General features: G+C 59.4%; 1 protein-coding gene across 2 annotated transcripts; it reads left to right on the plus strand.

Moving 5' to 3' along the window:
* The first annotated feature begins 17,679 nt into the window (after positions 1–17,679).
* Positions 17,680–55,489, plus strand: SLCO4A1 (solute carrier organic anion transporter family member 4A1). 2 transcript variants are annotated; one of them, XM_012440678.2, is made up of 12 exons: positions 17,680–17,707; positions 32,856–33,750; positions 35,234–35,324; positions 37,750–37,871; positions 38,330–38,441; positions 43,306–43,460; positions 44,664–44,859; positions 45,956–46,121; positions 46,216–46,388; positions 46,642–46,706; positions 51,925–52,073; positions 54,977–55,489. In XM_012440678.2, exons 2-12 carry the CDS (start codon positions 32,937–32,939, stop codon positions 55,118–55,120), a joined length of 2,187 nt encoding a protein of 728 aa, XP_012296101.2. In that variant the 5' UTR covers positions 17,680–17,707; positions 32,856–32,936; the 3' UTR covers positions 55,121–55,489. The 2 variants fall into 2 exon arrangements, with proteins under 2 accessions (XP_012296101.2, XP_012296100.2); XM_012440677.2 differs by lacking the exon at positions 17,680–17,707 and having other exon boundaries at positions 32,741–33,750.
* The last annotated feature ends 10,713 nt before the right edge of the window (positions 55,490–66,202 follow it).

Here is a 66,202-nt window from a genome sequence, read left to right on the forward strand (position 1 = left end):
GTTCACTCACGCAGGGGCCCCGGCCTTAACTTTCCTCCCCACGCAAGAGAGCAAAAAGCACGTGAATCCCAGGCCCGGGGATGAGCTCAGGTCTCCATTCACAGTGACGCCCAGACTTGGAGGAGGAGCCGGTGTGAGGCTGAGCCACGCGGCCTGGGCCGCCGCACCTGTCAAGCCGGGCGTGCCACTCGGATGGGCCAGTGAGCCAAGCAGAGGTGGCTCGTGGCTCTCCGCGTCCTCCGTGCCACCGAGGCACCTGTTCCTTCATCACCACAGCCACGTCACACCACAAGCCCCACGACATTCCAACATGTTCTTTCCTTCGCTTACAGGTAACGATGTGCGAACCAAACCAAGCGACCCCCAGCCGAGGAAGCCAGAGGGCGGGGTGCCTTGCTGCGGGCTGAGCTGCGGTGCCCAGGCGACAGCTGGCCGGGCCCTGCCGAGGGCGTGGCCAGCCCAGGAGAGCCACGCCAAGCAGCAGAGAGGGAAGCCGCCCGCGCCCTCAGCAGGGTGTGCGCCCGCACTGCCGGGGGCATGTGATGTCGGAAGAGACGAGAAAGACGGGGCTCCATGAGGTGGGAGCAGCCTCAGGCTCCCCGGGAAGCCTCACCCCCGGGAGGCGGGCGGAGCATTGGTTTGGCACAACCGCACATCCCACAGGCCCGGCGGCCCCTCGTGGGCATCTCAGCTGGAACGGGGCTTGAGCAAGGGCACAGAGGAGCCGAGCCAGGGTCCCACGGGGCTGTCTGGTTCAGAGCGAGAAGCCGAGGGGCGATGAGGCTGGCAGAGCTGTGAACTGCGGGGCAGCCCGTTCTTTCCCCGGAGTCCCCCCGCTGCCTTCCCTCCACAGCACCTTCCCTCCAGCTCCAGGCACCTCAGTCCTCACACTGGGCATGCAGGTCCTGAGGGCTTCCAAACCGGCCACGCAGTGCCCTGGTGGGTCTGTGGGCCTGGGGAAGAGGCCGGCAGGGGTGTGTGGCTCAGTGGTTCTGCGCCTGTGTGTCTTATTCACTGGGGTTCTGGGTCAGGGTTCAGTCCCACTGCTTTCAGAGCTAGGAAGCTGAGGCTCTGAGGAGGGAAACCAGAGGAAGAGCAGGGACGGGCGCCCTCGAGGGGCGACCTGGCAGGCGTCTTCCGAAGCAGTCCAGGCCCACGGGGCCACTGGTCCCGCCTGTCGTGCCTGCTCCTAGACCCAGCCGGCCTTCCCCTCCTCAGTCCCGACACCAGGCAGGAGCACCCTGCACTCTTGCCTCACCCACTGGGCCACCCGGGCACAGCTTCCCAGGCTGCCTGTGGGGCTGGCAGGACCCGGGGCTCCCTCCTGACATTGACCATGTGTGGCCTCTGTACTGACCTCCCAGGCCAAGGGGCACCAGGGAGAGGTCAGTAGCCTCTCCTCAGGCTCCTTGGGCACCACTGGCAGCCCCAGGGCACAAGCAATGTGCGAACTCTCCCGCCCCCTCCTGCTCTCCCAGCCCACACTCACTTTCACCAGCAGCCTCACCCAGAGGGCACCAGCCTTGGTCTAGGTAAATGCCACCTCACCTCCACAGATGACCCTGCATTTCTCACCTCTCAGCCTAACTGTCCCCACACCCAGAGCTCCCTGTCCAGCAGCCGACCCAGCATCGCCTCTGGCACCCAGCAGTGCTCCCCTGCCTGACTCAGAAATCCTTGGGCTTTTCCCCAGCTGGCTCTCCCTGCCCCGCCTGTCCTCCTCATCTCGAGAATGCCCTCTCTCCCTCGTCTGCCACCTCTGACCTAAGAGTGAGTCCTGAGCCCTGTCCCCAAAACTTTTCCCAAGTCTGTGGCCTCCTCGCCACCCCTCCTGCCCGTCGCCTCTTACCTGTCTCCCGCCTCCATCAGTCCCTCTCCAGGCTGTAGGATCAGCTAGGAACACACATCACATTATGTCACATGCAGTTAAGATCCCTGTGATTCTCTGTTGCTCTTTAGATAAAGTGGAAGCTCTTTACCATGTGTTGGGAGGAGGGCTGGTGTGAGGAAGACCTCCATATGTCATCGTCATCACCATAACTCTTATCACTGTCACGACCACCATCACCACCACCAACCCCGTCATCATCATCATCCTCATCACCGCCATCACCACCATCACCAGCATCCTCATTATAATCACCACCACCATCATTGCCACCACCATCCTCATGACAGCCGTCACCATCATCACCACTGCCACCATCCTCATGACAGCCATCATCACAGTCATCACAACCATCACCACCATCACCAGCATCCTCATTATAATCACCACCACCATCATTGCCACCACCATCCTCATGACAGCCGTCACCATCATCACCACTGCCACCATCCTCATGACAGCAATCATCACAGTCATCACAACCATCACCACCACTGTGGGAAGTAGAAAAGTTCCTCTTCAAATTTTCCTTTCTTGTTTAAGAAAAACTCATAAGTGTTAGAAATGATAGTTTGTTCTAAACACCTTCTTCAAAAGCCTTCTTGCCATTTTGCTAGAAGCCCTATCCTTGTAGCTGCCAGACAAGCACACAGGCACGAAGTATGTCTGTCCCTGTACTTTAACCAGGAGATCTGTGCTGGACGCGCTCACAGGCATGCCCCAGCTCGCAGCCTGTGCCCCTTCCTCATGTGGACTTCCTTCTTTTTTGCTCTCGGTTGCTTTTACCTGTTTAGAAAAGTTTCAAGTTATTGGCCAATCGGGTTTTAGTTTAGATTGTGAGGTCTGGCTCCAGCCAGCGGAGATCAGGCATAGCAGTGAGGACGACCCCAAATGCGTAAGAAATAAACATGCCTGCTTTCCTTTGTTTGTTGGACTCTCGTGGCAGGATTGCTAGCGGGAGGACCCTTTCTGCAGGAAGCAAAAGGCATTGCTTTGCCGAGAGAGCCTTTGTCCCGGTACTAATTTTTCTTTGCGGCACCAAAAAGAAAAATTTTATACATAACGACCACCAACACCATGACCGTCATCACCAGCATCACCACTGTCATCATCATAGTTTGCCTACAAGGCAAGAGAGGGTTTTGGCTCAGTGGAAACAGGCTTTGGGACTCCAAGCTCACCCTCTCCAAGTGGCAAGCCAAGGCCAGGAGGCAGGAGCAGCCCTAGAAGGTGCCTCTGTCACCGGGAATGAGGCCTGTTCAGAGGAAACTGTCCACATTTGTTCTGTGCTGCTACAACGGAATACCACAGACCGGATGATTTATAAAGAACAGAAATGTATTAGCTCACACTTCAGGAGGCTGGCAAAGCTCGGATTGAGGACTGGCGTCTGGTGAGGGCCTTCATGCTGCATCCCCCCACTGGAGAAGCTGGAAGAGAGGGCAGGAGAGAGAAAGCAGGAGGAGGCTGAACTCCTCTGTGATAAGGAACCACTCCCAAGATCACCGCACGAATCCATTCACTGGAGGCCACACCTCCCAGTGCCGTCACAATGGGGATGACATTTCCAGCACAAGCTTTTAGGGGGACACATCCAAACCACGGCAGGAGTTAATGTCTCTCAGGTCACTTAGAGATGTAAATAAAGACGGTTACGATAACAATGTTTATTAGCACTCTTGGGGTTTTTCCATTTCCCTAATCTGATGCAGCCAGGCATGAGTAATTTGCCACTAGGAGCTGGGTCAGCCAGGTCCAGGAAGTGACCCCTGCCTCACTCAGCCAAGTGTAAAACCTGCCATCCAGCCAGGGCCAAGACCCAGGCACAGAAAACCTCTCAGCCCCTTGACCCCGCTATGAGATCCACAATAGCCCTGGAGACCAGGAACTCCCCCAGGGCCCCGTCCAGCCCCTCCTTGCTCTGTTCCGGCCACTCAGGGGCCTCTGTGCCTGCCCCCAGGGCCTGTGTTCTTGCTGCCCCCTCCTAGGGCATACTTTGGCCAGCCACCTGCTGAGACTGGGGTCTTTGCCTAAATGCCATCCCCTAAGAGAGGCCTGTGCAACCCCCCGCCCCCCACCCCCGACAGGTAGGACTGTGAGACTTCCCTGTGTGTCTGATCACTACTTAAAGTTAGCTTGTTATTTGTGTGTTCACTTTTCTGTCTGATCCATCTTCCCTGAGTGCCCTGGGAGAGCCACATTCCCGGAGCCCAGGACCCAGCCCCCTGCAGGGCTCCAGGCACTTTGTGGAGTGAATGGATCCCTGTGGTTACTTGGCCCTGAGCATGCCGGGCACGGCCCTTTCTGAGTGTTGTGGCATCGGTGCTCCCAACAGCCCTATGACCTTGACGTTCTTATTAACTTCATTTTAAAGATGAAAATCCTGAGGCTCAGAGAGATTGAGATGACTTGCCCAAGGTCACGCAGCTGGTATCTCTCAAAGCCAATAATCCAATCCATGTCAGCTAATCCCAAGCCTGTGCTCACAGCAGCTGCACGCACTGCCCCAGCCTGGGCCACACAAAGCAGAGGCCTAGTGCAGGCGGTTTGTAAACATCATTTGTAAAGTAAGGTGCATATACATATACACATATGTGTATATATTTATATATAAACAGGGTATTGTATAAAGTAAGGTATACATATATATACACACACAGGGTTTTAAAATTAAGGTGTAAGGCTGGGCGCAGTGGCTCCCGCCTGTAATCCCATCACTTTGGGAGGCTGAGGCGGGAGGATCACCTGAGGCCAGAAGTTCGAGACCAACCTGGCCAACATGGTGAAACCCCATCTCCACTAAAAATACAAAAATTAGCTGGACATGGTGGTGGGTGCCTGTAATCCCAGCTACTTGGGAGGGTGAGGCAGGAGAATCGCTTGAACCTGGGAGGCGGAGATTGCGGAGAGCCGAGATCGCACCACTGCACTCCAGTGCGGTAAGACTCCATCCCTAAAAAAGTCAATAAATAAATGTGTAAGTAAAATGTTACAGAGCAACGGGGTTTTGCTTTGCTGTGCAGGCGCCCCTGTTTCTCCTTCCAACCCCGGGGAAAGGGCCTATGGTCGCTTCCAGTTTGGGGCGCTTCTGAATAAACCCTCTGCACACATTTGTGTTCAGGCTTTGTGTGGCTGCGAGGTTTCAGTTCTAGTGGGGCAGGTTTGCCGGATCCTACAACAGTGTGTGCTCCTCTTGGGAAGAAGCTGCCAAGCTTCCGCAGACAGCGCCTCTGCGCCCCACCAGCAGTGTGGGGAGCCCTGTCTTCCGGCGTGTTTTTAAAAACACGTAACATAAAAGTTCCTACTGTAACGGGATCCCTGGGGTGTCGCTTTGCCAGCTAGAAGTCTCCGTGGCTGGTGGCACTTTTGCCCAAGTTTTGCTGGGACCTGCTGGGCTTGTTCCGCCCACTTGGCCTGGCAGGCGGCACTCAGCCCGTGCTGCCGGCCTGGATCCCACGTCTGCCAAGGGTGAGCCAGCCAAGGAGCAGCAAGAGGTGTGTGAGCAAGTGTGATCCGGCCACTGCTCACAGCCAGGCGTGCCAGCTGCAGCGGGGCGGGCAGCTCCAGGCACCAGCATGGGCACCAGCTCCCTGCGAGGCTGCAGCTGGACCAGGCGGGCCATAAGCAGCTTCCACGGCTGACACTGGGGAACGTTGTGGCGCCCGGAAGCTTGGAGCCGAGACCTGAAAGGCCCTAAAGAGGGTGGCACAGCCCTGGCTCCGGTGACTCCTAGGTCTGGGCTCCCCGAAAGGCCACAGCTCTCCGCTCCTTCACTCTCCTCTCCTTGTCACCCTCAACGTGGTAAGCAAGGGGCGTGTTTAGCCCTGTTTGTGTTACAGCTCTTTCAGCCCAACATTCTGTGAGTCACCAGTTCTGGTCCTGTGAGCAGGAAGAATGAGGTACGCGGACAAGCGGAGGCTGAGCAGGACGAAGAGGACATTTCCTGAGTGTTGGAACATCTGGGACGCTTTATGGGCCCCAGAGGGGAGGAAGTGTGTGCAACTGGCCCATGGGTGGCCATGGACGGGCTTGGAGAAGGCTCCGTAAGTTCCCACTCTGGTCCGTGGGACCAGCAGCCCAGTCCCCAGACTTCAGGCCCTCCCAGGCTTGAAGGTGGGGCTTCACCAGGGTCCCACCCCTTTCCACCAGGAGCCTGTCTGCTGCTGTCCACGGCACCCAGGCTGATTGTGCCAAGGGGCACCTGCCGGTCAGCACCGAGCTGCCCCAGCACCCTCCTCAGCCTCCCTCCTGTGCTCATTGGTGCCCGAAGTCCAGAGGGGGCCAAGGTGGCAGGGGACTGGCATGTGAGCACTGCCCCAGATGTGTGCACACCGGCCGGGTGGCAACGGTGCCCAGGCTCAGCCTCAACTTTGCTGCATAATCAGGGTGGGTTCCGACAGTGGGAGCAGCCACTTCCGAGCCTGTGGGGACAGGGGGCCTTCCCAGGCCCCTGAGAGTGCAGAGATGCCTGGGTCCACAGCCGTGACTTGGGCGGCTGTAGCTGTCCCGGGAAGGCGGGGTTCCTGCCTGCTCCCTGCCCCCAGCTCCCAGAGAGCAGAGGTGCCTGGGTGGCAGCTGCAGCTTGGGCGGCTGCAATTGCGCTGGGAGCTCCTGCTGGTTCTGTGGAGCGAGGCATCGCCCTGGGGCCCAGCTCTGCTTCAGGACCCCTCTATGCCCATCCCTCCATGCCCAACCATGCTCTTTCCTGCCAGCGAGTGACTTTGCCCGGCCCCATTGCGGTGGCTCCCGGGGGCAGTGGGCTCTGGGGGATCCCAGGAGTGGGGACTGCCTGCCTCCTCTCCGTGTCTTCCCTGCAGTGGCGATGCGTGAAATGCAGGTGGCTCGGTGGCCTCTACCAGCTTCGAACAAATGAACCTTGGGCCGGCCCCACAAGTCCCGCTGTGCCTTTGGCCAAGTGCTCACGGGCTCCTGAGACACAGCGGGGAGTGAGGCTGAGTGTGCTGGAGGCCCTGGGCCTGGGAATGTGTCCTGCCCCGCCTCGTGAGGTTGGGGTGGTGCAGTCAGCTGCCTCGGGGACGTGGGTTGCAGGAGTCCCACAGTCACTCCTGCCACCACCACCGCCACCTTCCTGCTGCAGCCGCTCCAGCCTGCTCCAGACGCTGCAGCCATCCCTGCCTTCGTGGCGGTAAAGTGCACAGTTTGGTGGCACCGAGCACACTCACATGTGGGCTCATCGCCACCACCCACTTCCAGAACACTGTCCATCCTGCACACTCGGAACTCTACTCAGTAAACATGGCTGCCCCAGCCCTGGTAACCCCCGTCCTATTGTCGGGCTCGGGGAACGCGACTAGGGGCCTCCTCTAAGTAGACTCATGCCACCATACTTGTCCCTGTGTGACTGGCTGAGCTCACCGAGCGTTATGTCCCCAGGTCTACCCATGTTGTGGCAGGCGTCAGAACTTCCATCGGTTTTAAGATTGAGTGACAGCCCCCTGCGTGGACAGCCCAGGTTTTAGGGGTCCGTGCCTCCGTCTGGAGACACCATGGTGTGTCCACCTTTGGTGACTGTGAATATTGCTGCCACAGGCACGGGTGGGTGAACAGCTCCTCGTGTCCTCGCTTTCCATTTTGGGAGGTATATACCCAGAAGTGGAACTGGATTTTTAATTTTTTGAGAAACGGCCCTACCGCTTTCCACAGTGGCTACAGCGCCGTGCGTTCCCACAGACAGTGTGCAGGTGCACGTTTAAGAAATCCCTGGAAATGTGAGCCTGAAACAAAGGCAGCACAAACAGACCCCGAGAGTCACCAGATCGAACAGCTTCAGCGCGGCACGGAAGCAAGCGGAGGGAAGAGGGGGCCTCCGGCCGGGCGGGAGGAAATGTTTCCAGTCGACCATCCCACAAGGAACAGATGTCCTGGTAGATGTGGGATCACACAGCGAGAAAACAAGGAGCTCAATTGTAAGAGGGGCCAGTGGCCTCCACAGGCATTTCTCCAAAGAAGACAGGCGAATGCCCAACAGGCACGTGACAAATGCTCCCAACGGCTCCTCAGGGAAATGCAAATCAAAACCAAATGGGCTACTGCCTCCCACCTGTGCGGAGGGAAATTACAGACGAAAGGCAGCTCGCTGGGGAGGACGTGGAGAAAAGGGACCCTTGTGCACTGTGGGTGGAAATGTAAATTAGGGCAGCCGTTATGGAAAACACGATGGGAGTTCGTCAAAAAATTAAAACTACAACTATCCTGGGATCACCAGCACCCTGGGTTCGTTGCTGCACTGCTCACAACGGCCGAGATGTGGAAGCAGCCTGAGTGTCCAGCAGCAGGTGGCTGCGTGTCACACGTGTGGTGCAGACGCACAGCGGAGGACTACTCAGTCATAAAAACGAATGAGATGAGGCCAGGCGCAGGGCTCACGCCTGGAATCCCAGCACTTCGGGAGGCCGAGTGGGGGGGATCACCTGAGGTCAGGAGTTTGAGACCACCCTGGCCAACATGGTGAAATCTCGTCTCTCCTGAAAATACAAAAATCAGCTGGGCGTGGTGGTGCGCTCTTGTAATCCCAGCTACTCAGGAGGCCGAGGCAGGAGAATCGCTTGAACCCGGGAGACGGAGGTTGCAGTGAGCTGTGATGGTGTCTGGAAGACAGAGCGAGACTCCGTCTCAAAAACAGAAAACCGAATGAGAGAATGAGATTCAGTCGTTTGCAGCAACATGGAGGACATTATGCTGAGTGAAATAAGCCTTGCACGGACAGACAAACCCCGCATCAGCTCACTTCCACGTGGACTCTGAAATTCAACTTGAACTCAGGGAACAGAGCGCAGGAGGGTGGTTACGGGGCTGGAGGGGCAGGAGAGAGGTGTTGGCCAGAGAGCACAGAGTTTCAGTCACAAGATGAGTCAGTTCTGGAGCTCTGGTGTGCAGAGTGGTGATTAGAGTTAGTAATGTATACTTAAAAACTGGAGAGTGGATTTTAAATGTTCGTGAGTGAGGGATGACTGTGCTAATCCCTTCATCTAGCCATTTCAGAGCATACGTGTGTCGAAAAACACGTTGAAAGTTTTATGTAGCATTTTTATTTGTTGATTTTTAAAAAATGAATTAATTCAAATTTGAAACCTGAAGTTCCCCGAAGGCAGGGAGTCGGGGGCCGTGGGCGGGGGGTGAGCGGCGGCTGCCCTCACTGGCCCCATCTTCCCAAATTCAGGCTTGAGAGAGGCTGACACGGGGCCTGGGAACGTGCAGCGCCCCCAGCACCGATCCCCCCACCCTGGCAGCTCTGGCACACACAGCGGTCACTCATGTCATTTCCTAACACCAGGAGAATGTGCGGTCGGAACAGGAGCGGAATAAACCGAGACCCTCACAGCTCTGCAGACACGTGGGAGGGGCTTCCGGGCTCAGGGCAGGGTTCCTCAGGGGAGGTGCAGAGGCAGGGCTGGCGATCCGCCAAATGCCAAGTGCCCCAGCCTGACACCTGGGAGCAGCCCAGGAGAAGGGGAAGTTGGCTGAGAACGGCCAGGCCCAGCCAAGGCCCCCAGCCCCCACCCCAGGTCGGTCTTCCTGAAGCTCCCAGCATACTCCCTTCTCCTCTCCCGGAAATTGTCCCATGTTGCCTGGCCTGGCCTGGCCTGCCCGGCCGGCCCAGTGCCTCCCTCTCCTGGGACCCCACCCCATCCAGATGCCCTGCCTAGAGCCACAGTGGGGGAGGGGGGCCCTTCTCTGGGGGCTCCAGGCCTGGGGTTCGGAGGCCGTCCTCCTGCTGGTGGGAAGCAGGGCTGCTGCAGGCATGAGTCTCCAGGACTGAGCTGGGGAACACAGCGGCAAGCCAGCCAAGGAAGGCCTGGACGGGTGTCGGGGTCTGGAAGAGAGGGAGGGCCGGCGCCCTGTGTTGGATGGTGACATGGCTGGTGGTGCGGGGGGAGAGGCGGGAGACAGAGAGTGACAAGGTGGAGAGTGAGGGTGGGAGGAGCTGGCAGGAACCCCTGCCGGACCATCCTGGGAGACGCCTGGCGTGGTGGCACCTGGCTCAGGGCAGAGGTGCCCTGGGTGGTGACTGAGGTGATATCTGCTGGGTGTCAGGGGCCACCCAGGAGGAATGTACCCAGCCTTGGGACAGGCCTGCCCAAAGAAACACCGAGTCTCCCAGTGGCCTTTTGGAGACAAAGAAATAGGTCTCTCCTCTGGGTGCTGCATGGGGAGTGGGTTTTGACGTTGGCACAGGCAGAGGCCAGGAGGCTGGCGGGGGACACGAGGGGACGGGGTGGGTGTGGGTAACAGAGAACGCAGAAGTGGGGAGTGCAAGGCTGCAGGTGTGTTCTGGAAGCAAACTCGACTCTGCAGCCGCAAAACAGATGGGGCGTTGGCGGAGAACGGGGACCCCAGTGTTCTGGGCTTACACTCAGGTCATGCGGTGAGATGGGACAGCAGCAGAGGGCCACACGGGTCGGAGGAGGAGGCCCGGGGCCATGTCGTGGTCTGGGGGTGCAGTTCAAGAGACGCATGGCAGCCCCCGGGCACATGGAAACCGTCTGGCACAGGCCTCCGAGGGTGGAACTTGGAGGATGCCTCACTGCAGACATGGCCTGGGGCTGGGCAGGACACAGATGGCCACAGAGGCCAGGGTGTGGCCAGGCTGCGCCTGCCTGAAGCTGGTCTCCTGCGGTCCCTCTGAGGAGGCAGAGCAAACGGGGCAGGACGGACTGAGGTCTCCATGTTTTAAGATGGGGACCGGGGTTGGGGGCTTGGATGGAAACGCAGGGAGCGGGATTAGCCCTGGGGAGGAAAGGGGGGTGTGGTTGCCCCTTCAGGGGCTGAGGTGGGAGTCTGCCCAGGAGGGTGGCAGAGGAGGGGAGGGTGGTGCGGGCACGAGAGGAGGTGGCTGGGCACGGGAATGACCAGGTTTTGTGGCAACCTCAGCAGCGTGGCTAGAACGCCTGGAAGGATTTGTGGGAGCATGTCTGGGGGAATCAAGCCTCTGTGACAGCACAGAGGGGCCCAGCAGGCCTGGCTCCAGCCCCCGCTCCAGCCCCCACCAGAGGAGGGGCCGGGGGATGGGAAGGGCCAGGAGGGCACGCAGGGGAGTGCAGCGCAGAGGCCACTCAGCCCGGCCGACGAGTGGGGCCACCCCCTTCCTGCAGATGGAACAAACCATCTGGGGTCAGGAAATTGAGCTGGCTCTTCTAATCTCCTCTGGAGCTCCACGTTCCTGGGGTTTAAGTAGAACATCCAGGCCTCTCAGTGAGCCAGAAAATCCCATTTCTACCCTGTGATGGGGAAAATGAAAATTCTCCTATGTAGGAAAGGGTCCGGCTTGCCTGCAGGATGCTGATTGCATGGCACCTAACCACAGAAAGTTCTGGAAGATTTCCTTGCTCCTATGTAGGCTTAAATATTGTTCACTAGCTCTGACAGTTCACACAGCCCCTGGCAGCACGTTCCAGGGCAGAACAGGTCACACAAGATGGACGTGGTCATAGTGGCTTCCAGGGTCACGGGCCTGGTGGACAGCAGACACGGTGCAGGAAGGAGCCTCAGGGACCTGCAGGCATCCCCACTTTTGTGCCTCTGCGTTCTCTCACCTGACCTCCCCCATTAATGAGCTCTGCACGCTGTCAGGGAGCTTTCAAAGGGCAGGTCAGGTCACCTTTGTTTCATCCCCAAGTGAGTGAGGCTGCTCGGGGGTGTCCATGTCCTCAGAGAAAGCTCCAAAGCTCCTAGTTCCTCTGAGGTGACAGCTTGGTGGGGAAGGTGCCAGGGCCCTGGATGGGGGACAGGTATAAGGTTTGTTCTTGCTGAGTTTAAAGTGAAGAAACTGAGGCCAGCACAAGAAGATCAGATGCAAAGGAATTTATTCAGGCTCCCGGACGAGGTTCTGCGGTCCGACAGGAGGGGCCGGAGAAGTCGCGCGGACTTCTCTCAGATGGGGGGTTTCATAGGGAGTGGAGGCGTCCAGCTGGTTGTGCCCAAGGTGAGTGGGGCCCGGATGGGACAAAATGGTATCGGGCAGGTCCTGGTGGGGCTTTTTTTCCGGGCTCCCAGTGAAGGCGGGGTGTGTCCGAGCTCCCAGCGAGGGAGTGGGGAGCGTCCGAGCTCCCGGCAAGGCGGGGGTGTGTCCATGCTCCCAGTGAGGCAACCAGCCTTACAACAGGGACTGCCCACTTCCATTTGCCAAAGTCCCAGCAAATGGGACTCGAGGGAGCGAATGCCCAAAGACGGCTGCAGACAATCGCCAACGATGCCCATGTTTGTGTTTAATGCTTTTAATATGAACACCCTCAATGCAGTGTAGTCTTGCCAGTCACACTGGGCGGGCCGGGATGAGAGCCAGTGGGAGACCTGATGGGGTGTGTGGCCCAGCATGTCCGGACCGCACGCACAGTCATATTGGAAGCTAAGGTCATCACTTACCTAACTCAAGGCCCTTCCGGACTGTGAGATCCCAGCCAAGTGAACCCTGTGAACACCTCCACCCCCAGACCAGGAGGCAGGCTCGGGAGCCATCAGACCTGGGCAGCTCCAGACACCCTCAGGCTGGCAGACATTTGCCTCTTCATAAGAGTGTGTGCAGAAGACCACACAAGCAGAGCCCCAGTGAAATCCAGATGACCCTTCTAGAGAGGCCGTGGGCAGCCACGGCCCTGGTGTGGACAGGGCTGGTGCTCTGCAGATGCCAGGAGCCAGCACGTCTCTTCCTGCAGGTCCACATGCCTGCACCACGGAGCCACCGGCATGCAGTGGCCTTTCCCCCAGTTGGCTGATCTGTGGCCCCTGGAACCTAGGGCATGCCAGGTGTCCTCAAATCACGTCTCAGAGCTCAGACCATCTGGCCGGGGAGGGAAGTCCAGACTCCAGTTTTTTTTACCCCAAACCTAATCTCTAACAGCAGGCTCTGAACACACAGAAATTAGAAGGTGGCTTCTAAAGAGAACATGACAGCGTAACGAGGCTGCCTGCCCAGAAGCTGAAGGCTGAGGTCGACGGGCCCTGCTGCTTGTGAATGAGGGTCTTTGTTCTCCTGGATCAAAACTTCCGTCCCCACCACCAAGAAGGCCACCCTGTGTCAGCAGGTGAAATGCAGGTTATTCACATGTGATTTATCTGGCTGTCTATGATCCCAGGGAGAGTTCCCACCATCCACCAGCATTTTGGAAGAACGCCTGAGACCTGAGGCCGGGTGCAAAGGAATCACACTCCCTAGTAGCCACTTTTAATGGTGACAGATTCCGAAACAGACAAAGATTGAATTGAGTCTGTTTCCCTGGAGTCATCGTGCTCTGGGAGACGCAGAGGGAGGACGTCGGGAGGGAGGAGGGTGGGAGGGAGGACAGCGGGAGGGAGGACGGGAGAAAGGAGGGTGGGAGGGAGGAAGGCAGGAGGGAGGAGGACGGGAGGGAGGAGGACGGGAGGGAGGAGGACGGGAGGGAGGAGGACGGGAGGGAGGACGGGAGAGAGGAGGGTGGGAGAGAGGAAGGCAGGAGGGAGGAGGACGGGAGGGAGGAGGACGGGAGGGAGGAGGACGGGAGGGAGGAGGACGGGAGGGAGGAGGGCGAGAGGGAGGAGGACGGGAGGGAGGAGGACGGGAGGGAGGAGGATGGGAGAGAGGAGGGCAGGAGGGAGGACAGCGGGAGGGAGGATGGGAGAGACGAGGGTGGGAGGGAGGAAGGCAGGAGGGAGGAGGACGGGAGGGAGGACGACGGGAGGGAGGAGGACGGGAGGGAGGACGGCGGGAGGGAGGAGGACGGGAGGGAGGAGGACAGGAGAGAGGAGGGCGAGAGGGAGGAGGGCTGGAGGGAGGACTTCGGGAGGGAGGACGGCGGGAGGGAGGACAGCAGGAGGCCACTGTTGCTCTGGATTGCTAGGCTACTGTCCCTAGATGGAGGACAGCGTTTGTTCGGCGCTGGCCCAGCTCAGTGGGGCCAGTGCCTCGGGTCACGTCTCATGCCAGCAAAGGGGCGTGGATGGAAGATGGAAATCTTGGTCCCACGGAGGGCTTGCCGTGTGCCCCGCAGGACTCAGATCACTGGGAAGAGCAGGAAGGGAAGCCGGGGAAAGTCGGTGCGTCGCCTGCGGCATGGCCGGCAAGCTGGGCTCTCCAGCCACACCCTGCTCCAAAGGGGCTCCCGACAGGATGGACTGTCGATTTCCAAGAGAGAAAATGCTTTTTATCATCCATGGAATTTTGCTACCAAAGAGCCTCCCAGCCACCTGTGGCCTTCCCTAACCTGACAATCTTAATTCTCCCACAAAGTTTCTCCATCCCAGACATCTGTGCAGCTCTGGGCTGGGTTTCTTCCTGAGGCCACTCTGACCTTGTGCTTCTCTTCTTTCCAAGCTGTGTGCCAGCCGCCAGCCCACATGTGGGTGGCACCATGATCCGAACTCCTTACCTGAACACAGAATTTAATAGACGGAACCGTGTCTCTCTGTAGCTGGGGAGGTCAAGCCACGCCTCGCCTGCCTGCAGCCCGACCGCCGTCAGGCTTCAGCAAAATCCTCTTCCTCATGCAAAACAGTGCAGCCATAACTTTAACTATTTTTTAGAAAGTTCCTCTAGAGCCTCCACCGCGTGGCCGCAGCCTTAGACTTTGAAATCATCATTTCTGAGACTTGTCCATTATCTGAAATGGCCATTTGTTTTGGTAAGTCAAGGAAGGACAGGCAGTCTCAAATGAGTCGGCTAATACATATGCAAAATTCTTAGAAAATAGAAATGAAATATGATCACAAAACAAAAGCAAGCACAGAAACATGAGCAGGATTTCAGGTGTTCTCCAATCAGGTGTTAATAGCTGAGCGAGGTCATTTTTCGGATGCCGTTCCTGGTCAAAGCCGGGAATGATGAGTTTCAGGCTGGACCCCCGGGCGGAGGCCGGGCCCCACCTCTGTTTCTCGGCTGTCCGCTGACCGGCCCCCGACCTGACCACGTTTCTCTCTCTATACTTCTCTTCTGATCTTGAGATCGATTTTCCTCCAAGTGACAATGTCCATAAAGAGAGAGGGCTGGCACTTCTCAGCTATTTGGGGAGCCCTATGGATGATGTCAGGGAACAGTCATTGGCCATAAACACAGGCAGCATGTGTTCCGAGTCTCCTGAAACCGCCCGGACAGGCAGCAGTGTGGCCACACAAGGCCACAGAGGAGCCAGAGGGCTCGCTCTTTCTTTCTTTCCTTTCTCTCTCTCTCTCCTTCTTTCTTTCTTTCTTTCCTTCTTTCTTTCTTTCATTTCCTTCTTTCCTTCTTTGCTTCCTTCCTTCCTTCTTTCTTTCTTAGATGGAGTCTCACACTATTGCTGGGCTGGAGTGCAGTTGCACGATCTCGGCTCACTGCAACCTCCGCCTCCTGGGTTCAAGCAATTCTCCTGCTTCAGCCTCCCAAGCAGCTGGGATTACAGGCACCTGCCACCACGCCTGGCTAATTTTTTTGTATTTTTAGTAGAGATGGGGTTTCACTATTTTGGCCAGGCTGGTCTCGAACTCCTGACCTCGTGATCCACCTACCTCAGCCTCCCAAAGTGCTGGGATTATAGACGTGAGCCACCTCGCCCGGCCCCTTTCTTTTTCTTTTGTTTTCTCTTCGAATAAAAGAAAAAGAAAAAGAAAAGAAAAAAAGCCCTCCTGGGATAAACTTACTGAGTTCAGAACATTTCAGGGCACATACTCAGGCTGGCCTTGTTCCAATACGCTGCTGTGCTCTGTAGCTGACCCCGAGTCCTCTAGGGCAAGACCGAGGACAGAGTCGGCTCCCGAAAGCTGGTGCCGATTAACCCCACCATGGGCCAGACCTGCAGACCCCTTGATGACCTGTGCCAGGACCCTTCAGGCAGTTCACACAGGTGTGGCCTGGGTCGAGGCCTCCTGGTGCTCCTGGGGGCCTCTTGGGGAGCCTGGGCACCAGGGTCTGCCTGTGAGGACAGGACTGGGGGCCTGCATTTTACATTCATATACCTGAAATGTTTGCTCTGGATTTACCTTTCCAATGGTGCCTACGCAAGAATCCCACAGAATGCCTGGCGGGGTTTGAGGCGGGTCGGAGGCCGGGAGCACTCCATGGGCAGCAGTATTTGGCCAGAATTTAATATCACTTTGTTTCTTTTTATCTGTTTTTATGGTAACCTCTCTATAGTAATCAACACTAACCTACTACCTTCTTGAAACTAAACGTACCCTTTTAATAAAATACAAGAATTGTTTAAAGGAAAAGCATTGTGTAAATAATGGTTTCGGGGGATAGAAAGCAGAAGTAAGTTTTGAAGAGTCTAATCCTGCTTCTGACGTTTGGAGTGCTTCGCCAGCATCATCACAAGAAGATGGACGACCTCCGCTTGCATGCCTCCTGTAACAGGGAGCTCACTATCTCTCAAAGGCACCTGCTGCCAGGTCTGCTTGGAAATGCTGCTCCCTGCAGACTCCGCACTGAGGCCAGGTCTGCAGCGAAGCCGGGCTCCTCTCTCGCAGGGGAAGCCCTTCCGGTGTGCGTCTTCCTCTCCTGGCAGGCCTTGAGCCCCTGCAGCAGCGCCTCACCCTCCCTCTCCATCCTGGAACAATGGCAGCTCATTTCTTTCTCTTAAAGGACAGTGTCAGGAATGGAAGCAGATACCCAAGAGCAGCGGGTGAGAAGTGGAGGGTGGCCTGGGGACACACCAGGGGGGTCCCAGGACCAGACGCGAGTGGGCACCAAGTCCAAGCCTGGAGGACGGAAAACCATTTCATAAATAACCGCGTGGGGTCGTGGGCCTTTTCCATAAGCTCCAGCGCCTCCGTCTCCTGTCCACACTCAATGCCCCCCATGCTACAGGGCCAGGCCGCGTCCTGCTGGCACCGCCTCCGTGGCCCCATGGGGACCTCCTCACCAGCCTGGGGCCGTGGGGGGTCCTTGCTCCTTTACCTGACTTATCTCAGGATTCACACACACACACACACGACTTTCGGAAACTTTTAAAAAATAAATTAATTTCACTGATACTAAAAGGGAAGCTTCGTGGAGCGTGATTGTGGTGACCTGTGAATACTCGGACAGTTATGAGCTCTGACATGAGCTAACATCTTCCGTCTCATCCGTCATTGACCCCATTTTACAGACAAGGAAACTGAGGCTCGGAGGCCTGGGGCAAAGTGTCCGGGTCACACGGCAGGGAGCCGGGCAGGAATTCAAACACGGCCCCACCCGCCGCAGAAGGGAACGTGGCTAACGTGGCGGGCACCTCCCTCCCCTCCAGCCTCACGGCTAATGCGAATAAGAGGATGGTGTTATGGAAACGGCCACAGGCCGGAGATTCCCTGGGTTCCCAGGCAACCACGCCGGCCTAGCCGAGCGCGCACAGGTGGGTCAGGCCGGGGCCGGCGGGGACCGTCACCAGAGCGGCCCGTAGCGCCCCAGTCCCTCCGCCTCCGGCCCCACGTGGCCCCGACACCGCGGCGACCTTTCCGAAGGGCGGGGCCGAAACTCGGCGTCTCCGCTCCACCGGGTCCCACCGCGCCCGGGAGCGAATCCCGAGTCCGCCCGGAACCGCCTCGCCGCGTGGCCCGGGCCGGCGTCTCCCCCGCGCGTTCTCGGCTTCCCGGAGGCGGCGGCGATGCCGGCCCCGGGGCTGAAGCGGGGATTCGGGAAGCGGCGGCGCTCGGGAGAGAGAAGCCGGGTCCCCACTGCGCCTCCGCCGCGCGTTCCCGCCGCTGCGCCCTCGTGGGCGGCCCGGACGGCTCAGCCATTGGCTGCGGGGTGAGGCTGCGAGCCCCGCCCTTCCCTCTGCGGCGGGGGCGGCCCGGGCGGATGAATGAAGCGGCGCGGGTGGCCCGGCGGCCAGAGCGTGGAGCGCAGCGCGGCGGCCGGGCCTCGGGACGGGGACGGTGAGTGCGCCGGGAGCGGGGAGCGCAGGGCCGGACTGGCTGGCGTAGGAGCGCGGCAGGTGCCCCCATCGTAGCCGGGGCTGGCGCGCCGCGAGGATGCGCGCGGGAGCGGGAGGCCTGGGCACCGGCCGAGCGCCTGGAGCCTCTCCGCGGGGGAGGGCAGGACCGGGCGGGATCGGAGGCGAAATTCGCCGCCCGCCGCTGCCAGCTATGCAGGTGGGGCGCTCCCCAGCGGCCTGCGGGCGGAGCGAGGCGAAGGGGCCCCCGCTGCGAGGGTGCGGAGCGGAGGCGGTGAGCACTGGGGGTCCTGCGGGGCCTGTCGGGGTGGCCGGGGCGGGAGACCTGGGCAGGTGGCCGGGAGCACACTCAGGCGCAGGTCCCACGGGTCCGGCCGGGGACGAACGCGTCTCCGCGGCGTCACCCACCTGCGGCCGCGGCGGCTGCCGAGTTGGGGAGGAAATCTTCAAGCGCGGAAGTTTCTCGGGGACGGCCGGGCTTTGTTTGCTCCAGAGGCGCTCAGACACCTCCGGGGTGAGGGGGGAGGAGCGCGGGCCGAGAGGCCCCTGTGGCCAGACTCACCGGGCTGGTCTCCGGCAGCGGCGGCGCCCCTTTCTCTGCCCCTCCACGCGACGTCCTGGCCGTGGCTGGGGGGACCCGGGCGCCCCCCAGGTGCAGGCAGAGGGTCGGGTGCCGATGGGCGCCCCAGCCCAGGGAGGATGGAAAGGAAGGCGCGGGCAGCTTAGCTCCCTAGACCGGCCCTAGACCGGGAATCCCGGAGCACACCGGCTCCACTTGCCGGGGAAAAGCTGCCTCCCGCACCGGCGCCCCGAGGGGAGAGAGAAGCGCAGCGAGGTTTCCGCGTGGTTGGTGAACCCTCGGGCTGCGGGTCCCCCGCCTGGCGTGCAAGGGCACTCTTTGGAGCCGCCGTGGGAACTGGCTGTGCAGCCCGATTCAGTCTGGAGACGCTGGAGCTCAGTAGTTTTCCACAGCGAGGCAACCAGCTTGTCGGCCGCTGCTTCTCAGCTGTGATGTCTGGAACTCGGGTTACCTCGTCTCATCAGAAACTGGCTCTGTGGAGCCCGGTGTCTGCCAGGTTTTCATTCGCAGCAGCGTGGGGCGCACGGATCTCCAAGGACTGCCCCTTGGCCTTAGCGGGCTCCGCTTGTGACTCTGGTAACAACAGCAAGGGCAGTGACAGCAGGGGCTGGGGCTGAGCTGGAATGTGCCCCCCAGCAACCCATGAGGTGACTGCTGTCACTCCCACTTCATAGATGAGTAAACTGAGGCACCAAGAGGTGAAGTGACTCGCTCTAGGCCACACAGCTCGTGAGTGCTGACAAGGTCTGACTCCAGGCTTGGGCTCATCACTGTTTTACGACTCTGTTCTTAAAGAGGCAAAAGGCAACTGCGAGGGGCGGCCGGGGGGTCCGCGGTTACGGTTACGGTTATGGTCACGGTTACGGGGCTAGAGTGTCTGTTCTGGGTTGTCAGTAATCTCAGGGCACCAGTAGGATGTCCCTAGGGAGGAGACCACCCAGCCCGACTTTCCCCTTGCTGCGGGAGGGAGTGGGAGAGAGACCTGGACGCTGACGGCACCAGGCTGCCCTGACTGCCTGGGCTTTCCTGCTGGGCAAGGTCAGCAGGTGGTGCCTGGAAAATTCTTCATGAGGGAGCTTCCCTCCCGAGTGGCCGTGACCTAATCTGTGGCTCACTGGGTGTGGCCCCTGAAGCAGGAGCTGGGCAAGTGCCTTCCACAGTGGAGAGCTGGCTGGGCACGAGGCAGGCACGGCAGGCTGGGCCGGGTGAAGAGCGGCCGAGTGGATGGACGTGCTCTCCTTGCTGGACCAGCTGACTGCAGTGACGGAGAGCAGTGAGGGGCTCCTCCCGGCTCTGACGCGCCCCTTGGCTGGTTCCAGGTCGGTCTGACGTCCAAATAGCAAAGCTTTTCTCAGTCCGTTGTAGAATGAAAAGTTAACTGATCGAGCTTAGTAGTGTGCCTACACATCCTTGATCTAGCTGTCTCCATGAATGTGAATCCATTTCCGGGTGGGTGCTGCTGATGGCTTCGTGGACTCGTAGACTGAACGTGTTGGGTCCTGGTGCTCTTAGGTGGTCAGAGATGAGCCACAGAAAGGCCAACGTGCAGCCTGGTACTGGGGGCAGGAAGGAAGGGGCCCTCAGAGCACCTGGCTGGGAGGGAGCCACGCCAGGCCAGCCCTTCTGCTTCCTCCAGTGGGACGTGGACAGAACACAAGACGTTCCCTCACGAGCCACTTGACCACGTCATTCACAAGACTGGCAAGGTGCACACTGTTGGCTTTCAGACAAGGACATGGGACGGGCCTCAGACCCTGCCACAGGTCTTATTCTGGGACACAGGCTGCTGTCTGGCCCCCCCAAGCTTGCTGAGCGTCTGCCAACTTTGGGCAAGATCTGGGTCTCACCCACTTGTTGAAACCACGGGCACGTGGGGAGTGCACTCCTTGAGCAGGGAGGGAGGCGCCAGCAGCTCACATGCCAGGTTAACAGGTTCTGGGTGACTCAGAGCCTTGGCCCTGCCAGGGGTGTGTGGAGGAAACTAGCCCTGCTTCCGGGACACCAGACTCCCACCGTGTCCTCCCGTGGGTCTCCGCAGAGGCAGCAGACTGGGGCTGCAGAGAACGGCCTGGTCCTGGGGGCTCTCCTTCCTTCTCTGGCCCCTGCGACCCCTTCAGCCTGTTGGCTGTCCTCAAACACGTGTGTCTCTGGCTGCCCCTCACCCTTTGGTTCTTTTCAGTAGCCTTCTTCCCACCAGCATCACACAGAATCAGACCCTGGGACCACATTTCTGGGGGAAGGGGATGCTTTTTCAAACCACATGCCTTTTGCAAAAGCCTCTCAGCCCAAGCGCAGGGTGAGACTTGCCACCACTGGCTGGGTTGCTGAAGGTGCCGAGAGCCCGGATTCCTCTCCCTCCTGTGCATGCCCAGGCCCCTCCTGCCCACAGACCCTGCCTTTTCTTGGTGGTTTTTAAAATCTGGCAACCTTGGGGGCACCTGAGGCATTGCCCCTCTGGCCTAAGCCACAGGGGGAGCTTGGGACCCTCTGGGTGGCGCGTGGCGTCCATTCTGCCCCAGGCTTACTTGGGGACCTTCATTTGCCACTGGGCTCTGACCTTTGGGAGACATTGTGGACCTAGGACCTAGGACCATGGGCCTAGGAGGCCACCTGGAAGGAGAGGGGCCGTAGGTAGGTCATTTGGACAGAGCCTGCCCCCCGCAGCCTCTCAAGCACCCCGAGGACCCTTCTGGGTCATGTCTCTCCCACAGGTTGGGGGTCAGGTTAGAGCCCTTTTGCTGGTGGCCCCTCTGAGCCGCCCACTCTTCCCTCCCACCGCCTGCCCTGCCTCCTGGGGTGCACAGGGCTCTCCTGGAGTAGGGAGGTCATGGGCTGCCAGCCTCCTCACCTTTACCCTCAGGAGTCCCAAGGCCCTGGCCGCTCTGCACAGCAGGCTGGGAAGCAGACCCTGTGCCCACGGACTAGCCTGAGAACTGGGAAGGTCCTTTCTCCTTCCCCAGAGGACAGGGAGAGCCGTGAATACCACGGGTCTGTAAAGGGACCCCCACATGCAGGAAGGCGTGAGTGTGGCATCACACCTTTGCTCACCAGCAACCGAGGCACCGTGGGGGTCCTGAGCATGGGCAGGACAAGCCGCTTTCACCCCAACTGTGGGAGGAGGTTGGGGAGGCCCGGCCAGCAGGGGGGCATGCAGCGGGCAGGACCTGCAGGCCCCGGGGCCGGGCAGGGCGGATTTCCATTCTGAGTCTGCCTCCCATGAGCTCCTGGTGCTGGCTGGTCCCACTTTGAGTAGGACGCTCAGTGGCTCATTCCATTCCTGTGATCTCTCTGTTATGGGGGAAACTGAGGCAGAAAGAGGCCTGTGACCTGCCTGGCTTGGAGCCAGCCTCTTCTTCTCAAGCACGCCCTCGGATGGCAGGAGAGCTTTCGGCTCCACGGATGGGATGATGCGTCCGTCCTCCCCATGCTCCCGGGTTCAGCGGGCGAAGACCGTGTGCAAGCAGGGTGTCCAGGTGGAGGGATGGGTCCTTCTGGGCTGGCCTGGTGCCGCGCCTCGGCTCCGTTTTGCTCAGTCGGCCCCATGCAAAGCGGTAGCTTCCTGCCTGCTCGCCTGTGCAAAGTCACCAGGTATGCAAATTGGGTGCACCAGGCTCGGCTGAGGCCCCCAGATGCTGCTCCCGGGGTCTGTGCCTCAAGCTGAAGAAGCGAAAGCTCCCTTCACTCATTCACCCTGCTTGAGGAAGAGACCCCGGGGTGAATTTGGAGACAGAGGAGAGAGTCTCAGGTGTCTTGGGGGGCAGGTGTGGCTGGGTAGGTGGCTGAGGATGGTGTGGATGGCAGGCGGGCGCTCAGGGGGGCTGGATGCCGGGCAGGCACGTGGTTGTGGCTGGCAGCCTCAGAGCCGTCTGGTGCCAGGAGGAGGGACTCGGCTTTCCCCAGGCAGTGCTGGGCTGGAACCTGAAGAGAAAGGAGAACCGAGACCCTGGGGTCCCACCTGGCCTCCAAATTCTGAGTAGGGCCTGGAAGCCGGGCCTGGGGCATCCCCTAATGTGGAGGGGGTTCCACCCACCCAGCCCAGCTCCAGGCCTCCCTGCGGACGCTTGCTGGGCCACAGTAGGTCAGGCAGGCCAGGGCTGGCAGGCTCCAAATAGGTCTCTCAGAGATCCTGCGTCTTTTCTACGCACTGCACTGAGAACCAGTGCTTTGCAGAGAGCCCTGCTGAGAAGTGGGTAAGTGGATAGGGTCTAGGGAAGTCGGTGGGCAGAAGTGGCACACGGGATGCAGGCTGGCACCCAGTTCCCACAGGCTGGGCTGTGTCAGCCACCCACACACACCCACTGGCTCCTCCCAGGCCCCTGTCCTGGCTTGAGAGCAGGGGAGGTCAAGGGTCAGCTGGATTTGCCGCTGAAGGACCTCCTGTCCCAGAGACGCAGCCGACTGACCCGGCCAGCATGAGGAGCTTAGAAGAGAGCTCTGGCCCTGCAGCCTCCTCCTAACAGTGGCACAGGCCCAGACGCAGGTGCATGCGCACGCGCACACCCTCTCCGGCCTGCCCTCAGCCGGAGGCTCCGGGGACACATTATCCCCCAGCTGATCACCTTGGCCTCATTCACGCCCTGGCTGCCAAGGCCTCTGGCGGCGACTTCACCCCTGCCTCCCCTGCAGAGTTGTTGTGGGTCAGAGCAGGGACAGGGCCGGAGGGGGCTGAACTCCCAGAAAGGGCAGCTCGCTCTCTCTCTGCACAGGAGGAGCGTAGGGGTTCGTGCTTTTCTCGGCTGAGAGCCACCTATGGCTCCACTTGGCTTCTGGACTCAGAAGTTCTCCCAGGGATGGAGGCGAGGGGTGGGGGGAGGATGGGCCCACAGGTGAGTGGGTGCCCGGTGCGGGGCGGCCACAGGGGCCTGGAGTGGCTCACAGGCAGGGCCACCAGCCGGGCTCCAGGCTCTGCTGACGGGAGCTCCTTCCCACCTGCCGGCTACATGGAGCCGTGTGGCCGGAGCTCCAGGGGAGACTTGTCTCTTGTTCTGGAGCAGCCATCAGGAGTACCAGGCCGTGGGGGAGGGCCCTGCTCCGTGGAGGTGATGGACCCGCCTCCCTCAATGGGGTGGATTTCAGTGGCTTTGTGTGCACAGGAGAGCTCAGCTGGTTGAGGCCTCCAGAAGGTTCCTGGACAGCAATGACAGTGGTGTGCCGTCAGAGCCTCCTCCCCGAAGCCCAGCTCCTGGGGCCTTGGATGGTGACTGGAGCTGACTCTGAGCTCCAGGCCTCTTGTCCCCACGGGCTCTCTGCAGCCCACGCCATTCTGATTCGCAGCCACGGGCAGCCTGCACCCAGCTCTTAAGTGAATGCCCTGGGCGTAGGGGGCCGTGGGCTCCTCATGGGTGAGACAGTGCCCTGGGAGTCCCTGAAGCCCAGGACCCTGCAGAGGCTCCCACACAGCAGGTGTCAGGAAGTGGGTGCCTGAGGAACGGAAGGACTGGCCTGTGTTAGTCTGAGTTATCCAGAGAAGCACAAGCAACAGGACAGGTGGGAAGAGATGGATCGTAAACGCCTGGCTCAAGCGCCTGGGAAGCGGCAGGTCCCGAGGGCTGTCACCTGCAGGCTGCGGGCCTGGGAAGCGGCAGGTCCCGAGGGCTGTCGCCTGCAGGCTGCGGGCCTGGGAGAGCTGCGGGTTTGGGTCCAGCCTGAGTCTGAAGGCTCAAGAACTGGAGAAAGGCCACTGCAGGTTCCCGCCGAAGACCCAGGAAGACCTGGCGTTTCAGGCCACGCCCAAAGGCGGGAAGAGACCAGGCCCCAGCTGAGGCAGTCACAGGAGGAGGCCTTGCACTCGCCTTTGGCCCTAACCAGGCCCCCAGCTGATTGGATGAGGCCGAGCACACCGGGCAGGGCCACCCCTTCGCGTGCTGATCTCACCTGGAAACAGCCGTGGCTCACCCGGAACTTCACCCGGAAACTCACCCAGAACCTCACCCAGAACCATGTCTGGGCGCCCAGGGCCCCCTGAGGTCGGCACACGAAATTCACCAGCACCATGCTCTTGACCTGACCCCGAGACCGTCGCGCATGGCGGGAGAGGCTGTGGAGAGGGCTCCGCAGAGGCCGGGAAGCAGATGCTGTGGTGTTAGATGCAGTCAGGTGTTTAGATGGGGATGACCTGGGATGCTGACAGGAGCCAGGGCGCCCTGGGGGCTGGCCACTGTCCTGTCTCTCCCACAGAGTGCAGTCTCCTGCACCCGACAGCTGCCCCATCCCTGCCCCGGGTCTCCCACACCCTCCTCTGCCACGTGGCTGCCACGGCCCTGCCTTCTGTAGCTGCCTCTCAGCATCGCCCCCACCTGCAAATTCAATGCCTCACCTGTAGCACCAGGGCCACCTGCGTCTGGCCTCATCGGCAGGTGCAGTCTTATCTGTGTATAAACCAGCCCACCCCATGCAGCCAGCTTGGGATGAGAGGGCAGTCATGAGGTCGCCGTGGCCCTTGGAGGGAGGCCTTTGGAAGAGGCAGGTCCTTTGAATTTGGCCTGGGGCTAAGGCCGCCTGCAGCTCCCCCTCAGCCCTGTGTGTGGACTGCACCCATGCCTTGGAAGAAGCCACCGCCTTTGCTAGGCAACTGAGGGTGTGGTTCTGGCATGGAGAGTCACACATCCGTCACCATTGCAGGGACCAGCTTGGGAAGCTAACACACCTTTTTGTCAAAACCAATCCAAGTGGGAAGACGCTATACACACATGTGCATATATACACAAATACACACAGCAGACGTGCACACACAAATACACACAGCAGACCTGCACACACATACACACAGCAGACGTGCACACCACAGCAGACATGCACACACAAATACACACAGCAGACGTGCACACACAAATACAGCAGACACACACACACAGATACAGCAGACATGCACACGGATGCCCAGATACACACAGCAGACGTGCACACACAAATACACACAGCAGACATGCACAAATACACACAGCAGACGTGCACACACACAGCAGACGTGCACACACAAATACAGCAGACACGCACACACAAATACAGCAGACATGCACATGGACGCCCAGATACACACAGCAGACGTGCACACACAAATACACACAGCAGACGTGCACACGGACGCCCAGATACACACAGCAGATGTGCACACAAATACACACAGCAGACACACACACAGAAATACAGCAGACGTGCACACACAAATACACACAGCAGACGTGCACACACAAATACACAAGCAGACATGTACACAAATACACACAGCAGACGTGCACACACAGGCACACAGCAGACACACAATATACACAGCAGACGTGCACACGGATGCCCAGATACACACAGCAGGTGTGCGCACACACAGGCACACAGCAGACATGCACACACACACAACAGACATGCACACACACAACAGACATGCACACGGATGCCCAGATACACACAGCAGACGTGCACACACACAGCAGACATGCACACACACAGCAGACATGCACACACACACACACAATAAACACAGCAGACATGCACACGGACGCCCAAATACACACAGCAGATGTGTACACTCAGGCACACAGCAGACATGCACACACACACAGCAGACATGCATACACAAATACAGCAGACATGCACACACACACAAGACATGCACACAGACACACAATAAACACAGCAGACGTGCACACACAGGCACACAGCAGACATGCGCACACTCAGGCACACAGCAGACATGCACACAGACACAATAAACACAGCAGACATGCAAACAGGTACACAGCAGACATGTACACACACACAGCAGACATTCGCACCCTCAGGCACAGCAGACATGTACACACACACAGCAGACATATGCACACAGGCACACAGCAGACATGCGCACACACAGGCACACAGCAGACATGTACACAGCAAACATGCACACACATACAGCAGACATGCACACACTCAGACACAGCAGACATGCACACACACCCAGCAAACATGCACACACACAGCAGACATGTGCACACTCAGGCACAGCAGACATGTACACACACACACAGCAGACATGCGCACACACAGGCACACAGCAGACATGTACACACACACAGCAGACATGCACACACACAGCAGACATGAGCACACTCAGGCACAGCAGACATGCACACACATACAGCAGACATGCACACACTCAGGCACACAGCAAACATGCACACACACACAGCAGACATGCGCACACTCAGGCACAGCAGACATGTACACACACACACAGCAGACATGCGCACACACAGGCACACAGCAGACATGTACACACACACAGCAGACGTACACACACAGCAGACATGAGCACACTCAGGCACACAGCAGACATGCACACACACACAGCAGACATGCACACACTCAGGCACACAGCAAACGTACACACACACAGCAGACATGCACACACACAGCAGACATGAGCACACTCAGGCACACAGCAGACATGCACACACACACAGCAGACATGAGCACACTCAGGCACACAGCAAACATGCACACACATACAGCAGACATGCACACACTCAGGCACACAGCAGACATGCACACACACACAGCAGACATGAGCACACAGGCACACAGCAAACATGCACACACACACAGCAGACATGCACACACTCAGGCACAGCAAACATGCACACACATACAGCAGACATGAGCACACTCAGGCACACAGCAGACATGCACACACACACAGAAGACATGCACACACACAGCAGACATGAGCACACAGGCACACAGCAAACATGCACACACACACAGCAGACATGCACACACTCAGGCACACAGCAAACGTACACACACACAGCAGACATGTGCACTCAGGCACACAGCAAACGCACACACACACACAGCAGACATGTGCACACTCAGGGTGCCAGAAAGAAGAATCAAAAGCACAGGCCTCCTTCTCTGAGCCAGCTGCAATGTCCTGTTCCCCTTGGCGGGGCCAGTCCAGGAGCCAGGCGGCCCCTACGTGGGGCTTGTGAGCTTTTCCAGCCCCTGAAACTTCCCCGCCCCACGAGCTTACCTGTATGGACCTGAGCCCAAGAAACCAAAGGAGTGGGCCCCCGAGCCGCCGGCCTTATCATGGACCAGACGCCACTACTCCAGGCACCATTCGCAGCGAGCACAGAGGCAGCAGCGTTCACCTTCTCACTGAGCCACGCGGGCGTCTGCCTGGGCCATCTCGGAAGCCAGTGGATCCCAGAAGGAAAGCCACGTGTGAGTGGCCCGGGTGGTACTTGTGGGCCTGGGCAGAACTGTCCTCGAGGGAACTGGTGACTGAGGCCAGGACAGGGGCTGGCTGCATCCCCCGGCGTGCGTCTGGCCGTCCACATTGCTGGACTCAGCTGCTGTGCTCAGATGTTTTCACATCCCACGTTGGGCTGGTTTTCGCGGCAGACGTTAGCCCTGAAACGTAAGTCCTGCCCGGCACATTCGGCAAGGCCTCCTTCAGGTCCAGGCCAAGCACGGACGTACATGTTGGGCGCCCGCTTCTCCAGGCAGAGTTCCCATCTCCCTGGCTCACCAGCTCAGCATGGCACGCTAAGTAAACGTCATCGCTTGGGACGCATCGGTCTTGGTACCATCTGGGAAACTTCCTTTGGAAGTTTGCGTGAATGTGGGACCGTCCTCGTCGCCCTGAGAGTCCAGGGTGTCACCTGCCCAGCCTCACTCAACAACCTGTCCATCCCCTGGCGACGGCAGGACCCCGGCCAGATGCCCCCTGGAGCCAGCTTTCATACTGCTCCTATGCGTCAGCCCCTGAGTCGTGGAAGCCCAGCCTCCCCTTTCCAATCTAGGCCCCGCTGCTTAAGGGGGAAAAGGCCTCCCAGAGAAGATTTCCAGCTTCGGAAGAGAACCCGGAGCGGAAACTCTTGGGCACAGTTGAGATGGAACGGGCTCTGTGACATGCGGGCAGCTCACACGAGGGCAAGGACAGATTGAGATCGGGGAGGCTGGCTGGATCTCGGGCCCCGCAAGGACAGATTGAGATCCGGGGAGGCTGTCTGGCTGGATCTCGGGCCCCGCAAGGACAGATTGAGATCCGGGGAGGCTGGCTGGATCTCGGGCCCCAAAGGACAGATTCAGATCTGGGGAGGCTGGCTGGATCTCGGGCCCCACAAGGACAGATTGAGATCCGGGGAGGCTGGCTGGATCTCGGGCCCTGACTGAAGCCCCTGGAGGCTGCGCAGCTGGTGAGCTGAGTGGTGCCCGCGACCTCATCATGTACGGCCTGTCTGACGGGCATCCGTCAGAAGGCTACGTGGCTAGTGTTTAAAATAGGATTTTAAATTAGCTGATTTAAATGTGCATAATAGGTAACTTTAGGTGGAGCTTTACGTATTTATGTCAGACTTGTAAATTCAGGTAAAACGGCCATCAGCTTGGAGCTGTCTGGACGCCTGTGACTACCCGTTCTTTCTCAGCTGCGGCTTTCAAGTAGGAAGTCCCTCTGTGTCTCCGCAGCCATTGCTGATCACGAAGCTTAGCAATCTGGCTTCCTTTTGGAGCTGTGCGGACGGGATCCTCCCCCTACCTGCTTTGGTCCAGCGTCTGGTCCTGAGGCCAGGGCTGAACAGACAGCATGCGTGAGGCAAGCCCAGCGCCCGGGAGTTGAGTGGGTGTTTCATGGCAGCCAGGGTCGTGGTCTGCGATGTTTTATGTGGCTTGCCCAGCACTGGGCATCCCGGAGACCCAGCACAGACAGCCTTTGCAGAAGCGCTGGTGAGTCTGAGCCTCCCGTGTGTAGAGGTGGGACCTCGGAGCACTCCCCTGCCCCCCTCAGGCTGTTCTTGGCCCCGTTGAGGCTCATCCCTTGATGTTCTGGCTCAGCCCTGAAATGAGGTCACGTTTCTGCTCCTTAAGTGTGTGCATGTGCACGTGTTTGTGTGTCTGCGTTTGCACGTGTGCACGTGTGTGCTTGTGTATGTTTGCATGTGTGTGCAAACCTTGACCTCCAGGCAGTCCTCAGGGCACTTCTTGGGTCCGTGTTCGTGCCCTTAGAAAACCCACATGAGGGAAACACACCCAAATGTGGCCTCGGGGAGTCTGGGTAGCTCTGAGCCTGGCCTGTCCTTCTCCAGGTCTCTGAAGTTGCTTTGTTTCAGCAGCGGCGGAGACCCTCCAGGCAGCTGAGCGCAGAGCCCATGCCCTCCTCTCCTGCCCCGCCCTGGGGCTCTTGCTCCTCCCTCTTTTCTGCTTGCTTCAGTGGCCAGCCTGTGGCTTGTGAGTGGCAGTGGGCTGCCCTGTGCCCCGCGGGGAGGCGTGGAGGAGCACCGCTCTTAAATATAAAAGTCTCTCCTTCCCCATGCACTCCCTTTCTGATACAGCAGGTCCCAAACCAGCCTGGCCTGCCAGCTCGCAGAGAGGTGTTGGCACTGTAAATAAAACCCCGAGTGTGCTGTGCGAGGCCTCCAGATATGGCCTTAATCAGCCTCGCAGCACCAGCCTCCAAGGTCACAGCAGCCGCACCTGCGTGCCACGTGAGTGTGCACGGTTCCTTCCGTAGGTGTCAGAAGGCAGCTCTGAAGCAGACACTTGGCTCTGGGCAGACTGCGGGGACCGCATGCTAATTGCCACTGGTGGGCTGTGTGGCCTCGAGCAAATGACTGACCCCTCTGGCCTTCTTCCCCTTCTGTGAGGCCTGGGACGGTGCCTGGGACACAGCTGGCGCTCAGTGTGCACCGTGGGTGTTAGCACCCTGCCACCCAGTGGGATTCTTCACACACGCTGCCTGCATTCACACTAAGGAGTCTGGGGCCAGGGTCCCCATCCGTGACAGGGCGAGACCCCCAATTCCACAGAGGAGCCTTGTGGGGACTGAGCTTCGGTGGAGGACGTGGTGGGAAGACCCGGAGCTGGCTTTGGGGGCTCAGTCCTAGATCTGTGTGGCCCTGGGGAAGGGATGCTCATGCTGCCAAATCTCCTCAGATGTAAAACAAACGGTGCCCGGACCTGGGGGAGATCCCACAGCCTGGTCCGGCCTGGCCATGCCAGGCCTGGTTTATCTGCCCTCACAGATGAAGGCATCCCCTTTATTTAAAAGAAAGAAAAAGCCAGCAGTTTGTCATCCCCAAATGCCATGGTGTCTGTCAGCATAGGCCTGCCCCAGGGACTGGTTCTGCTGAGGCCCCTGTGTCCCCTCAAAGCCCCAATGGGGGGGATCAGCAGCTGCGCCTCAGCCCCGCCCACCAGGCGCCCCTCACAGTGTGTGTGTCCCGCTCTTATCAGCGGCTGCGCCTTGGCCCTGTCCACCACGCACCTTCACAGCATGTGTGTCCAGCTCCTCTGCTTCCACCCCAAGGCCATCTCTCTGGCCCTTCCCCAGCCTGTGTCATCTCTCAGATTCGGGGGTGCATGTGACACCTCTTTGCCTCCATGGGGATGCTGTAAGAAATGAGCACACACCAAGGGGCTTAACAAATAGAAATTGATTCCCCCAGCTCTGGACCCAGAAACCCCAAATCCACACGGGCCATGCAACCCCCAGGGCCCTGAGAAGGGTCCTTTCTGCCCTAGTGGCTCCCGGGGCTCCAGGTGGCCCTGGCAGCACCATGCCCGCCTCTGTCTGTCTGCAGGTGGCTTCTCTGTGTCTTCTCTAAATGCACCTGTTCTGGGTTCAGGGCCACCTCATTCAGGACGAGCTCTTCTCAGCTCGCTCAGTACTTCTGCAAAGACGCCCTTTCCAAATAAGGTCACGTGCACAGGTTCCAGGGGAACGTGACTGTCTGGGGAACGTGGGTGGCTCTGGTCCACCCACCCCAGCCCCAGCGCAGGCCCAGCGAGCAAACTCTGTAGGGAGCTGCCAGGAGGATCCTGGGTGTCACCCAGCCCAGGTCCCCATGGAACCGTCCGCCGTTCCCGTGTCTCCATGCGTCTCTGCGTGTTGCCGGCTGTGGCTGGAAGGACACCGTGCGGCCGGACACTTGGGGCTTTGGACTCGGCAGAGCCCTGAGCACTGCTGTGTGGCCCCTGCCCCAGGTTGACGCCAGCGGGAGCAATTCTCACGCTTTGCGTTTCTGGAGCCTCCCAGGGTGTGAGATTTCATGGACTGAATGAGCTTCCCAAGGCGCCGGGGTCCCTGTTGAATGTGATACGAAGTGGCCCAATAGGGACCCACCACCTCCCACCCCACCCTAGCTCCACAGTGAAGACAAAGGACCCCAGACTTCAGACTTAGACAGCAGAGATGGGCTCTCTCTTATCCCTGAGGACCGGAAATCAGGAATAATGGTGTCCAAGGCCGGCCCCTTCGGAGGCTGTGAGGGAGGAACTGTTTCCGGCCTCCTTCCTGGGCTGGGGAGCATGTCTCATGCACACGGCCTTCCCCCTCCTGGAGTGGATGTTCGCATTCCCTTTTTATGATACGGACCCCGGTCTCATTGGATGGGGGCCCACCCATTTCCGTGTGTAACCTTAGTCACCTCTTTAATGGCTGAGTTTCAAAACCTGCCACATTTGGAGGTATTGGGGGCTACGGCTCCAAGACAGCTTCTTTTGGGGTCACAATTCAGCCATAACAGGAGGGCCCCCGATGGGAAGCACCTCGAGGCCTGTGGGAAAGACCCCCCAGGGCCGGGGCAGCACAGGTGTTTGTATCACAGCAGCCTGTTTACTCACCAGTTTATTTCTGGTGGGAAACCCCTCAAGATGCAGAGAGGCTGCAGCCACCGGGGTCCCCAGAAGGCCTTGGGCAGTGGGGGGGGCCTGTTTTTCTGGGAACTGGGGTGGGTAGTGAGGAGGCGCCCTGCGGAGCCTCGGGCTGGTGGGGAACGACGGCTGGGGAGGGCAGCGTGGGGTTCAGGAGGAAGGTGACACGTTTGCCTGGTAGCTGGTCCACGCGGTGGCCGACCGTAGCTCCTGAATTAGCCACAGGCAGCAATGGCAGCAGACCGAGGCCAACCCAGCACTGGCCAGAGCTCAGCGGCTGGGGCGTCTCCCCTGCTGGGGGCTCATGCAGCCCAGGAGGCTGTCTCTATCTCATTCCCGCACCTCCCAAGGTCGGCACCAAGAGGAGCTCCTTTCTCATGCCAGAGGGTCCAGAAAGCTTTCAGGGCGTGAATTTAAGGAAGAATAAGGTCAGGCTCCAGAACCAACGTGCACTCCCCCCTGCGGAGCCCGTCAGTGCCGCTCAGCTGCAAATGGCAGAGGACAAGGCTGACACGGCGAGCGGGGCAGGGTGGGTGTGGGGCAGGGTGACCCGGGTTCCCGGCCTCTGACTTGGCCTCTGTGTCTCGGCCCCACTCTCCCCTGTGTGGGTCTGTCCCGGTGGGCCCTGAAGCCACACCGTTGAAGCGCCAGCTTCTTCCAACAGTCGTAAAAGTGCAGGAGTCGGGTCCCTGTGACCAGGCCATGCACAGCCCCCACCTTCCCGCAGCAGAGCTGTGCCTGGGAGGCACGGTGCCTGAGTATGGGTCTGGCCAGATGCCGCCTGGATTTGGGAGACTCTTGAGACAAGGCAGACGGAGCTTTCGGCCACCCCCATGGGGGGTGTGCTGGAATGTTCCTGCCTGGACGTGCTGTACCCACAGAGAGACATGCTCTTGCTAACCAGACATTCTTCTCTCAGGACTCATCAGCCCCTCTGATACCAATTGGCCACGCCCGCCGTGTGGCTGAAGCCTGGAGGTCCCCACACGGAGGCACGGAGATGCCCCTGCATGCGCTGGGGGACAAGCCCTTTGTCCGGGGGCCGCCACTCGCCTTCCCCAGCCCCACTCCAGCCATGGAAAACGGGTTTGACCACACCCCGCCCGGCAGGAGGGCGCCCCTGGCCACGACCCTGAGCCCCGGCTCCCTGCACTCCGCTGCCCATAGCCCACTGGACACCAGCAGCCAGTCCCTCTGCCAGCCCCGGGCCGAGAAGCGCGGCGCCCGGGGGGCCCACGAGGCACGGTACGTCTCGGCCAGGCAGAGCGCGGTGTGCGGCTGGTGGGCCTTCGCGCCGCGGTGCCTGCAGGTCCTCAACACGTCCAAGGGCGTCCTGTTCTTCCTTTGCGCGGCCGCCTTCCTGCAGGGCATGACCGTGAACGGCATCATCAACACGGTCATCACCTCCCTGGAGCGCCGCTACGACCTGCACAGCTACCAGAGCGGGCTCATTGCCAGCTCCTACGACATCGCAGCCTGCCTCTGCCTCACCTTCGTCAGCTACTTCGGGGGCTCCGGGCACAAGCCGCGCTGGCTGGGCTGTGGCGTGCTGGTCATGGGCGTGGGCTCGCTGGTCTTTGCGCTGCCGCACTTCACGGCCGGCCACTACGAGGTGGCGGCGGACGCGGGAGTCAGGACGTGCCCCGCCGACCCCGGCGCGGCGTGTGCCGACAGCGCCTCGGGTCTGTCCCGCTACCAGCTGGTCTTCATGCTGGGCCAGTTCCTGCATGGCGTGGGCGCCACGCCCCTCTACACGCTGGGCGTCACCTACCTGGATGAGAATGTCAAGTCCAGCTACTCGCCTGTCTACATTGGTGAGTGGGGTGCGGGGGACCCAGCGTGGGGCAGCCGAGGGCAGTGTTGCAGGAGTGAGGATGAGCAACTGGAGCCAGCACTGCCCCTGCCTTCCTGCGGCCCTTGTCTGCATGGCCGGGGTCTGTCACGAGAGGTGGTGCGGGACGGGGTCCATCCAGCCTGAGGCCCCAAGCTGATGCAGGGGACCCCAGCGATCTTATGTGGACCCTGCTCAGGGCTCCAGGCCACTGTGCCCGAGAGCCTCAGTGGGACCCCTGCTCGGCATCCAGCCCCCCTTGCTAGGACCAAGGGGCACAGGGTCACCAGGTGCCGGGTAGTGCCCGGTCCACTGCGGCTGACCTCATGCTCAGGATGGGAGCCTGGCACCTGACTGGGAAGGAGGGGCTTTCCTGTGGGATAAGAGCCCGAGACCACACCCACGTCTCCCTGAAAGCGCAACGTGGGCTCCAGCAGCCACACAGGGGTGCAGAAAAGACGGAGCAAACCCGAAGAGTCAGAACTTAAGCAGCTCAGGCTGCTTCACAGCTGCCCAAGAGTTAATGTCTGTGCCACACCCCAAGAGGCAGCTGCCCTGGGCCCCTCACTGGCTTCTGGCTTCTGTTTGTTGAGCCACAGGGAAGCCCCGTGGCCTGTCCCACGCGGCCAAGTTGACGCTGTGCATGGCCCGCCTGAGCCCACTTCTCCGCGTTCCCCGCCTGGCTTGGCTCTCCTGGGAAGGCCCCCGTAGGGACGGTCACAGGGAGCAGCTGGCCGCAGCTGGACTCTGCAGAGACCTCAGCCTCCTCCTGTCCTCCTTGAGCTCCGTGCATCCCAGTCACTGGCAGTGGCCATCCCGAGAGCCAGGGCAGGCGCTGGGGTCTCCAGCGAGGGGACGTCCACCACGCCGGACCTTCCACGCGGCTGGGCCAAGGGGCTGAGGCCTCTCTGGCCCTTTCCCCACCATGAGCCCCTCATTCCTGCCTGGGTCACCCTGTGCGGCTCCTTAGTCGCCAGATGGGGCTTCCAGAGCCTTTGCCCTTTCGTGAGGGCAAGACCACAGTGCACTTGACTTCGAGGGCATTTTTAAAAGCTGACACTGACCCATGTCAGGCCGAATAGCGGCTGCATGGACCGACCTAAGTTAAAAGAGGCCCCGGGGGGGCGGCGGGGAGACGCGGGGCGGCGTGGTGGGGCGGGGAGACGCGGGACGGCGGGGCGGGGCGGGGAGACGCGGGACAGCGTGGGGGGGCGGGGAGACGCGGGAAGGCGTGGGGGGGCGGGGAGACGCGGATGGCGTGGGGGGGCGGGGAGACGCGGGACGGCGTGGCGGGGCGGGGAGACGCGGGACGGCGTGGGGGGGCGGGGAGACGTGGGACGGTGGGGCGGGGCGGGGAGACACCAGTGGGACGCTGGGAGACAGGAGCAGTGGGCTCAGGGCTCCTCTCGGGCGCGGGGCCCCACGTGACCCTCCCGGGCGGCCCTGACGCCCCGCCTGTCGCACAGCCGTCTTCTACACGGCGGCCATCCTGGGCCCGGCAGCTGGCTACCTGATCGGAGGCGCCCTGCTGAACATCTACACGGACGTGGGCCGACGGTGAGTGGCCACCACCCTCCTGCCTGCCGCGGGGCCGCAGCCACGGGAGCCCACCGAGTTGTCTGCACAGAGAGACCTGCGTGTCTCTGGAAGGGGGTTCTGAGCCGGCGCGCTGAGTCCGGCCTGGCGAGGAGCGGGTGCTGGGTTCCCCGGGCTGGAGGGAGTGGGGCCGGCCTTGGCTCTGGAGGACTGGGGGATCTGTGGGGGGCCTTGGGATTCTGCCCCAGGGCAGGGGGCGGGGAAGACAGAGGGTACCCGAGGCCCAGGCACTTCTAAAGCTCCGCTACCCCTGGCCACTATTCCCTGGTGGAACTGAGATTCCTGCTTCCTTTCCTTCCTTCGTATCTTGTGTGTGGCCCTAGTTTCTGTAAATGCAAGCAGGAGAAAGCAAGGGGGAGGCAGGGAAGGGGCAGAGAGAGACAGAGGGAGAGACAGAGACAGGGAAGGACAGAGAAACAGAGGGAGAGACAGAGACAGGGAAGGACAGAGAGAGACAGAGAGAGACAGGGAAGGATAGAGAGACAGAGACAGACAGAGGGAAAGACAGAGACAGGGAAGGACAGAGAGAGACAGAGGGAGAGACAGAGACAGGGAAGGACAGAGAGATAGGGGCAGACAGAGAAAGACAGGCAGACAGAGACAGAGAGAGACAGAGGGAGAGACAGAGACAAGGAAGGACGGAGAGACAGGGGCAGACAGAAAGACAGGCAGACAGAGACAGGGGCAGACAGAGAGACAGGGAAGGACAGAGAGAGGCAGACAGAGACAGGGAAGGACAGAGAGACAGGGGCAGACAGAGAAAGACAGGCAGACAGAGACAGAGAGACAGAGGGAGAGACAGAGACAGGGAAGGACAGAGGGAGAGACAGAGACAGGGAAGGACAGAGAGACAGAGGGAGAGATAGAAACAGGGAAGGACAGAGAGACAGGGGCAGACAGAAAGACAGGCAGACAGACAGAGAGAGACAGGGAGAGACAGAGACAGGGAAGGACAGAGAGACGGGCAGACAGAGAAAGACAGGCAGACAGAGACAGAGAGAGACAGAGGGAGAGACAGAGACAGGGAAGGACAGAGACAGGGGCAGACAGAGAGACAGGGAAGGACAGAGAGACAGAGGCAGACAGAGAGACAGGGAAGGACAGAGAGACAGAGGCAGACTGAGAGAGACAGAGGGAAAGACAGAGACAGGAAAGGACAGAGAGACAGAGACAAAGAGAGACAGAGGGAGAGACAGAGACGGAAGGACAGAGAGACAGAGACAGAAAAGGACAGAGAGACAGAGACAGGAAAGGACAGAGAGACAGAGCCAGAGGGAAAGACAGAGACAGAGACAGACAGAGACAGAGGGAAAGACAGAGACAGAGATGGAAGGACAGAGAGACAGAGACAGAGACAGAGGGAAATATAGAGACAGGGAAGGACAGAGAGATAGAGACAGGGAAGGACAGAGACAGAGACAGAGGGAAAGACAGAGACAGAGACAGGGAAGGACAGACAGAGACAGAGAGAGAGAGACAGAGGGAAAGACAGAGACAGAGAGAGAAAGAGACAGACAGAGACAGAATGAGAGACATAGATACAGAGAGAGAGAGAGCTGGGGCTTGTGTACTGCATCTGGATGCTTCTCTGGGTCTCTGTGCCCCGTCTGGCTTCCGGTTCTGGGCCTACTTTGCACAGAGGAGGGACGCAGGCGGCGTCTGGCTCTGGAGGCGCCACAGCATTTCCACACCAGAGCAAGCCGGTGCCGCCTGGCTGCAGCTTTGCGGGATGTTGGTGCTCCCCGCGCCGTCCGTCTCTCTGCGGCTTTGCTCCTGGCCTTTGCTGGCCTTTTGTCCTCCCGCCTCCTTCTCGCTGCAAAGATGCATCCCTGGAGGCCCAGAGCTGGGGTGGGCTTCTGCCACTCGCTGTGGCCAGCTCAGCCCACGCTTCTTCTCCACCCACCTTCTCATTTGAAAGTGCACTTACGTGCACATCGCCGCATGCCTGACAGTGCCTTTGAGGGAAGCTGTCGGTGAGCTCCAGCTGAGCCCTCCGGTGTCCCCAGGAACGCCACCTGTCACCCCCTGCACCGTGGGAGGGATGCCTCGGCCTGCTGTTGCCTGGAGATCCTGCCTCTCCTAACCTCCAGCGCCACTGCGGTCTCAGTCAGGACCAGGCCACGGGTAGTGTCTCCAGACCTGGAGCGTGGGCCAAGGCAGGGACCTGTCTGTCCTAGGGGACAGCCCAGCCAAGGTGGTGCTTGCTTTGGTTTGCAAGGAAGGGACAAGACCTGTGGCCAGCAGCCCCGGGGTCCGGTGTTGACCAGCGTGTAGGCAGACCCTGGAGGTCTGCCTGGAGGAGGGGTCAGGGGCCCCCAGTATGTGTGCCACAGAGGGCACGGGTGGGCCGAGTGCTGACCCAGGTTTGCCGCTGCCTCTTCCACAGGACAGAGCTGACCACCGACAGTCCACTGTGGGTGGGCGCCTGGTGGGTTGGCTTCCTGGGCTCCGGGGCCGCCGCCTTCCTGATCGCCGTGCCCATCCTCGGCTACCCGAGGCAGCTGCCAGGTGGGTCTCCCTCCCCAGCCCAGCCGTCGTGTCGGGAAGACCATCCCTTAGTCCTGGTGAGGGGGGTGCCCGTTTCCTGCGCTGTCTTTTCCCGCCATGATCAAATCTGCGGCACGCACACCTCGTTCTCAGCTTTTGATCTCCATCTTCCCATCTGGGCAGAAAGACGCCTCCTGGCTATTCCTGTCCCCCTCAGGAACAGGCTTGTCCCAGTCAGGGCAGGGCCTCCGTCCCTCCTTCCCGCCGGCGCCGCTTGGGGCCTCAGCCCTCCCACGCCTCCAACCCGGCTTGTGACGCGTTCTCACGCGGTTTCTGCTCCAGCGCCCCCACACCGGGGCTGCGAGGGCTGCAGGGATGTCAGACGATGACATTCTCAGAGTAGGGAGGGCGGGGGAGTGGGCAGAGCCTCCCCAGAGAGGCCCCGGGAGCCCCCAGCCCCAGCTGGCTCTGCCTTCCAGGCTCCCAGCGCTATGTGGTCATGAGAGCGGCAGAGGTGCAGCAGCTGAAGGACGGTGGCCGCGGGGCAGCCAGCAGCCCGGGCTTCGGGACGACCCTCAGAGACCTGCCTCTGTAAGCACCCGGGCGGGGCGTCCCTCGTGTCCTAAACCCTTGGAGGGCCCCAAAGGGGGGAGTCAGTGAGACCCTTCCGGATCGCGTGATGCAGATGCAGCCCCTAACCTCTGTCGTGACCCACCAACCCCTGAGACCTGGGCCAAGAGATTAAGGAGCAGGAAATAGAACCTCCCAGGCCAGGGGACGCAGACCCCCCATGAGTCCCACAGAGCCGTGGCTGAGTCCCACGGGGCCGTGGGTGAGTCCCGCAGTGCCATGGCTGAGTCCCGCAGGGCCGTGGGTGAGTCCCACAGTGCTGTGGGTGAGTTCCATGGGGGCCGTGGGTGAGTCCCGTGGGGCCGTGGGTGAGTTCCATGGGGACCGTGGGTGAGTCCCACAGTGCCATGGGTGAGTCCCGTGGGGCCGTGGGTGAGTTCCATGGGGGTCGTGGGTGAGTCCCGCAGGGCCGTGGCTGAGTCCCACAGAGCCGTGGGTGAGTCCCGTGGGGCCGTGGGTGAGTTCCATGGGGGTCGTAGGTGAGTCCCACAGGGCCGTGGCTGAGTCCCACAGTGCTGTGGGTGAGTTCCATGGGGGCCGTGGGTGAGTCCCGTGGGGCCGTGGGTGAGTTCCATGGGGACCGTGGGTGAGTCCCGTGGGGCCGTGGGTGAGTCCCGTGGGGCCGTGGGTGAGTTCCATGGGGGTCGTGGGTGAGTCCCGCAGGGCCGTGGCTGAGTCCTGCAGGGCCGTGGCTGAGTCCCACAGAGCCATGGGTGAGTCCCGTGGGGCCGTGGGTGAGTTCCATGGGGGTCGTAGGTGAGTCCCGCAGGGCCGTGGCTGAGTCCCGCAGAGCCGTGGGTAAGTCCCACAGTGCCGTGGGTGAGTTCCATGGGGGTCGTGGGTGAGTCCCGCAGGGCCGTGGGTGAGTCTTGTGGGGCCGTGGCTGAGTCCCGCAGTGCTGTTGGTGAGTCCCGTGGGGCCGTTGGTGAGTCCTGTGGGGCCGTGGGTGAGTCCCGTGGGGCTGTGGCTGAGTCCCGCAGAGCTGTGGGTGAGTCCGGTGGGGCTGTGGGTAAGTCCTGAAGTGGGGCCAGGGCCTCGGCCCGCACCCAGAGACCCATCACTCACACAGTGTGGAGGCTCCTGCGGACTGAGCCTGGCTCCTGATGGCCGCAGAGCAAATCCCTTCCACACCAGCGAGTCTCCCCAAGGCTGCGTGTCCCGGGTCCCCCAGGGAAGCTGCATTGAACTTGACAGCCTTCCCCAAGCGCAGCCTCCACTCTGACTCCCTTTCATCAGGCGTCACCTCTGCTGTGCCCTGGGGTCTGGGATGCTGACCTCTGTCTCCCTCCGTCCCTCGGGGTCTCTGAGGACCGCAGAAGGAGCAGGTTCCCCTTCTACCTCCCCTCCACCCTGCGTGTCTGCTCAGCCCTCCAGGGAGGTTGTCTGCTTTGCCGCCCGCCTTTTCTGCTGAGTGTGGTCCGGCTCCCTTTGCTGACTTGCTGCGCTGCTAGGGGGGACCCGGAGGCCTGAGCTGGTGGCATCCTAGAGGGACAACATGGGGGCCCAGGGCCTACCAGTCTCTTCTGGGGATCATGCCTTCCCTTGGGGGGCTCTCCCCAGGGCTGGGCAAGGTGGCCCTCAGGGCGGTCAGCGCCCAAGTCCTCGGCCTCTGAGGCCCTAGCACGGGGGGGTCCGTGCCCTTTGGCAGCGGTTCCATGCGCTCAGCAATGGCTGCATCTCACTGGCCATAGTGGGTGGAGGGTGTGGGCAGTGGGCAAGTCCCCACTGCCTGTCCTCAACTGGGACAGGAGGAAGGCATCAGGGCCAAAGGCAGCCCCTCAGAAAGCCCCTGGCAGAGAGGAGTGGGCTGGACGAAGGTGGGAGGAGATGCTTTAGGGCCTTGGTAGATCCCAGAGGAGCTAGGAGCTGCCTGCTAAGGAGGGTGACCCATGGGCCAAGGTGACCCGGGGCCACGTCCACCAGGAGTTGGGGGAGCACGGTGCAGGCAGCGGCTCGCCCTCTGTCCCCCACCTGGCAGCAGAACGGCTCGGGGCTGAGGACTGGGCGCCCTGTTCCCTGTGTGGTTGGCTGCGAGCCCAAGGTGTGGGCCTGGCCCTGAGCCTTTCATTCATCATGATAAAGAGGTTTGTGTCCAGAGCTGGTTCCCTGAACCCGTTTCTGGTAAGAAATGGATTGTAGGACGTGTGTGCTGTATTAAAGTCATGACTAACTCTCTGGGCAAATTCAATACGAGAATTTCAGACGAGCAATCCGTGATAAAGAAATGAGGAAGTTTGTGTAGCGCCTTGGAGAGTCATGGCCCTCCTAATGCAGCCCCACACCCCTACCCTAGCCTGGGCAGGTCTGGGAAAAGCCCCAGGAAGGGATTCCCCCAGGACCCCACACACCAGGACCCCCCCAAGGTGCCACCCCAGCCCTGTCACCCCACACACCAGGACCCCCAGGGTGTCCCCCCAGCCCTGTCTCCCCACACAGCAGGACCCCCCGGGTGTCCCCCCAGCCCTGTCTCCCCACACAGCAGGACCCCCTGAGGGTGCCCCCAGTCCTGTTCTCCCACACACCAGGCCTGGCTGGGGAGGAGACAGTGGGGGGCCGTGGGCCAGGGTGTCCTCTGCCCTCCATCTTCTTGCTTTTCTCAAGACAGGAGCCCCATGTGGTTAACCAGAAAGAAAGGCGTTTCACTCCTCACGTCAGGAAATAAATGTTGAAAGAATTCTGCTCTCCCATTTTAATCAGGGAGGGAACAAAAAGCACCCGTGTTCATGCCTGCTCCGAGGCCAGTCTGCCAACACCCCCAAGCGGGCAGTGTCTGTGCGGCTGGAGTGGGGTTTCGGTTGCTAACATCAGCTCTGCGAGGCACCTGTGGGCCTGTTGGGGCTCAGAGGCTAACTAGGGCCGCGTCACCCGGCCCTAATTCTTCAGAATCTATTTACATTTGGCCACGTCCTCAAACACGAGCATTTGAATGTTCCAGGCATTCAGAGTTGTGTTCATCGGAGCCAGGTTCTAGGTGTGGCCGCAAGGAAGGGCCGCCCTCCTGCCAGTGGGGTGACGGGAGGCCGACCTCTGCTCTGGCGACGCAGGGTCAAGTCAGCGACACTGTGGTGTGAGCAGAGGTGACCGCGCAGGCCCCTCCCAAGTGGTAGACATGTCATGGATTGTGAAAATTTGCACGACTATGGGTTGATGTGAGAGCGAGGCTAATGCGCCAAGATCTAAGGCTTCAGGGAAAGTCTCTGCCCCTGACCCATGTTACTCATGAGTTCCGGGGACAGGCCAATAGCTGCGTCTGCAAACACCCCCGTCTGAGGCCAAGAGTCCCAGTGTGGCTGTGAACAGGGTGCAGCCGTGAGCTGGGATGACGTGGGCTTTGCCCAGTCTGGGAGATCCATGCACTTGCAGAGGCGGAGTCTGGGAGGTCCGCGTATTTGCAGAGGCGGAGTCTGGGAGGTCTGCGCATTTGCAGAGGCGGAGTCTGGGAGATCCGCGCATTTGCAGAGGCGGAGTCTGGGAGGTCCGCGCATTTGCAGAGGCGGAGTCTGGGAGGTCCGCGCATTTGCAGAGGCGGAGTCTGGGTGGTCCGCGCATTTGCAGAGGCGGAGTCTGGGTGGTCCGCGCATTTGCAGAGGCGGAGTCTGGGAGGTCCGCGCATTTGCAGAGGCGGAGTCTGGGAGGTCCGCGCATTTGCAGAGGCGGAGTCTGGGAGGTCCGCGCATTTGCAGAGGCGGAGTCTGGGTGGTCCGCGCATTTGCAGAGGCGGAGTCTGGGTGGTCCGTGCATTTGCAGAGGTGGAGTCTGGATGAATCGTGTACTTGCAGAGGTGGTTTCCCCCGTGCCTGCCTCACTCGCTGCACGGGCCGGGAGGGCTTCACGTAGCTGACGTGACGCAGCACGTTTTCCATCTCAGCATCTGTGTGCGTGAGCAGCACTCAGGAGTTAGCCCTACTCAGCCTCCAGCGCTAACAGAAACAGGGAGAGCCCCCAGCCACGCCCAGGACCCCGTGTGCTGGGACTGGCAACCCCGGCCTGCGCCCCACCGCACTGCTGTCTGCTACCTCCTGGGTTAGAGCCCGCAAGGTGTGATGTGGGGCCTTCCCAGCTTCCACGGGGCACAGCCTCATCCTGAGACCCCACAGCCAGGACCATAACAGGCAGATGTAGAGGCTGAGGCTGAACCCGCAGGGCCGGACAGGGCTGGGGGGTCCCCACACTTCCCTCGGGGCTCCAGGTTCATGCCCCAAGGAATCACCCTGGATGAGGCCTCACCACTCCCAGGGCCACTGGCCCTGAGTGCAAACCAAGCCAGCCAGGTCCACCGGGGCCCCTTGGATGGAGGATTCCAATTGCAGAGGCTTCCTGCCCCACTGCTCCCAGGGGCTGTTGGTGGAGGTCGGGCCTCATCTCTCAGTGACTCCATTCTGCTATCCCAAGGCCCATGCAGTCCTGGACTTGGTGGCCTCTGCCTCCCCCAGTCAGCTCCCGTTTTCAGGCCCTGCTGCTGGCTGGTGATGGAACAGGGTCCTGGGTCCTTTGGGGACTCTCCCCACCTGAGCTGAAGCTCTGGCCGAGGCACTGATAAGGTTTCTCCTTAACCAGGGACTGCAGCTTTCAGGACAAGTGGGCCAGTGGCTCAGGCTGGAGGCATGGGTCTCCACCTGCCAAATGCAGCCTGGCACCCACCCTGGGTTTTTCTGGAATAATGTGGGTGTCCCATACCTGCCTGCACCCCACTTCACTCCCTGTCAGAATGAGGCCCTTTGTGCTCAGGGCGAGGTGACAGGCTCAGGAACAGCAAGCTTCTCACACCCTGGGTCTGGCCCACTCTGACCCTCAGTCTCTTCTCCACCCCCCCACCTCTGCCCAGTTCCATCTGGCTCCTCCTGAAGAACCCCACATTCATCCTGCTCTGCCTGGCTGGGGCCACTGAGGCCACACTCATCACCGGCATGTCCACGTTCAGCCCCAAGTTCCTGGAGTCCCAGTTCAGCCTGAGTGCCTCAGAAGCTGCCACCTTGTTTGGTAAGAAAACTCTGAATCTTGGGGGTCCTCTGCTTTTATGTCAGTTCTCAGAGAAGTGGAGATTCTTTGAGGGTGTCTTCTAGAAAGAGCCAAACAGGGCACGTGGCGGCGAGTGCGCCCCCCCCCCCCCCGCCCAACCAGAGCAGGCTTGAAGAGCACAGGTGTGGAAACTGCCCTGGGGCTCAGCCGCTCAGTCCACAGGCCTGGGGGGCAGTAGTCCCGCCCCCTTCATGGGCCAAGAGTCGGAGTGGGCTCTACCCGCTCACCACCCAGCCTCGGCCTCTGTGACTTGGTGCAGGAAGGGTTTGGACCTGGCTGCCCTGTGAGCCGGGTGCTGGTGCCTCAGGACCTCCTGGGACAGGGCGGCTGGAGCCCTGAGGCCTGCCTGGGGGTTTCTTGGTGCCAGAGAGAGGCTGGCCTTCCCAGGCTAGGCAGGTCTGCAGAAGGTGGGGACCCCTCTTCAGAGCACTTCCTCCTGCCGACCTGTCTCCTCCCACCTGTCCCCCCGTGTGTCCCCTCCATGTGTTCCCCCATCCCCCTCCACACCTATACCTCCCACCTGTCCACCCATCTATTCTTTCCCTACCTGTCCCCTCCCCACCTGCAGCCACCCACCTCTCCCCTTCCCATCTGTCCCCTCCCCACCTGTCCCCCTACCCGTCCCCTCCACGTGTTCCCCCGTTCCCCTCCCCACCTGTATTCCCCACCTGTCCCCTCCCAACTTGGCCCAGAAGCCAGATGCTGGCTAATCCCACTTTTGTACTGGATGGTGGCCATTTGGGTTTGACAAATATCCTCGTCACTGTTACCCTGTAGGTACTCGGCAGAGACCTCTGGGGGAGGAGGGGTGTGGCTGTCCTGGGGGGCACTGGAGGAGTCATTGGCTTCCCCTGGAGAAGGGGCCTCTGACCTTGCAGCACTGTGGGCTCTCCTTCACCCCCAGCCCTGCCCCTGCTCCTGCCCTGCGTCTTTCGGCCTCTGAGGCGTCGCCCCAAGGGCCCTGGACAGAGGTCCCTCCCTCCTGGGGCTTCACCAGCGCAGCAGCTGAGTGCTGAAGCGTGGGGCCGAGTGCTGCCAGGCAGGCAGGAACGGATCCCTCTGTGCCTGTTTCCACACCTGTAAAGTGGACCTGGCTGATGCACCACCCTCCCCCACCCCGGCCTCCTGCCTGAGTCCCTTTCTGAGTCCCTCCCTCCTCCTCAGGGTACCTGGTGGTGCCGGCGGGCGGCGGTGGCACCTTCCTGGGCGGCTTCTTTGTGAACAAGCTGCGGCTCCGGGGCTCCGCGGTGGTCAAGTTTTGCCTGCTCTGCACTCTCGTCAGCCTGCTGGGCATCCTCGTCTTCTCCCTGCACTGCCCCGGCGTGCCCATGGCGGGTGTCACGGCCAGCTACAGCGGGAGGTGAGGGCCAGGCGGCGCCTGGGTACGGGTCTGGTCCCTGAGCAGCCGAGGTCCCTGGGGATGGCTGAGGAGGCGCACGGCACTTGGGGAGGTGGTGTTCTGGGAAGGGCTGTGGTGCAGGACAGCACCCGCTCAGCGTCCACATGAAAGGGCGTTGCGGCAGCCTCAGACGCGCCTATGCTCAGGTCCCGGCTGGGCCCCTGGCAGTCACGTGCCTCCCTGGGGCTCAGCCCTCTGCTCTGTAGCTCTGTCAAATGGAGCCACAGCTCCAACGTACAGGGCCCTCGAGGCTGTTCTCTCTCGGTGACATAAAAAGTGTCCCAGGATGGGCTCCCAGCGTTGCCGTGTGCTGGGAATTGGAGGAGACCTGCTGGTCAGGTGGCAATTAGGGAATATCCAAAATGCACATGGGCAGCCTGCGCCTCGGCCCCACCGTGTGGGTCCCGGGCGTGCACCTGCATGTGCTGTGCGGGGCGAGATGCACAAAGCGGCCGCCGTGTCATTGTCGGAAACACGAATGCTGAAAACAACCTCAGAGTCGTGAGGGTGGATGGGGTCACCACGCTGTCCTCACAACAGAGGCCCCGAAGGAATGGAGGAAGCTCGTCCTGGGCCACCTCCAGGACACGTGGTGAAGCGGGAAAAAGGAAGGAGTCGGACAGTGGGCACAGCGTCCTCTGATTTGAGGGAGAAATGCACACGTTGGTGACGGCCGAGGGGCGTGTGTGTGTAGCGATGCCTGCAGTCACGCGGCCGGCCTGTGCTGGAGAACCGGGGACCAGGGCGGGGCTGGGGCCGAGGCTGCCTTTGTCCACCTGGCGCTGGTTCTGTCATAGTGCATGCATCTGATCCATATGAACCCGGGGGGCCTGTGCGCCAGGCGGACCGCAGTGGAGGGCATGGGGGTACCCTGCGTGAGAAGGAAAAATTCTGTCACCAGAAGGCAGCGCCCAGCGTGCTGGGGGTGGCACAGGCTTGGCAAGTTTAGAGACCCAAAATGCCGGCTGAGGGCTACGAGACCCAAGGCTGACCCTGTGCCTGCCAGGCGCCCGCCTGGTCCTGGCCCGGGTCCCACCACCCTGTGTCCCCTCTGCAGCCTCCTTCCCGAAGGCCACCTGAACCTAACGGCTCCCTGCAACGCCGCCTGCAGCTGCCGGCCAGAGCACTACAGCCCCGTGTGTGGCTCCGACGGCCGCGGGTACTTCTCACCGTGCCATGCGGGGTGCCCTGCGGCCGCCCAGACCAGCGCGGATGGCCAGAAGGTGAGCGCGGCTGCTGCCTGCGGCCCCGCCCTCACGTGGACCCTGGGAAAGGGCCCGGCCTTCCCCTTGTAATCGGCGCGCTTGTGCTTCCCAGGTGTACCAAGACTGTAGCTGTGTCCCTCAGAACCTTTCCTCTGGTTTTGGCCATGCCGCTGCAGGGAAATGCACCTCAACTTGTCAGAGAAAGCCCCTCCTTCTGGTTTTCATATTCATTGTGATTATCTTCACATTCCTCAGCAGCATCCCTGCGCTAACAGCGACTCTACGGTAAGCCGGGGCCGGGTGCGCGCTTGTCCACAGCAGCCCCAGGCGGAGCTCCGTGGATCCTGCTAAGCGGGCCTGTCTGTCACTGGTGGCAGGAGAGACCTCACTGTCTCTGACCTCTGACGAGGGACTTCCCACTTGGGGAGGTGACGATGTGGCTGGGGGCTGGGCCATGAGGCCGCTGGCCTGGAGGGCTGACTTGGCATGCCACCCCACTTCTGTGGGCGCTGAAGTCGCGTTTGGTTTTCTATTGCAGGTGTGTCTGTGACCCTCAGAGATCCTTTGCCCTGGGAATCCAGTGGATTGTGGTTAGAATACTAGGTACTGTGCAGTGAGGAAGCCGTGGTCAGTTGTGCAGTGTGTTCACTGCACAAGGGCACGGGCAAGTGTGTAACCACCCAGCGGATGTGCCTCCCAGCAGGAGGCTCTGCCTGCCTGGGAAGGGTTCCATTCCCTAACTGTCCACTAGAGGGGCCCATCATCATTTATTTGCCCAAAGACTTTCCCAGGCGATCGGGGGAAACTCCCAGCCCCAATACCCCGAATACCAAAAGAAAGGAATATTTGAGCCCCCTGAGAACTCTTGACGGCCAGTATCACCTTCCCAGAGCCCATGATTCCAGGCCTCTTAGCTGCCCGCACCTGCGTGGTCCCCTGACCACCAGGAGTGTGGGTGCTGAGTGAGGGTGCCAAGAGAGGGTGCCAAGTCTGGGTGCCATGTCGGTGCTCAGTGTGGGTGCTGAGTGAGGGTGCCAAGTGAGGGTGCTGACTGACCGTGCTAAGTGGGTGCTGAGTGTGGGTGGTGAGTGAGAGTGCTGAGAGTAGGTGCTGAGGGTGCTGAGTGGGTGCTGAGTGTGGGTGCTAAGTGAGGATGATGAGAGGGTGAGTGAGGATTCTGAGTGTGACTTCTAAGTGTGGGTTCTGAGTGAGGGTGCTGAGTGTGAGTGCTGAGTGTGGGTGCTGTGAGGATTCAGAGTGTGTGCTGAAGATGCTGAGTGTGAGTGCTGAGTGTGAGTGTTGAGTGAGGATGCTGAGTGAGTGCTGAGTGTGGGTGCTGAGTATGCTGAGTGTGAGTACTAAGTGTGGGTTCTGATTGAGGGTGCTGAGTGTGAGTGCTGAATGAGGGTGCTGAGTGAGGGTGCCGAGCGTGAGTGCTGAGTGAGGGTGACGAGTGTGGGTGCCGAGTGAGGGTGCTGATTGGGTGCTGACGGTGCTAAGTGGGAAGTGGGTGCTGAGTGTGGGTGGTGAGGGTGCTGAGTGTGGATGCTGAGTGAGGGTGCTGAGTGTGGGTGCTGAGTGAGAGTGCTCAGTGTGGGTGCTCAGTGTGGGTGCTGAGGGTGATGAGTGAGGATGCTGAGTGTGAGTGCTGAGTGTGGGTTCTGAGGGTGCTGAGTGAGTGCTGAGTGTGGGTGCCGAGTGTGAGTACTGAGTGTAGGTGCTGAGTGTGAGTGCTGAGTGAGGATGCTGAGTGAGGGTGCTGAGTGTGGGTGCTGAGTCTGGATGCTGAGTGAGGGTGATGAGTGAGGATGCTGAGTGTGAGTGCTGAGTGTGGGTGTTGAGTGTGAGTGCTGAGTGTGGGTGCCGAGTGAGGGTGCTGAGTGAGGCTGTGTTGAGTGCTGAGTGAAGGTGCTGAGTGTGAGTGCTGAGTGAGGGTGCTGAGTGTGGGTGCTGAGTGAAAGTGCTAGGATGCTGAGTGTGAGTGCTGAGTGAGGATTCTGAGTATGGGTTCTGAGGGTGCTGAGGATGCTGAGTGTGAGTGCTGAGTGTGGGTGCTGAGTGAGGATGCTGAGTGAGGGTGCTGAGAGTGCTGAGTGAGGGTGCTGAGTGTGGATGCTGAGTGAGGGTGCTGAGTGAGGATGCTGAGTGTGGGTGCTGAGTGTGAGTGCTGAGTGAGGGTGCTGAGTGTGGGTGCTGTCTGGGTGCTGAGTGAGGATGCTGAGTGAGGGTGATGAGTGAGGATGCTGAGTGTGAGTGCTGAGTGTGGGTGCTGTGAGGATGCAGAATGTTAGTGCTGAGTCAGGGTGCTGAGAGGCTGTGTGGGTGCTGAGTGTGAATGCTGTGTGGGTGCTGAGGATGCTGCATGAGGATGCTGAGGTGAGTGCTGAGGGTGCTGAGTGTGAGTCCTGAGTGAGGGTACTGAGTGAGGATGCTGGGTGTGGGTGCCGAGTGAGGGTGCTGGGTGTGGGTGCTGAGTGAGGGTGGTAAGGATTCTGAGTGTGGGTGCTGAGGGTGCTGAGTGTGAGTCCTGAGTGAGGGTGCTGAGTGAGGATGCTGGGTGTGGGTGCCGAGTGAGGGTGCTGGGTGAGGGTGCTGAGTGAGGGTGGTAAGGATTCTGAGTGTTGGTGCTGAGTGAGGGTGGTAAGGATTCTGAGTGTTGGTGCTGAGTGAGGGTGCTGAGTGTGAGTCCTGAGTGAGGGTGCTCAGTGAGGATTCTGGGTGTGGGTGCTGAGGGTGCTGAGTGTGAGTGCTGAGTGTGGGTGCTCAGTGAGGATGCTGAATGTGAGTGGTGAGGGTGCTGAGAGAGTGCTGTTAGGATGCTGAGTTTGGGTGCTGAGTGAAGGTGCTGAGTGAAGGTGCTGAGTGTGGGTGCTCAGTGAGGATGCTGAGTTGTGAGTGCTGAGGGTGCTGAATGAGGGTGCTGTTAGGATGCTGTGAGTGCTGAGTGTGGGTGCTGTGTGAGTGCTGAGTGAGGATGCTGAGTGTGGGTGCTGAGTGAGGATGCTGAGTGTGAGTCCTGAGTGAGGGTGCTGAAGATGCTGAATGTGGGTGCTGAGTGTCAGTGCCGAGTGAGGTTGAGTGAGGGTGCCGAGTGAGGATGCTGAGTGTGGGTGCTGAGTGAAGGTGCTGAGTGAGGATGCTGAGTGTGAGTCCTGAGTGAGGGTGCTGAAGATGCTGAATGTGGGTGCTGAGTGTCAGTGCCGAGTGAGGGTGCCGAGAGAGAATGCTGAGTGTCATTGCTGAGTGAGGATGCTGAGTTAGGGTGCTGACTGTGAGTGCTGAGTGTGGCTGCTGAGTGTGGGTGCTGAGTGAGGGTGCCCAGTGTGAGTGCTGAGTGTGGGTGCTGAGGATGCTGAGTGAGGGTGCTGACTGTGAGTGCTGAGTGAGGGTGCTGAGTGTGGGTGCTGAGTGTGAGTGCTGAGTGTGGGTGCTGAGGATGCTGAGTGAGGGTGCTGTGAGTGCTGAGTGAGGGTGCTGAGTGTGGGTGTTGAGTGTGAGTGCTGAGTGTGAGTGCTGAGTGTGGGTGCTGAGTGAAGGTGCTGAGTGAGAGTGCTGAGTGTGAGTCCTAAGGATGCTGAGTGAGAGTGCTGAGTGAGGGTGCTGAATGTGAGTCCTGAGGATGCTGAGTGTGGGTGCTGAGTGAAGATGCTGAGTGTGAGTGCTGAGTGGGTTCTGAGGGTGCTGAGTGAAGATGCTGAGTGTGAGTGCTGAGTGCTGACTGTGAGTGCTGAGTGTGGCTGCTGAGTGTGGGTGCTGAGTGAGGGTGCCGAGTGTGGGTGCTGAGTGAGGGTGCCGAGTGTGAGTGCTGAGTGTGGGTGCTGAGGATGCTGAGTGAGGGTGCTGAGTGTGAGTGCTGAGTGTGGGTGCTGAGGATGCTGAGTGAGGGTGCTGACTGTGAGTACTGAGTGAGGGTGCTGAGTGTGGGTGCCGAGTTTGAGTGCTCAGTGTGGGTGAGTGTGAGTGCTGAGTGTGGGGGCTGAGTGAGGGTGCTGAGTGAGGCTGAGTGCTGAGTGAGGGTGCTGAGTGAGGGTGCTGAGAGTGAGTCCTGAGGATGCTGAGTCAGGGTGCTGTGTGAGTCCTGAGAATGCTGAGGGTGCTCTTAGGATGCTGAGTGTGAGTGCTGATTGTGGGTGCTGAGGATGCTGAGTGTGAGTGCTGAGTGGGTTCTGAGGGTGCAGAGTCTAGGTGCTGAGTGAGGGTGCTGAGGGTGCTCATAGGATGCTGAGTGTGGCTGCTGAGTGTGGGTGCTGAGTGAGGGTGCTGAGTGTGAGTGCTGAGTGTGGGGCTGAGGATGCTGAGTGAGGGTGCTGACTGTGAGTGCTGAGTGAGGGTGCTGAGTGAGGGTGCTGTTAGGATGCTGAGTGTGGGTGCTGAGTGAGGGTGCTGAGTGTGAGTGCTGAGTGAGGAGTCTGAGTGAGGGTGCTGAGTGAGGATGAGTGAGGGTGCCGAGTGTGAGTGCTGAGTGAGGATGCTGAGTGTGGGTGCTGAGTGTGCATGCTGAGTCAGGATGCTGAGTGAGGATGGTGAGTGAGAGTGCCGAGTGAGGATATTGAGTGTCATTGCTGAGTGAGGATGCTGAGTTAGGGTGCTGACTGTGAGTGCTGAGTGAGGGTGCTGAGTGTGGGTGCAAGTGCTGAGTCAGGATGCTGAGTGAGGATGGTGAGTGTGAGTGCCGAGTGAGGATGCTCAGTGAGGGTGCCGAGTGAGGATGTTGAGTGTCAGTGCTGAGTTAAGATGCTGTGAGTGCTGAGTGTGGGTGCTTAGTGTGAGTGCTGAGTGAGGATGCTCAGTGAAGGTGCTGTGAGGATGTTGAGTGTCAGTGCTGAGTTAAGATGCTGATTGTGAGTGCTGAGTGAAGGTGCTGAGTGAAGGTGCTGAGTGTGAGTGCGGAGTGTGGGTGCTGAGTGAGGATGCTGAGTGCTGAGTGAGGGTGCTGAGTGGGTGCTGAGTGTGGGTGCTGAGTGAGGGTGCTGAGTGAGGATACTGAGTGTAAGTCCTGAGTGAGGGTGCTGAGTGAAGATGCTGAGTGTTGGTGCTGAGTGTGAGTGCTGAGTGGGTGCTGAGTGTGAGTGCTGAGTGAGGATGCCGAGTGTGAGTGCTGAGTGTGGGTGCTGAGTGAGGATGCTGAGTGAAGGTGCTGTTAGGATGCTGAGTGTGGGTGCTGAGGGTGCTGAGTGAGTGCTGAGTGCGGGTGCTGAGTCTGAGTGCTGAGTGAGGAGTCTGAGTGAGGGTGCCGAGTGTGAGTGCTGAGTGAGGATGCTGAGTGAGGATGGTGAGTGAGGGTGCCGAGTGAGGATATTGAGTGTCATTGCTGAGTGAGGATGCTGAGTTAGGGTGCTGAGTGTGAGTGCTGAGTCAGGATGCTGAGTGAGGATGGTGAGTGTGAGTGCCGAGTGAGGATGCTCAGTGAGGGTGCTGAGTGAGGATGTTGAGTGTCAGTGCTGAGTTAAGATGCTGTGACTGCTGAGTGTGGGTGCTTAGTGTGGGTGCTGAGTGAGGGTCCTGAGTGTGAGTGCTGAGTGAGGATGCTCAGTGAGGGTGCTGTGAGGATGTTGAGTGTCAGTGCTGAGTTAAGATGCTGATTGTGAGTGCTGAGTGAAGGTGCTGAGTGTGAGTGCTGAGTGTGAGTGCGGAGTGTGGGTGCTGAGTGAGGATGCTGAGTGAGGGTGCTGAGTCAGAGGGCTGAGTGTGAGTGCTGAGTGAGGGTGCTGAGTGAGGGTGCTCAGTGTGGGTGCTGAGTGAGAGTGCTTAGTATGGGTGCTGAGTTAAGGTTCTGATGGTGGGTGTCGAGTGTCGGTGCTGAGTGGGTTTCTCTCCATAGGAGGCATCCCGGGGCCCATCGTCTTCGGCTGGGTGATCGACAAGGCCTGTCTTCTGTGGCAGGACCAGTGTGGCCAGCAGGGCTCCTGCCTCGTGTACCAGAACTCCGCCATGAGCCACTACATACTCACCATAGGGCTCCTGTACAAGGTGAGCAGGACCAGGGAAGGGACCGAGGGTCTGCCCCGAGGGTGGCTGGGGCTCCGGACACCCTACAATCTTCCAGCAGCTTGGACCACAGCCCCAAACATCACAGGCGTCCTGTGATCAGTTTCTAGAAGGGGCCCTTCCCGCATTCCTCATGAGCTGGTTGTGGGGAGAGGTGGGCCAGCCCCAGGGGCTCTGGGGTTCATTCTCCAGGCCCCCAGCAGCTCCAGCAAAGCCCAGGCTCAGGTGCTGCTCTCTCCCCCACCTCCAGGGCTGCCCCTCCACAGCGTGGCCTTGCACTTGCCTGGAGTGCCCGTTAACTAAAAGCTTTGCAGAAATAAAAAGCGGCCCCTCCCGTCAGAGCGGCTCCACTGGCTGTCCACGCTGGGGCCGGGCTGGGGGCCGCCGGGCAGGTGGCAGCCTCTCCGTGCTCGGTGCGCCTTCAATTCCACTGGATTTCTTAGCCTGGCCCTCATTTTTCAAGCGCACAAGAACTTTCTGTTGTGACTCTTGGCGCCTGCAGCCTGGGAGGAAGCTCCGGACTGTTTGGAATTTGCCCCCATTAGAGGATGAAGCACAAAAGCTTCTAAAAAAGATGCGGTCCCAGGGCCAGCTCTTCAGAGGATCTGACGCTCTTCCTTGGGTAACAGACCCAGGAACGTGCAGCCGTCAGGAGCCCCTGGCCACAGGCTGCCAGGAGGGAGGGTAGAAAAAGGGAAGGAACCCAGCTGGTTCACTTCCTCTGGGATTAGCAGAGAATAGGCCAATCTGCACAGGGTTAATTTAAAGACAAATGCCTCAGTTTCCCCTCATCTGAGGTTTCACTTTCCACAGTTTCAGTTACCCGAGGTCAACCACAGTCAGAACATATTAACTAGGAAATTCCAGAAGCAAACAGTTCCTAAGTTTTAAAGCAGGCGCCGTTCTGCACACTCTGGTGAAACCTTGATCTGTCCTGCCCAGGACTCGAATCCTCTCTTTGTCCAACTTTGGAAGAAGGTCAGAAATTACTCTGCAGGGAACTTTGGGGATATTGGACATGAAGGCACAAGCTCTCTGTGATATGATTTTTGCTTTGGCATAAAATGACTGATGACAGGCTCATGCCTGTGATCCCAAGACTTTGGGAGGCCGAGACGGGCGGATCATCTGAGGTCAGGAGTTTGAGACCAGCCTGACCAACATGGAAAAACCCCATCTCTACTAAAAATACAAAAAATTAGCTGGGCGTGGTGGCGCGTGCCTGTAATCCCAGCTACTCGGGAGGCTGAGGCAGGAGAATCACTTGAACCCAGGAGGTGGAGATTGCGGTGAGCCGAGATCACGCCATTACACTCCAGCCTGGGCAACAAGAGCCAAACTCCGTCTCGAAAACTAAACTAAAATAAAAAAATAATGGAGTCCCTTCTGTTAGGCATGTCTCTGCCCAGGCTTGGGCATGGTGACGTCTGGCGAGACCCAAAGGCATGTACACATCAGGAAATTGACTAAATGACTGCATAAAACAACCTTGCCCGGCGTGTGCAGGCCGTCCACACCTTGGCCTGTTAGTCACCTCGCAGCCAGCCTGGTCACCACACCCCCGTCACCGTATTGCAGTGCCGTGTTCCAGCCGCGCCCATTTTGCCTAATCATGGCCATAAAACACCAGAGCGCTGACGCCACCATTCAGCTCCACCAATGGGAAGCCGGAGGCCCTTCCTTCAGTGAGAAGCTGAGGTTCCTTTGCTGGGCTCATCCTTTGCTTGACTCACGCGTCTACAGGGGTCTCAGTGTCTGCGGATGAGGGGGCTGCGGTACGTTCCCAGGGAGCCGCCCGGGAGTCTCTCTTTGCTGTGTTGGGTGCATCCCTCAGCCGGGAGCAGCAGGCAAGGGCCCTGCACACACAGCCACCCCCGGGCCCAGCACAGCCAGTGGGAGCTGTGTCCAGAGGGTCAGAGCTGGCCTTAGCCACACGTGCGTCCATGTTCATTTTAGCAGGGAGCACAGTGTCTCATAAACCCCCGCACGTTCCACTTCGTCCAGCATTGAGTCAAAACAGCCTCTCTCCACGAATGTCAGCCAGGCGGACACTGCAGGAGGCACCGTGGGTGTTTCTGGGCCACACCCAGCATGGGGACCGTAGTGGTGCACGTGCACTCCGCGTGTGCGTGGTGGCAGCATCCGTGCTCGGACCGCGCCATCTTCAGGGCCCACGTGGGATTCCTGCCACGTCATCCTCATGCAAGGTCGGTGCGGCCCTGGTTGCTGACAAACCAAGACCCTGAAGGTTAAGAACTGCCCATCGTGACGGCGCCAGGGCTTGGCTGTGGCAGCTGCGAGCAGCTGGCTCTGTGTGAGGTTCCTGTGGCCGTCAACAAAGGACCGAGAATGGGTGGTAACCTGGCAGAACCAGATTCACTGGCAGGGCCGGCGCCAGAAGTCAGAATCAAGGTGGGGGCAGGGCTGGCTCCTCCCGGGCTCGGCTCTGCCTGCAGCTGCACGTGGCCTTTCACTCCTTGTCCCTGCCTCAAGTCTCCTCTCCTTTCTCTCCTGAAGACACCAGTCATTGGATCTTGGGCCCTTAGATCCAGGATGATCTCATCTCAAATCCTTAATTACAGCTGCAAACACCCTATTTCCAAAAAAGGTCCCATTCACAGGTGTCGGGCGCTGTTCAACGCATGACAAGCCCCCAGTCCTGGGCTTCTGTTTTGAGTCAAAGGGCATGTTTCATTGTCTCCTTAATAACACTAGTGTCTGCTCTAGGAACCGGTTATATGGGAAAGGTGCCCTCAGAGCAGGTTGGGTTCTGTGGGCCTGGTGAGGGCCCTGCAGGCCGGGGAACAGGGACAGGACTGAGACAGGCGTCCAGAGGCTCCGGCCAGGCTACCCATGAGGTCAGCGGGCTCCTCCTCTCTCCGCAGGTGCTCGGTTTCCTCTTCTTTGCCACCGCCTACTTCCTATATAAGCCTCTGTCGGGGTCTTCAGATGGCCTGGAAGCTTCTCTGCCCAGCCAGTCCTCAGCCTCTGACAATGCCACAGATACCCAGCTCCAGAGCAGCGTCTGACCACCACCCACGGCCACGGCGGCCACTCAGCATTTCCTAAGGATGGAACAGTGCCCTTGGGTGACGCAGTCACGTGGAAACTTCAGTTTGACCTGCGGCTGAAACTCTGCTGTGATCTTATGTCCTGGAGCTTTGCAGCCCTGCCATGGGTGGGAGCACATTGCATAAATTTATATTTATGGACACATTTTGCATCAGAACGTATTTATGGAATGTGTTTTATACCTGATTGTGTGTGGTGTGCGTGAGGGCAAGCTCCGCAGGGGCTGTGAATCCCACAGGGAGGAGGTGGGCCTGCAGCCTGAGGAGGGCTCGTATGTCCTCAGTTAAAACTGCGCATCTGTAAATATATTTTGTTACTTAAGCCTGCGTCCCTGGACTGTGTGCTTTATTTCTATGAGTTTGCAGAGTTTGCTGGTCTCACCATCCTTGGCCTGGTCTTAGGGACTCTGTGCTCCAGCAGAGGGAGGCTCCCGCCTCCAGTCCAGCCGCAGGCCCCAAGCCTGGCTGCTTGCCTCAGGCATGTCTGTGAATGACCTGGGCTCTCTTTGCACATTGGAACTGAGGACGCAGGTGGCCGACCACTGCTGTTAACACAAAATGTGTGTGTGTGTGCACATGGGTGCATGTGGTGTGCACACATGCATGCATGTAGGTGCCTGTGCGTGTGTGTGCGCACACGGGTGCATGTGGTGTGCGTGCATGCATGCACATAGGTGTCTGTGTGTGCATGTGTGTGTGTGTGTGCACATGGGTGTGTGGGAGTCAACACAGGCTCTCTTGTTTGCAAGGCCCTTGGACAGCCGTGCCTCATCCCAGGAGGGTAGTGAGTTTCGGGTGGCAGCCCGTGTGGTCGCAAGGCCTGTGGTGCAGCTCTGAGGGCCGCTGGCGACATGGACCCCACTGGGAGAGCCCCATGGGAACAAGGGGAGACACAGGCCCTGACCCTGGCTATAGTGTCCCCAGGGTGACAGTCTGAGGTCAGAAGGAGGCTGAGAGGTTTGGGAACCAAGGAAAAGGCCGTTGGAGCTGCCCGGTGGGATGGAGGGCCCGGGATGGGAGCGGTGAAAACGGTAGGCAGGAGACCCAGGCGACGGGAAGACCTTGACCCCGCGTGTCCCCTAAGATGAGGGGAGTCTGTTACCGTTCCCTGAACATCCACACCTGACCGAGTGGTGACCAGGCTGGGTGGGACTGACGTCAGAAGTGTGGGGTTCTGCTTTTGAGAGAAGCTCCTCGCCACCCCCTCCTGACCTAGGTGTTGGCCCCTGGGCAAGGGCTGAGCCTTGAGTGACCCAGGTCAAGTCTCCAGAGGCACTGGGAACAACAGGAGGGGTGAGGGACAGGTGACTGGGGCTGCATGTCCAGGGTGTGCACAAGACAGGTGGCCCCAGGAGGCCTGTGGGGGGTTCCAGCGGCACCCAGGCCACACGCACCTCCCCAGTGGCTGCATCTTGTACGATCACAGGGAGGGCTGCACCGTGAGCTGCGTGGGCAGGTGTGTGGTGCTCTGTCATTTGCCACGTGTGCAGGGGACTGGGCTGCAGAGCTGCTCTGTGGTTGCGGAGAGCTCCCCGGACCCGCCCCTTGTGCCACCTCCACCGCCCTTCCGGCCATCCCTGCCCCTGTGCCCACTGAGCCAGTCCCCGTCTCTGCAATGTGGCTGTCTCAAGAATGCTGCTGCATGGAGTCATCCTGTGTGGGACCTTTTGGGATTGGAGTGTTCACTCAGCACCGTGCCAAGACCCACCCCAGCGGCTGTGGCGTGGATGGAGATTACCACGCGCCTGCCCTTGGATTCTTTCTGTGGTGAGGACCCCACCCCACTCCAGGGCCTCCCCTGTAGGGCTTCTGGCCCCACGGGGTCGTGGGTGTCCCTTATGCTGTGCTGAGACACAGGATCCGAGAAGTAAAGAGACAGGACACTGAAGAACTGGAGAAGAGCAGCTGGACTCGGGGGCCACGCCACCTGTGAGCAGAGACAGACGAGGCCCCAAACGCTGAGAAGCATCTGTATTTATTGGGTACAAGCAGGGGGAAGGGTCGTGAGTGAGGTCATCTATAGGCTTAGTGATAGGGCATACATAATCATGTGAGTAGCAGGTGAGGGGGCCACCCATTAGGTCACCTGGGCAGAGAGGTGGGCCGTGCGCAGTAGTAGAGGGCCATGTACAGAAAAGGCATCCACCCCCCATTAGGTCACCGAGACAAGGAGGTGGGCTGTGTGCAGCAGGTGTCGTGCGTGACACTTCTTATCTGGGGGCTGGAGACTTCAAAGGATTTCTAATAGAAGGATACTGTAAGCCAGTGCAGTGGGAGCTGACAGACTTGTGCTCTTCTCTTAAGATATTTATGGGAGGATGATTTGAGCTAGCACAGAAGGGAGAAAGACTGACAGGGTGTACAGCCGCTGTGACTGGTCACACCAGAGGGTTCTTCTCCCTCGGTTACTTCCAGGATCTCAGGCCCGAGGCCGACTTTCCACAGGAACTGGATGCAAGGCGCTACAACTCCTTTATCAGGAGGAGCGGCTCCTGCTCCAAGCCTGCCATACAGCATATGCGCTTTCAGGCAGGGACGCCACCGCCGGGGTCTTTGGTTCTCGTCCTGGTCTGGCTGTTTTCCCTTGTACTGCTTCTGTTCTGTGACTGCTTTGGCATTCCTCCTATTACAGACTACTATATGGTTATATAGAAGGATTCTATAAATCAGCAGTAAATGTGTCGGTACAGCTCCGACTACAATACCTGTATGATTATATAGAAAGATTATATAGAACTAAGTGTGCTAGATACAAGTACCAAGTATGATTATATAAGCTTGATATATGTAAGCAAAGTTATTCTTCAGGCACTAATTGTGCCTGGGGTCTGCACAGCTCTCCTTCCTTGGTGCCCATGTGTGAAGTTACCCACAACTCCCCTGCTCTCGGTCACCTGGTTGACCTCATCTTACAGAAAGGAAGTGGAGGCCCAGAGGCATGAGGGGGCCTCCCTCATCCCCCGGCCCCGCCTCCCTCATGTCCCCCTCCTCCCTCATCCTCGGGCCCCGCCTCCCTCATCCCCGGCCCCGCCTCCCTCATTCCCCGGCCCCGCCTCCCTCATTCCCCGGCCCCGCCTCCCTCATTCCCCAGGCCCCGCCTCCCTCATCCCCGGGCCTCGCCTCCCTCATCCCCGGCCCCGCCTCCCTCATCCCCGGCCCCGCCTCCCTCATTCCCCGGGCCCCGCCTCCCTCATTCCCCAGCCCCGCCTCCCTCATCCCCGGGCCTCGCCTCCTTCATGTCCCCTGCCTGTCTCATCCCCGGGCCACCAGCTGCACTTGGACTCTGCAGCTGGCCCTGGGCATCCTCCAAGGATTGATTGGCTCCAGGAGCCCTCCCCAACCCAAGTCCTGTAGTCAGCCCTGTGGAATCCGTGGATGTGAAAAGCCAGCCCTTCTTATCCTCAGGCTCCCCACTCGAGGATGAAAAATTCAACCCACCTTGGATGGAAAATGCAGTTTTTGCGGGAGATGAAACCGGAGGATACGGAGGGCAGGTATACATACGTGAGTGAAAATATACCTACATGAGTGCACCTACGTTCTTATGAAATAGAACCCTGTTGCATGAAATCGCTCATCCTCCTGCATCACATTCCCCTCGTTATTCATGAACAGCTGGCATCAACTGCCTGGCATCCCCCAGAGCCATGTGTTGAAGCCCCGGCCCCGATGGCTGTGTTTGGGGGGAGGGCCTTTAGGAGATGGTTATACACAAGGTCGTAAGGGTAGGGGCAGACCCCCCAGGACTGGTGTCCTTAAAAGGAGAGACCCCTGCCATCCCTCGCTATGGCCGAACCCTTCCCGATCACTGAGCCTTGCAGCCCCAGGTCCTTGCTGAGAACTGACCTGGTTTCAGCCGGGACAGATCAGAACCCACAGGTGGTCCCAGCACTGAGGACAGACACCACCGTTGCCCTCCAGGGCTCACAGCCTGCAGCACCTGCCAGGAGTTCTCAAAACCCCATAATACCTCAGTCAAGATCCCCCCTAATTAGGGTTCAATTTGGTGCTGGTGACATTTTGATCTGCCAAGTAAGGAGATAAAACACAGACAGCCATAAGGAGAGGGGACCTGGGCTCACTGGATGCTTGTGCAGAGCTCACTGCTGTGACTGCTGGGCCAGGGAGGGGCATCAGGGGGCAGAAGGCACCAGCCATCTCCTCCTAGAGTCCCAGGATACTGTTTCAGTGGACACCTGCCCTCATGCCATCTGCTCAGAGCTACGTCCCAGTGCGTGGGAGGGAGGCAGGAACCAGCCCTACTCCCAGCTGAAGGAGGCGTTCTGGTGCCGGATGTGAGTGTTGGGGCACAGCTGGCTGCACCTGTCAGAGACACATGGCACTGAGCGTCCGTATGGAAGTGTCCCCGGGGCCCTCAGGGAGATTCGTGGAAGCCGTCAGGCTGCAGGGTGAGCTGAGCTTGGTCAGGGGAATCATTCGGGAAGACTGGGCAGATCCAGATGGAACCCGGGGACCCCAGGACGGAGTGGGTGGAAGAGGCCGCGTCCTCACATTAGGGAGAGGGAGAAGAGCCCGGGGCACTGGGTGGAGAAGGGATGGGAGGGAGACAACACCCATGGCCTGGCCACCAAGGGTGGTGCATTCTCTCAGCTGTCAGTGGTCGGGATGGTCTCTGACTCACAGATGACGATTCCAAGGGTCTGAGTGGCCCTGTGTGTTCCCCGACGTCTCACAGTGACAGATGGGCAGAGGCAGGGACTGGACTGCCAGCGTCCCCCAGTTCATAGCCCAGCCCCAAGTGTGATGGTGTTAGGAGCTGGGACCTTCAGGGGGTAACTGGGGCAAGATGAGGGGCTGATTGTGGCCCCATGATGGATTCAGCCCTGTACAAAGAGGAGAGACCAGGCTCCTCTTCCTCCAACTGCTGACACGGTGAGAGACAGCTGTCTGCAGATCAAGAAGTGGACCCTCCCAGGGAGCCCAGCCTTGCTCGTGGGCTTCGGGACTCCGGAATGTGAGCAAGGCACATGCACTGTAGGAGCCGCCTGGCTATGGTTCTGTGACGGCCACTGAGCTGATGGAGGCCTCGGAGTTACGACTCCGGTCTGGGGGCCCCAAGGGCTGTCTCGCTCCAGTGCCCTGCCCCTACCCTGGATGCCAGGAAGGAAAAGAAATGCCCTGAGCTGCAGAGAGGACAGAGAGAGGGAAGAAAGAGGACCAGCGCATTCGCACAGGGCACTGGTAAGCCCTAACACAGCGGAGGCTCCGGCCAGGAGGGAGCTCGGCTGTTCCAGGGAGCGGCTCTGGAAGACACGGCCTCGCCCGCCATCCCCCGAAGCGGCTGGTGTGCGCTGGCCCGCTCAGTCACCGGCATTGCAAGTGTCCCTCTCCCTGCAGGCATCAAGAGCTTGCTGTGCATGATGGATGAGGCCACCAAGCCCAGGTCCCCTTCCTAGGTCCAGGAGGGCCCCTCCAGTGCGCTGCCTTCAGGCAGCTCCCAAGAGCGGGGTCTCTGCAGCTCTTGAGCTCTGCTGCCCTCACCTCCATCTAAGCTCCCCTCATTGACATCGGCCTGGCTCTGACTCCGATCCAGGGAAGAGACAGGAGCAGATGGCTGACGGAGACAGTTGGGACACAGGGGCAGAGAAGAGTCTGGTTGCAGCCTGGTCCCAGCCCCAGCCCCCCAGGCCTGGTGACGCAGCCTCTGCATGACTCACAGTTCAGGGAGCGTGCAGCTCCTGGCCCTGCCATGGATGCCAGAAGGCATCTGCAGATCCGCACACGGCTCACCCGCTCCCCTGGGGTCACGGGCCCTGGGCACACCCTCAGCTCCATGCTGGCCCGGGTCCTGGCTGCCTCCCATAGCTGGCCCCTGCCCTTCCATGTCCTGGGAGGAGCCCTTGGGATTAGCCAGGAAGGTGCGGCCACAGGGCCTGGCTGCTTATGGGGAGAAGAAAGAGGCGCGTCCTGGGGAGGGAGAGGTAGGCAGGAGTCCCGCGAGCCCACTTGGTTTTCCATAGAGAGATTTTCCACGGCTGCTGGGATGAGGCCTATCGGGACGTCCTGTGTGCTGAGCATTAAATGCGCTCTTCAAGAGCCGGACGCCAGTACTGGCTGGAAATGTCAGATTTGCTGGTTGTTGCACCAAGTTCCTTGTGTTCATTTAAAAATAATCATTGAATTTGGCCAGGCACGGTGGCTCACGCCTATAATCCCAGCACTTTGGGAGGCCGAGGCAGGCAGATCCCTTGACGCCAGGAGCTTGAGACCAAACTGGGCAACACAGTGAAACCCTATGTCTACAAAAAAAATACAAAAAATCAGCCGGGCATGGTCACGTGCACCTGTTGTCCCAGCTACTTGGGAGGCTGAGGTGGGAGGATTGCCTAAGCCTGGGAGGTCAAGGTTGTAGTGAGCCCTGATTGTGCCACCACACTCTAGCCTGGGTGACAAAGTGAGACACTTTCTCAAAATAATAAGACGAATTGAATCCAGAATATAAGAAGAATTTCTACAACCCGACAATTCAAAGATGATCCAATTCTAAAATGGGCAAAGGATTTGAATTTTATTTCCTCACAGAAGACATAGAAAAGGCCAACGAGCCCAGGAGTAGACGCTCAACATGTTCCTAGACATCCAGGGAGGTGCAAACCAAAGCCACAATGCTGACTTCACCAAAAATGAAAGAATGCACGCAACGCATGGGAAAGCGCCAGGTGTTGGCAAGGACGTGGCAAGGATGCAGAGAACCTGGAATCCTCGAGCACTCCGGGTGGGGGCGCGGAGAACCCAGAATCCTCGAGCACTGTGGGTGGGGGCGTGGAGAACCCGGAATCCTCGAGCACTCCGGGTGGGAATGTAGAACAGTAAAACTGTGCAGCCACTTTGGAAAACAGTTTGGCAGTTCATCGAAAAGTTTACCACGGAATTAGCTGATGATCCTGCAATTCCCCTCATAGATATCTATGCAAGAGAATTAAAAACATATGTCCACATAAAAACACATATACAAATGTTCACAGCAGCATTGCTCATGATAGACAAAAAGTGAATCAGCCCAAATGTTAACTGACTGATGAGCAGGTAAACAAATGTGGGCTGTCCACACGGTGGACCTGCCTTGGCCATCAATCAAAAAGAATGAATCACCAGCACGCTACGGCGTGCCTGGACCTTGAAAACGTTGTGTTCAGTGAAAGACGCCAGACACAGGACACGTGTTTTGTGATTCCTTGTATAAAACATGCCTGCTGGGCACGGTGGCTCACGCCTGTAATCCCAGCACTTTGGGAGGCCAAGGCGGGCAGATCACCTGAGGTCAGAAGTTTGAGACCAGCCTGGCCAACATGGTGAAACCCCATCTCTACTAAAAATACAAACATTAGCCAGGTGTGGTGCAGGCACCTTTAGTCTCAGCTACTCAGGAGGCTGAGGCGGGAGAATTGCTTGAAGCTGGCAGGCAGAAGTTGCAATGAGCCAAGATTGTGCCATTGCACTCAAGTTTGGGCAGCAGAGTGAGACTCTGTCTCAAAAAAAAAAAAAAGAAAGAAAAGAAAAGGAAATGTCCAGAATGGACAAATCCGTAGAGACGGAAAACAGACAGCGGTACCCGGGCTGGGGGAGGGGCAGTGGGAGCGGCGACAATGGGTTTTGCTGCAGTGACGAACACGGAGTCAAATCATGGTGATGGTTGCACAGACAACTCTGAGCACGCTTAAAAACCGAACCGTGCACTTTAAAGGGCGAGTATTTGGGGATGTGACTTAATCTCAGGAAAGCTGTTGTTAAACACACCCGTGCGCTCATTGTGGCATGCCTGGCCTGTGCTCTCACCAGTTTGGACCCTGGAGATGCGCCAGTGTGCACGACACGAGGTCCTGCCACTGTCACTTGCTTTCTGGCGTCTGTGCTGTAACTGTGACTCTGCCAGGAGAGCACGTGCAGGCCGCCTGCTCAGACGCTCCACAGTCTCCCTCCCTGCTCACATCCCTTGGATGGCAGGGGCAGGAAGGGGCCTTGGAGACCTACACTCCAACCCCACTGAAGCAGGTGGTATTTTCCACAACAGCCACAGTATGTCCCATTCCCTCTGCTGGGGTGGGGTCCGTGCACCCTCTCTTTGACTCTGGCAGGCAGTTGGGACTGCCTCGGTGGCAGAGGTGAAACAGCTTCTATCGGCAGCACCTTCTGGGCACGCTGACCCTGGGAACCCAGCGCCATGCTGTGATGAAGCCCAGGCCACAGGAGCCCCCGCTCTGTGCACCAGCTGTCAGTCCGGCCGAGTCCGCCGCGATGTGGGTGCCATCTTGGGTGCTCCAGTCCCCAGCTGGGCTCTCTGCCCTCGCCCACCCTGTAGGGGAGAGAGTGAGCCCTCCCCCGCCAGCCACACCACACCTGCAGACCTGGGAAGGAAAGAAGTAACCTGCTGTTTTACGCCTGAGGGCCTCTGCTGTCAGTAAAGGCTTGAAGGAAAGTGAGGCAGAGGCTGATGGAAGCTGGAGGAAGGGAGAGCCTGAAGGTAGCAGCAGGAGCTTGCGGGGACATAGAGGTGGAAAATGTGCAAATGCCCTGGGCGAGTGTGCCGGACGCAGGGCAGAAACGCCAGCAGGATTGACTGCAGCTGCACATGATGAGAAGGCGAAGAGAGGGTTGTTGTTCTTTTTTAACTTTAGTTTTCAAGCAAAATTTAGATAAAATTAAAGAAGTCGGGGCTTCACAGGATTTAAAAGAAAGCTGTTGACAATGCCAAGTGCTGACAAGGACCCGAGCGGCTGGAACACGCGTCACGGCTGCTCGGGAACCGGCGCTGCGGTCTACACAGAGTCAGACCTTCACCTTCCGATAACAGAGAAATTCCACTCCCAGGGAAACGCAAAATTAAGTTCACACAAAATCCTGTACACAAATGTTTCTCTTTGAGACCGGGTTTTGCTCTGTCACCTGGGCTGGAGTGCAGTGGTGCAATCACAGCTCACGGCAGCCTCGACCTCCTGGGCTCCAGTGATCCTCCCACCTCAGCCTCCCAGGTAACTGGGACTACAGACATGCAGCACCACGCCCAGCTAATTTTTGTATTTTTTGTACAGATGGTGTCATGCTATATTGCCCAGGCTGGTTCTTTATAAAGAAAAGAGGTGTAATCGGCTCACGTTCTGTGGGCTATACAGGGTCCTGCTTCTGGGGAGGTCTCAGGAAACTTATAATCTTGCCGGAAGGGGAAGGGGAGGGAGCCCATCTTCACATGGCAGCAGGAGAGAGAGAGCAAAGAGGGAGGCGCCACACACTCAGACCACAGGACTCGGGAGAACTCTACATGAGGCAGCACTCGGGATCGTGCTAGACCACCAGAAACCACCCCACGGCCCAGTCGCCTCCCACCAGGCCCCGCCTCCAACACTGGGATCACAGTTCAACATGAGATTTGGGTGAGGACACAGAGCCAGCCCGTGTCCCCAGCCAAAGAGGCAGACATCTCTCCAGCAATCAAAACTTACAAGAGAATCTGTGTGGACTGCAAGATACATGGTGAGTGGAAAGGGCTGGCCACGGCAGGCCTCGCGCCCTGCCCTCCCCTAGTGGCACTCTCCACCGTGACAGCCCTGGCTGGTCACAGGCGTTACTCATGTGCCTGGGAGAGAGCTGTGCCCCTCGAGGGCTCCCTGGGGATGCCACAATATTGGCCACATAGGTGGGAGCCCAGAGCAGAAGGGTCATGCATGGACATGGGAAGAAGGTAGGTAGGCCTGTGGCCCTGGGTCCCGAGACTCTACAGGACTCAGATGGGAGTCCCTTGGTCCCGTGAGCATGGTGACCATGGAGAGGACAGATGGGCATGGTGACCATGCAGGGGGCAGATGAGCATGGTGACCTCTTCCAGGACAGATGGGCGTGGTGACCACGGAGGAGACAGATGAGCATGGTGACCTCTGCCGGGATAGATGGGCGTGGTGACCATGTAGGGGGCAGATGAGCATGGTGACCTCTGCTGGGACAGGCTCACCCTTCCCACAATTTCTTACCTCCAATTTGGGGAGGGTCTCCCCACTCAGGGATGGTGGAACATTCCATGAGTCCGTAGGGCATCTGCCAAAATCCAGGCATCATCCCATCAAATTGCAGCATGTGTGTGCGTGTGAACGTGTGGCTACACACACACACACACACACACACACACACAGTTGTCATGCTGTGTCCCAGTGAACAGTGGCTCCTAGCCCAACCTGAAGTTGGGATCAGATCCTGGCTCTGCCTCTTACAAGTCATCTGAACTTGGGTGGGTCATGTCACCCCCCAACTTTGTGTTCCCATCTGTAAACGGGGCCCACACAGGGACCCCCATCACAGGGCATGGCCAGGGTTAACCGCCACACCCGTGCGGAGCTCTGTGGGCAAGCTGGCCACAGCGTGAGGATGGCCACCATTCCCGCCAGTCCAGGGCCACACAGCAGTCCCTTTCTGTGCTGAGCTGGGGGCTCGAGGCCGGTGGCCCCTGAAGCTGCGCAGGCCATGAGGACACCCAGGGCTTCCTTTCAGTGTCAGCTCCTTGGGGGACACAAAAGATGAGCCGTAGGGAGCGATTACTCAGAACCGTAATTTGCACTTAGATTTATTTTAATTGGCAGCGCATTAGAAAGGCACATGTGATCACCATTTAATGAGTGTGATATGCATAATCCATTTTATTCTCAGCTGGCTTCTGGGGTAATTACATTTCTCTAGTGTTTAATTCATAACTTGATCATTTACTCCAAGTCCTGTTGGGCTTGGACCGTGGGCTCTCAGAATGGCTGCTGAAGGAGCTCAGACCCGGTGCTTTTCCTGTGGAGCCCGCCGCTTGGCACGGGCTGTGCCTGCAGGTGGCGAGGAGACTTCTCCGTCGCTTGGTCGGTGCTGGCTGTGCCTGGAGGTAACGAAGACAGATTTTTCTGTCGCTCTCGGTGGGGGCGCTGGCCATTCCTGGGGGTGACAAGGACAGACTTCTCCGTGGCTCTCGGTGGGGGCGCCTGCTCTGGGGGCAGCTCCATGGGAGCTGGCGGGATGGAGCCTCGGGAATAGTGACGGTTCAGTTGGTGGCGA

Source organism: Aotus nancymaae, unplaced genomic scaffold (genome assembly GCF_030222135.1).
Source record: "Aotus nancymaae isolate 86718 unplaced genomic scaffold, 86718_ANA_hifiasm-v0.15.2.pri h1tg000029l, whole genome shotgun sequence".
Taxonomy (NCBI): domain Eukaryota; kingdom Metazoa; phylum Chordata; class Mammalia; order Primates; family Aotidae; genus Aotus; species Aotus nancymaae.

Bases quoted from the DNA above. Each gene is read 5' to 3' on its own strand.
- SLCO4A1 (XM_012440677.2), top strand. From the start codon at position 32,787: ATGTTCCTGCCTGGACGTGCTGTACCCACAGAGAGACATGCTCTTGCT. The intron at 44,860-45,955 runs GTGAGGGCCAGG...TCCCCTCTGCAG, and splicing joins ACGGCCAGCTACAGCGGGAG to CCTCCTTCCCGAAGGCCACC. The intron at 46,707-51,924 runs GTACTGTGCAGT...TTCTCTCCATAG, and splicing joins GATTGTGGTTAGAATACTAG to GAGGCATCCCGGGGCCCATC.